At 33.4% G+C, this 61,680-nt stretch overlaps 2 protein-coding genes across 2 annotated transcripts; both read left to right on the top strand.

Moving 5' to 3' along the window:
• Positions 1 to 1,016: 1,016 nt before the first annotated feature.
• LOC130445061 (tyrosine kinase receptor Cad96Ca) lies at positions 1,017 to 34,097 on the top strand. Its single transcript, XM_056780550.1, has 8 exons — positions 1,017 to 1,381; positions 12,547 to 12,788; positions 19,464 to 20,072; positions 20,639 to 20,764; positions 23,562 to 23,697; positions 27,326 to 27,663; positions 30,517 to 30,798; positions 33,374 to 34,097. Exons 1-8 carry the CDS (start codon positions 1,327 to 1,329, stop codon positions 33,596 to 33,598), a joined length of 2,013 nt encoding a protein of 670 aa, XP_056636528.1. The 5' UTR covers positions 1,017 to 1,326; the 3' UTR covers positions 33,599 to 34,097.
• Positions 34,098 to 38,739: 4,642 nt separating this feature from the next.
• LOC130445060 (probable pseudouridine-5'-phosphatase) lies at positions 38,740 to 47,839 on the top strand. Its single transcript, XM_056780549.1, has 4 exons — positions 38,740 to 38,827; positions 38,879 to 39,097; positions 43,343 to 43,547; positions 47,437 to 47,839. Exons 1-4 carry the CDS (start codon positions 38,743 to 38,745, stop codon positions 47,717 to 47,719), a joined length of 792 nt encoding a protein of 263 aa, XP_056636527.1. The 5' UTR covers positions 38,740 to 38,742; the 3' UTR covers positions 47,720 to 47,839.
• Positions 47,840 to 61,680: the final 13,841 nt, after the last annotated feature.

Raw genomic sequence — 61,680 nt, 5'->3', positions numbered from 1 at the left:
AGCCAAAGTCCAAACCTCCTTATCCAATTATCAACCCATAAAATCAGGGGTTTTCCAAGGAAGTGTTCTTAGACCTTATCTGTACCTTATGTATGCTGCTGATGTTTCAACTAACGACGATACTTTAATCGCTACCTTAGCAGATGATACTGCAATAATGTCTTCAGATACAGACCCTACAAGAGCATCAGAAAAGCTACAATACCACCTAAACGTTCTACACGGATTGCTACATCAGTGGAGAATGAAATTCAACACTGACAAATCCACACAAATCACGTTCACCACAAAACGAGGGGTCTGTCCGCAAGTGAGCATTAACGATATGCCTATTCCGGTGAACACACGTGGACCAACAATTAACTTGGAAGAAACACATACAAGCTAAAAAACACAACTAAAGGTAAAACTTCAAAATATGAACTGGCTAATCGGCAGACGATCGCAGTTAACAATGGAAAACAAGATACTTATGTACAAAATCATCTTCAAACTAATATGGACACATGATATAGAATTATAGGGGTTGCAGTAAACCATCGAACACCAAGATACTGCAAAATTTCAATCTAAAATACTTCGCATAATAGTTAATGCTCCATGGTTTATAAGCAACCACATGTTACACTCGGTATTCAGTTATTCAGACATCAGCGATAGGAAATAAAACCCACCGAGATTCACTAATATCCAAGCTTAGCTTTACACTGATCCAATGGAACAAAGAAGATTGAAAAGACGCTGGTCAGAAGACCTCATAAAGTGATCTACGGAAACCCATCTGCGGATGGTGCACGCCTCAAGTCATTTAGAAGAAACCATATCATTTACTCATTACTCTGTATTTTTTGAATTTGCAATTAAATTAAACGAAAATTATTATCATTTTATATCATATGTATTTCTTCACACCTGTTTATGTTTAAAATTACCGCGGTTTTGTACCGTTAGTCATCGGTGTTACTTTCTAAAAAAACCACTCGGTGAGCCGAGTGCCAGCCTCGCCTAGTCCGGTTATTTTTCAGTAGTTGCCGTGGTTTGGCGGTAACGCAGTTTAGTGAGTACGGAGATTTTTTAATAAAATAAGGAAGTTATCATATTTCGTGCAAATGTATCGGTAATAATATTCTTAGTACTCTTGAATGAAAACATTTTTGAGTTAAATTTCTATGTAATCATAATGAAACGACGAAAAATATCAGAGATATCAATACTGCATTAAAAACGAAACCTTTAATTTTGTGTTTGGGTGTGTGGTGTGGTTATATCTACCTCAGGAAAAATTTACTGGCGGAAACGTTTAGATTTCAAAAGTGTTGTTCAAAAATGTGTTGGAATATCTATTTTGTACTACTTTCTTTTGCTTCGCTACCGATGAAAGGTGAGTTGAGAAAGCATAACCGATGTTTGTAATAAATACTTTTTATTATAATAAATGTAGACTCGAATGACTAACTAGAATGAAAGTTATTGCTGGAAATAAAATTCGAACTTGAATGAAGCTTAAATCTCTTTTCTATTACACAGGCCTACAAAAAAAATCTTTTTTTGGGTGCCTAGTATTTCTGAGCTGATTTTAACTATATTATTATTGCTGAATCTAAATATGAAAGCAGTTTTTCTGTATCAGCTCTAGATTTTAAGATAAATACTTTCAAGTATGAGTGCTGTAAAATTTATACAGGGATTGATTCTTGTATATTTTCCTTATAGTCAGTCTTCTTTTATAACAAATTGAATTTAAAATGATATTTATGAAATAACTTATTATTATTTTAAAAAATAATTATTTTTTTAATTCATTTATTACAAAAAGAAGACTAACAATATGAGGTATATAACTGATTGGTTGACAAACTGTTAACAAGTGGGATTTAATCCTACTTATTAGTGTCATCCAGTTAGTTCCATAGAAATCCGGAGCTGTCTAGTATCTGAAGTGACCTTCAAAACTTCAACTGCAGTTGAGAGTTGAGGTTAGTTTGTGAATTCCCGCGGTGCAGATAGAGCTTCGTATGAAATTTCTCTTTAGTAACGAGTTGTTGAAAAGTAAATCTAAAACGTAGATTGTTAATGTGAATTGCTGTATTTGTGTCCTTGAATAGAAATAAAATGAGTTCGAGTAGAAGAAGCTGTGTACATCATCCTGATATTTTTTGTTACATATGCGGAGATTACACGTTACTGGAAAACAGAAAAACTATTAGTGACATTGTAAAGAGGGCTTATCTTGGATATTTTGATGTTAAGCTTGGTGATCAGGATAAAACATAGGCACCACATATTGTCTGTAAAACTTGTACAGAGCATTTACGACAGTGGAATACCGAGAAAAGTCTGAAATTCGGAGTACCAATGGTTTGGAGAGAACCAAAAAATCACTTCGGTGACTACTATTTCTGCCTAGTAAATATTACTGGAATCAATCGGAAAAGCCGTAACAAGTGGACTATCCCTCACTCAGAAGAAGTGCCAATTCCAACTTTTTACCAGCTACCAGAACTCTGTGAGGACACATATTGTCTCTCTGATCAGAATTCTGACACTACTGAAGGTGACAGTGATTTTGAAACGATATCATCAATTTCTCAATGTTTCAACCAAGATGAGTTAAATGACCTCACTAGAGATCTCAACCTGTCAAAAGAAGCTTCTGAATTACTGGCTTCCAAGTTGAAGGAAAAAAATTTACTTGAACCAGGAACGAAAATTACATTTTACCGCACAAGGGAGAAAGATCTTTTTTCTCTGAAGAACCAAATATTGTATTTTGCCATGCTATTAGAGAACTCCCGGTAAAAGTGGGTCTTCCTGAATATTTTCCGGATGATTGGCACCTATTTATTGACAGCTCAAAGCGAAGTTTGAAATGTGTTCTTCTACATAATGGGAAAAAATATGGCTCAATACCAATTGCTCACTCAACGAAAATGAGAGAGCAATATGACATCATAGCTTTGGTTTTGGAAAAAATAAAGTATCATGAACACCAATGGGTGATTTGTGTAGACTTAAAAATGGTAAACTTTCTCCTTGGACAGCAAAGTGGCCACACCAAGTATCCTTGTTTCTCGTGCCTCTGGGATAGCAGAGACAAAACGCAACACTGGGTTAGAAAAGAGTGGCCTAGGAGAGAAAACATGGATGTTGGGGAAAAGAATATCATCAATGATCCTTTAGTTCCACGAGAGAAAATCATCTTTCCACCAATGCATATCAAGCTGGGTCTAATGAAGCATTTTGTAAAGGCTCTTGTTAAGAATTGATCACGCTTTGCTTATATAGGGAAAAAATGCCTCAGCTGAGTAAATAGAAAATTAAAGCAGAAATATTTGATGGCCCACAAATAAGTAGGTGATTAAAGACCTTGACTTCGTAAATTCAATGATTGAGATTGAACAAAAAGCCTGGAATTCATTTATTTCAGTTGTCCAAAATTTTCTGGGTAAACGCAAAGCAGAAAACTATGTTGAATTAGTCAATGAGTTGCTGAATAATTTCAGATCACTTGGGTGCAACATGAGCATTAAGGTACACTATTTACACAACCACTTAGACCGTTTTCCTGATAATTTAGGCGACATCAGTGAGGAGCAAGGTGAAAGATTTCACCAAGATATAAAATATATGGAGGATCGCTATCAAGGAAAATGGGATACTCACATGATGGCAGATTAATATTGGTCTTTAAAACAAAACGGGATTGTTCTAAAATACATTCAAGAATGTCACGTAAAAGAAGTTTCCGAAATGTTTAGTGAGTAATTGGTTTAAATGATGAATTTTTCTGTTTTCTATTGTATATAATAAATAATATCTGTAATATCTGAGTAATATAATAAAAATTCCTTGTTTAATTTGTTTCCTCAAACCATAGTTTTTCTTTTAAAATAGTGTAATGATGAATAATTCACAAAAATGTTGATATCTTAAAAATTCGAGCAGATATGCAAAAACTAATAGCATATTTGCATTCAGGGCATCAAATTCATAAGAAATTACCTCCAAAATCTTCGGCACCAAAACCACTATTGACCAGTGTTATAAATATTGATTCTTAAAATGTTTTGTTTGAAAAGTAATCACCCAATCATTCAATGAATTTTTATTTGTTAATTCATTTCGTATTATCTCCAAAATTAGTTAGATATGCGAGAAATTTGGTGAAAATTGTAATACATCTTGTGATTTATAATCGTATTCTACTTCTAATATTCAACAAAACAATCAAGAATAATATTATTTAATAAAAAATTATTGTAAGAATATATGTAACTGCGTAACCCAGAATTTTCTTGAAAAATTATTTATTCATCATTTCCGATAGCATTTTTTAACGCCAAACTTGATTTGAATGAGTTTTGCTAATTGAATAATTTTTCATACTTTCGTAATTTTGTAATTGTGCTGGATACACCTCATCAAAAATTGAAATTATTCTTACTTATGGAAAATTGTTTAGTGAAAATGGTTTCGTCGTTAATAAAAAAAGAAATGAAGGAGTATGTCTCACGAATCATTAAGAGAAGCCTCACAGTTATATATAAATTCCAACCTTATAAAATGCAAAATGTTTCACAACGTTTGGACGACAATTTCGTCACAAGAATTCGATTATGTAAAAAATTAATTGAGACTATTGCACTTTATCATAATGTTTGTAGTCTATTCAATATCATCCGTTTTTATTAGTTTTCAGGTGTAATATTATCCCTTGTTACAGGTTAATATATATCTTCGTATACGATTTTTGAATTATTATCTCCCATATCTATGTTGACATTGAACTTCATCTGTTTATTTCCTAGTGAAATCCAGTTTTTAAACTAAGGTCTTTATTTTCCTTTGACGCATGTACGTTTATTATACTATTTTCGGTTTTTATTATAACCTAAATTGTCTGATATTGTCTCAAAATGTATTATATGTTGGATTAGCATTTATTTTCAATGAACTTTGTTTCAAAACATTCATCGTAGTTTCCAATGTTTAAAAAAGTCTATTTCCATATTTTTTATGGTATTCATTTGCTTCATTTTCTGTTAGACTAAAATGTTATGTAATATATTTTCTTATAATCTCTAGAGTTTTTAAAGCCAATACAAACAGTTCTTCTATAATCCAGGTTAAAATTTCAAAACGTTTCCCCCCCTTTTGTTTCCCAATTTTTAATCATTTCTTGTCCTTTTCTGATATAACCTCGTGGCTATAAATAACGCACCACCCCTTATTTAATATCAAAACCTAAAGTGTTAATCTTTTGGTTTTTTTTTCTTTTACAAAAAGTTAAAGTATCTCTAATGTTAGCGATAAAATGTAACACTGTTTTTGTGGTTTTTTAAAATTTTGTATTATGCTTATTTTAATGTTTCTTTCATTCTATTGTTGTACTAACTTGTGGACAGCAGTAATTTAAGGCAATCAAGGTGTGTTACACTCGAGACTAGTTAAACAAAAAATGGGACAAAGTTATCGTAAAGTGGCAAATCTGTTTGGCGTACACCACACAACCATTGGCAGATTGATGCAAAGATTTTGAGAAACTGGTTCACGTTCTAGGAGGTCTGGACATGGACGTCCTTCAGTTTTAACTTTTCGAGATGACCGTTTTGCAATTAAATTGAGTTAAGAAATCAGTCAATGACAAGTGTCGAGCTCAACAGCCTTTTACGAGAAGTACGAAATGTAAATATCGTGCCAGGCAGCATCGTGTTGCTAGACTATATTTAGATTGGAATTTAGAAAATTGGTGCCAAGTTTTATTTACTGATGAGATAACAATCAGTCTTAGAGGTCCAGACCGACATTATCAAATTTGAAGACGGCGAGGAGAAAGATTTGCGCAGTCTTGTATCATTCCCAAGGAGCCGTTCCAAGGAGGATCTATCATGTTTTGAGAAGGAATTTGTTTTGATGCCCGCGCAGAATTAGTGTCTCTTCCTAGACCCGCCCTCAACGCAGTAAGATACATAACTGACATTCTTGGAAATCACGTCGTTCCGTTTGGGCCATTTTTGGTGATGATTTTCGCTTAATGCATGATACTGCTAGACCACACGTTGCGGCAGATCCTCTGAATTACCTAAACTAAGTAGGAATTCATACTCTGGACTGGCCACCAAGAAGTCCAGATATGAATCCTATCGAGCATTTCTGGAACAATTTAAAACGCCGCATTCGTCGTCGAAATTCATCTCCTCAAAATTTATAAGAGCTTGAGCAAGTGGCATTAGAGGAATAGAAGAACATACCTCAAGAAGTGATACGGCACCTAATTGAAAGCATGCCCAGGAGAATGTTTTTAAAAAAGGAACATTATTGTTTAGAAAGCAAGTTTTATTTTTAAGAAAATTTGGTTTTATTGCAACGTTTTCTTTCTTTGTTTCTTATTATTGAGTCAAAATGATTGAGAAGAAGTTAGACAATAGCAATATTAAGTAAAATTTATTAAACAAAAAAATATTTTCAGAAATCGGGGTAGTGCGTTTTTTTGACCACGAGTGTATTTACGTATCGCTATTTAACCCTCAGCGTTGCTGAATCATTATATATTTCACTATCCCAACATTTGTTGCTACTGCTGGTTCTTTGTACCTGTTTTCTTATTTCTGAGTAACATGGATTAGTTTCTTTTTATTTTATTTTATTCCCACTCGTCGTCATCTGTCTTAAATTTGCTAAATTTTGTTACATTCCTTTTGTCCTTCTCTGAAACCTTTCTTAATGTATATTGTACTTTCCCATCTTCTTTGCTTATATCGTTATTAATATGAGTTCTTCATATTTCTCAGGTTATTTTTGTCGACAAGTGACCTATGCGTATAATTTTAATTTTAGCACATGTCCAAGTTTTCTGATTCTTATTTAATTTTCATATTCAGTAGTAGATTTCATTTAATCATATGACGCAATCTTCTCTATCTTGCTAATCATCAAACCCCTTGTGTTAATGAAAATATTACTTCTGTCTGAACGTGTAGTAATAACTTTACCTATTACTTATCACTTGAGTATTCAATTTAATTTAAATTTCCATTTTTTTTGGGATAATCGAGTATGATCATATTTGAAAATGTAGAATTTTCTCGTCTTTTCATTGTTAATGACTTTCGTTCTGCTTATGTTTGTGTTAATCATCTACACATCTACGATAATTCGTCATTATTATTTTATTAAAACCGTTATCTCCGAGCTATCCCACATACCAAATAGTTTACCACTACTCTGTTTAACATTCAAACAATCAAAAGAAGGACTACAGACGCGTCACCACTGTAGTGAAACAAGTGAAAGTTACCAATAACAGATTTTATGGACTTTTGTTGAATCTCAAGGTCACTTAGAAGGTCCGGTATTCATTTATAAAACGTGGTGTGTTCATTATAAATCACAAACAAATTAATTCAGATAAAATTTGGGTTTTTTTTTAATAACACTTGTGTCGGTTTGTTCTGGATAGAACCAATTTGGATTTCAATTTAATATTGGGGTTTTTGAGAATGTGAAGAGTCTGTGGATACAGGGTGTTTCTAAGTTAGTTCGACAAAATTAAGAAGTGATTGCTCGTATGAAATTAATATGAGTTTCCGAGATATCACCTTAAAAGGTGACTAAAATAGGTTTTTTTTTTTAATTTCAGTAATGCTAGAAACTTGAAATTGGGTAATTTTTGTGTACTCACAAAGGACTAACAACGGGTACTTTTTCAATATTCCTGCTTCAATACGGGGTTGAAAGTAGCAGCAGCCCTTACTTTATTTTATATTAAAAAACTTTGCTTCAAGATGAAGTTTCTTGAAATACAATTATAAATCAAAATCCTTGTTTTTTAGAATTTTTTTTATTCTTAAATTTTTTTCCCAAAATCAATAGTTCCAGAGAACAAAAAATAAGCACTAATCATAATCAAATCATAATATTTTCCAGTAAATTGAGTTGAAAACACTAAAGATGTAGAGAATGTCATACGATTCCAACATATTCAACCTCTTTTACCTTGAGATTTTCCTTAATGACTAAGATTTTGTGAATGGTTAACACACGAAAAGCAACAAAAACCTCAATTTTTCAGATTGTATTGTTTAAAGACTAGGTACACTAGCACACACACACTAGGCAGACTACAATTTCCATGAGATTATGGAGCACCATTTTAACCCTCGGAAGACCAAGCTACTTTTGGTTTCATGTTGTACCAAGGCTGGATAAAAAGTGCTACGAACTATTTAGTGTGTACTACCGCTTTTTATAGATTGTAAATTATTATGTATAAATAACAAAAACGTTTACATTTGCTACCAATTATTGAAGTTTTTGGAATTTTTTTTTGGTGATTTCTGCAACAGCAAAAATGCATCGACCTGTTGTTCCTGCCTCTGGAGCTGCATTCGAATGTTGTTCAGAACGATTTTGTCCATTTATATTTTCTGATCTTTGCTCAACCAATGTTATTACATGACCAAGTCCTAGTTGTTGTAAGTAGATTAGCCTCCGATTTGTTTTGTTGCTATTCCAAGCTGGTATGCTTTCAATAAACATTGTGAAGGCATTAAATTACGTAATATCAATTAGAGTGAAAAATAAAGACATTGGCCAACTTCTTTTCGACTCCTACATTAGTTGAGTTATAAAATAAGTGCACGTCAACTCAGCATTGATTTTTGCGTCGGAATGTTGAGTAGATAAAAACATAAGCACCTTTTTTGGTTTTTCACGAGGGATGTATGATACTAATGTAACGGGTGGTTGCCTTGATGCAGGATCAGTAAGCGCAAAAACATTTGAATGCAGTTCTCTTTTTTTGTGAATTTTAACTCCTCTTGTTGAATCTATACTATCGTGGGATAGTAGTCTTGTTCTTCTAAGTATTGAAATTAATGTACCCTTTTCTTTTACCAAGCTAGCCGTATAGCCGCTAGTAGCATAAAATTTTAGGGTTGTTAATCACCCCCGCTATGCGCAGATCGAATAATATGTTTAAAATGTGTCCTCTTCAAAAGCAAAATCGACGTGTCCGAAATTTTTGAATTTAATTACAAAAAAGGAGAAAAGCTAGGTGCAAACTTTTCGTTGGACCACCCTGTATGGTATTGAACCTGGAACCGTCATAACAAACATAAGCTGCTGATCTGCAATTCAACAAATATTTTATTGCTGAGTTACATATTTTCAGTTTATAATTGCATTCATTTTTTTGAGTATAAGATCGATCAATAATTAATATTGTACACTGTAATTTTAATTGTTAATGGTGTCGTTTTGCTGTTCAAATAAATTATCTTTCTAAAAAGTGACTTTTGTGGCAGTAACTTTCATATGACACTATAAGAAATATATCTCAAATTTTTGAATGTGTAGGGTACTCCATGACACGTAGCCTACATTTATAAATTTTGGTTAGAGATGGTTATTTCCATCAATTATTATGAATTGTATTACATTTTAGTTTTTTACTTCTCTCCACTCAATTTATTGAAAAAATTATAAATATTGGATTTTTATTTTTTTGTCTTTGCAGTTATTGTTTTTGGAAAAAAAATATTTTTATATAAAACTATGATTTCCAAGTTTTGATATAAAATAAAATAAGGGTTAATTTCACCCTTGTATAATGTAACAGACATATTGAAAAAATACCCATAGTTAGTCCTTTGCAAGTCCACAAAAAATACAGAATTTTAAGTTTCCAGCTTCTCTGAAAATTTCAGTCACCACTTTTTAATCTGGGGAAAGGGGTGGGCTAAAAAATTTTGTTATGAGAAAGACTCATCCTAATTTCTTACAAGTAATCACCTCATGAATTTTGTCACATAAATTTAGCAGAAATAATAGTGTATAGTGTTTAAATTAATAAAGGACGTAAGAGACAGTGTTTATAAATTCACCCCATGAATAGGAATTGTGTAAATAAATAAGAAAAACATGACATTGATGCCAGGTGCGGGGTATTGTAAATAAATAGTGTCAGAAACATGATTAAGAGACTTGTTTCAAAGTGGCTCTGGTAAGTGACGGATTTGATCCAGAAACTTTCTATTCAAAGACGAGTCGTCCACCTTAATCTCGCCAATTTCTAAAATGATATTTCAATTATGAGGAATGATATTTCGGCCAATATTGACGAAAAAATTTTTACCACGAATGACGATATTTCGACTATGAAGAACGATATTACAGCTAATATCGACGAGAAGGTTTTGACCATGAAGGACGACATTTCCGCCGAATATTTATCACTAAAACCGACATTGCCGCTGAGACGAAAATTTCATCTCTAAAATCGGATATCGAGAACAAAATAAGAACGATGGATGAGAAAATATGAAAGTTAGAGAAAAAGATTGCGAATTAGAGAAGAAAATCGAGAGAAATCCTGCAAAATATAAACACTAATCAAGATCAAGGGCAACGACAGTTTTACATGAGGCAAGGCATCAACGTTCGACGGCAAGACGTCTTGGACAAATTACGTTCTACAGTTTGAGGTAGCCGATAGGGTGAATAATTGATTCGATAAAGAAAAAGTAGTAGATGTATTCCAAACGATACCTCTTGAAGAAACTAACTTCGTTCAGCTAAAGAAGGTTGGACATGCGATATGGTAAAATAATATAGAGCATTTGTACCAATCCAATGTTCGGACATCCAGATATTTATTAATGTCCTGCGCGACCATGACGTCCAGAGGGCGCTTCGTTTAGTCCATCTGAAAACTTTGGTAGATGCCCTGACTGCTGCTCTTGAATATGATGCAGCCACGAAGGCTTTGGAATATAATGAGAATAGAACTATAAAAGAAGAAGGTGACGAGAAAAAACTGGTCCAGATCGTCAACTTACTGAAAGTTATGGTTAACAAGAAACTAAGGAAGAGCAAATATCGGAATTGTAGCAAGCCAGTGCAGGGCATGCACGCAGATCGTGTAAGCGTCCAAGAACTTCCGAAAACAACAAAGTCGTCTAGTCAGAGGTGAAACTAGGACGAGTTACCTACAAGGAGGCAGCACCGACCCAGGATTGCAACCATCTCTCTTACTACAGTGATCACCTTGTCTGGACCTTATACCCAACAGTCTTGTCCGACGCAATAAAGCCGAAACTTAGAAAGCCGTAGTTTCAAGAACTACAGTTAACGAAGAATGGTTACCCACAAGTATCAAAGAAGATCAGGAGAATGATGCTCACCTAAAAATTAATCGGCAATGGAAGGAAAAAAATCGGCGACTTATCTGGCAAGATTTTCACCGGCACTAGCTCAGCACTAGCATATTGAGCTCAGTGAGACTCCTTTGTGTTGGAAAGGGGGGCATTTTGAAAATAATCATAGAGAACGATGTACGAGAGTAGCCGACGTACTGAAGAAGATATACGTTAGTCCATGAAGGGGCATCTGGAAATGAAGAAAACACTTCAGCGAGTTCGTTGAAGGGTTTTGAAGGATTTTGAAGGTTTTATTAAATAAACAGCTCCAACGATGTGAAAGACTGGTCCAAGAAATGTACGACTTGTGCTATGAAATGGCATAGTACTACTAAACTGAACAAAAAATAGCAGTTTGGAATAAGAAAATACTAAATGGATATATTATTGAATTATTCCATCTCTCAGGCATTTATTCTAATTTATCCATTCTCTTATGGTTATCTCCCGCCGTATTTAATAATTTCTGCTAGTATCTCCTACACTCTTAAGTTTTTCAAATTTTCCAAGATTACTTCATCTGTTGGTTCCTTCACGAGACCCACATTTTTTCCTCTTTCAGTGCTCTCTCTTATTTATTCAGCACTCTCTCATTATCCCTTATATAAGATTCTTTGCAACTAACTGTGCCCTTTTGTGATTTATTGACCTCTTGGTGAAAATTTCCAAGCTCTCAGTTTTTAGAGTATTATTAAATATTTTGTAGTTTATTGCGCATGTACATTCTCTTCTTTTACCTTTTGATTTATTCTTCTCGGTCTCCTGGGTTTCTCTTCTGGAACCCACTGTAACTCACTATAAGTGTTTGAAACGAGTAAGGTACGTATGGTTCCTATTAACAACTCGATTTTTGCACAGCTTATGCGAATCATACTGACTGCGCCAATTACGTTTATTTTAATTGAAATAGTTTTTCGAAAAAGCAGAAAAAAAGTCTTATGAAAGTTACAAAACACTGAACTGCAGATATGATCTGCGTCAAATACATTGCAACTGAAAACTTGCCTGAAAAACTTACGGTACGATCGAACCCAGTATCTTGGATGAACGGTTTTTAAAAGTAAATTTATAGTTTAGAACGTTGATATCTCTCCCATTCAGTATTTTTTACTAACTACTACAGATAGTGACTTGTTATTCCTCTCGATTGGTCAACAATTAACAACAATAAAGTTGCTTAGGTGGCACCTGATTGTATACATAAAACGTATTAGAGCTAACAAAAATAATAAACCCATTTTGAGGTCTATTTGCGAGGCTCAAACAAATCATTTGTGATAAAAAATAAGCAATAGAATGAATATGTCGGAGAAAATCTCGTTATAATTGAAGATGTTTTTTTTTTCAGGAAATACCCAGCTAGCTGACAATACACCACCTTCAGTTTGGTTAGCAGACAGAAATTGGAACCTCCGTGAAAATGAAACAGTCGGTACTAAAATATCACAAGCACATGGAGATGATACTGACGATGAAGTTCTTACTTATAGTCTCGAACCAATATCATTTGATGGTAAATACGTGAGACTACCATTCAGAATTGACAACGAAACTGGCACAGTATATTTGAACGAATCCTTGGTTGGCAGAGTGAGTATTGTTCATTATACGATTTATCAAGTTGATCTCATTTATACAGGGTGCGCCAGAGACATTTCCTTATTTGAAACGTCAATAAAAACAAAAGTACTTCAGATATTTTTTTAATTATTTTTTTTTATTTGAGAATACAATGTCTTAAGTTTTTTTTCATTCAGTGCTGAATATGACATCTGTCAAATGATGTCCGCGATTGTGTATACACCGATTTAGGCGATTTCGGAAGTTCATCTCCACTCTTAACAGCATATCAATGGCATCACAAATGTTGCTCTTCAAGTGAGCAATGATCCGTGGTCGATTGTTATAAACCAGTGATTCCAAATAACCTCATAAATAAAAATCGCATGGAGACAAATCTGGAGAGCGTGCTGGCCATGCGAGATCACCTCTGAGAGAGATGAGGCGACCGGGAAAATGTTGTCGCAACAAATCCATTGGGCCTCGTGCTGTGTGTGCTCTAGCTCCTTCTTGCTGAAACCACACGTTCCTAACGTTCATTTATTCATGTTACTGTAACGAGCTGCATTCACGGTAACTACACACGTTCGTTTTCTTCAAAAACATTAGGACCAATTATTCCCATTACCGATATCGCACACCAGACAGTAACTCGTTCGCAATGAAGTGGCTTCTGGTGAAGTTTGCGCGGATTTCCGCCACTCCAATAACGCATGTTTCGTTTGTTGCCCGAAATGTGAAGCCTCGTCACCGAAAAAAACGACCGAATCTTCAGGCAGGTTGTCAAGCTGCACTTCACATGCGTTTTGACGAGCAACAAAATCGCGTTCAGTCAATTCTTGTAACCCACTACAGAATTGAATTACGGCCAGGAACAAGTCTGGGAAGAGGAATTTCAAAACGAGTGCGGAAAGTACGTTGTGTGGAAACAATTGGCGATTGTTAGAAAAGTAACTCTCAACGGCGAATGCCCGTTGCTCTCTCGACTAGAACATAATGGCAACTCATTAGAGGGAGGACAAACTTGGAGACTTCGGATGCGCTCCCCTCCTCTAGTTCCCCAACTCACCGCTTGGAAGTTTTTTCAAAAAGAAAGTTTCTTTGGCACACTCTGTATAAAACAAAGCTTATCATTTACTAGCGTTTCACAAGATCCGAAATAAGGCAAAACTAAAATAATAACTTTTTAAATCCTCGTGTGTTGAAATGCTACTAGGTCAACCGTAATGTTTGTAGAAAGTTATACAACGTCTAAACTTATGATTACATAGTTGGTAAGTAGCTGATAGTTTTGAAAAACAATGCAAAATCAAAAGAATACTTTACGAAAAACATGTTTTATTGTATGCCAGTGTAAGTTTATGGGTGACGAATTGTCCAATTTTTCCGTTGGGTGATTCTATGGATAAAATGATTGGACGTAGGCTTAAGGTTTCTTAATTAATTTTTGGTAAGCCATGAAATTTTGTAATTATAGAGGAGCTTTCTATTTTCGTTCAAATATTTCCTGACCAATACTTGATTTTTTTGGTATTATTGAGTTGGGATTATTTCACATTACCTTTCTCAGTTTTTTTCTATTATTTCCGGACGTTCTTTTAGAAAATTTTTGCATTTCTGTAAATTTTTTTGTGAAATAGTTATTTATATGCCAAGGACTGAAAGTGCTACTTTGTTGGACGAGTCTGAAAATTGCGAGACGAGCGAAGCGAGGCGAGCATCAGACGAGTACATTACAGAAACTCCGTTTTGTTCGTGTAACGTTATTCGATTATAAGAGTTTTCAATAATTTGAAATTTATCAAACTTAAAGCACGATAATAGCACCTTCTTCTAACGACTTTGTTGACCATTTGATCGACCAATTTGTTGACCACTTTCTAGTCTACCAGCTTTTCGATAATTATCTTCTTGTTTACCACTTCCTCGTTGGTGACCGCTTCCTTGTTGATCACCTTCTTGTCCACCACTCGTTTTCTGATTACATTTCTGTTGACCATTTCCTTTTTGATCCTCTCTTTCATGAATACCCCCCTGTTGATTATTTTTCTGTTGACTACTTCCTCTTCTACCACTTCCATGGTGACTATCTCCATGTTGACTACTCCCATGTCGACCACTTCTATGGTCACCACCTTTATGTTGATTACCTCCATGTTGACCACCTCTATGTAAACCACCTACATGTTATTGAGCACCTTTTCTTTGTTCATCACTTCCTTCACCTACTTGTTGACCACTCCTTGTTGACCACCTTCATGTTTATCACTTGACAGGTGTCGTTCTACTTCTGGAGAACCATCCAGAAAACCTTTGTCAATTTTGAAACCACTTTCCATATGAAGTCCATGACCAAAGATAGCAATACGGTTGTTTTCAAATATATCGAAAATATTGGTAGTTTGTAAATATCCTACGAAGAGCAATAGGACAATCTGAAATAAAAAAACTATTATTTGGAATAAAGGGTGGGGGGTGGAATTTCATTATTAGACAATTGCAGTATTCAAACTAGGTATTACTGAATTTCGTTATAAACTAATGACGACGTTGTGAATGTTAAATAATATTTTATTAAAGGCCAGAAATTGGACCGAATTGATTGTTGCTAATAAATTGAAAGTGCCCGTCTATATATCCATTTGAACATTCTCAAGTTAAACAGCTGTATACAGGATGGCGCAATATTGTATCATTTTTTTTTCGTGAGGAAAACGGTGCGTAGCCGGGGGAGCCTAGCGTGATTGGATAGTTGCACTCGTGGAGTTTTAGTAGCCATGCCATGCCATGCAAGCTTCGAGTACAAATTCAATTGAAATATGGATTAAGCGTTTTAAAGAGATCGATTCCACGTTTAAACCACCAACAAAAGGTCGTCCAAGAACGTCCAGGACCACAGACAATATTGATAGGGTGAGGGAGTCAGTACGAAAAAATCCGCATTTGTATACTCGGAAGCGATCGGCGGTTTTAAACTTGTCGCTACGAAGTTTACAGCGAATTTTGAAGTTGGATCTTAAACTGCATCCTTATAAGCTCCAGTTAACAAAGGAATTAAAAAGTACCGACTTTGGAACAAGGTTGAAAACTGCTGAAGAAATGCTTAATCGATTTTGAACTTTTGACAACATCCTTTCTTCAGATGAGGCTCATTTTTATTTAAATGGTTTCGTAAGCCGACAAAATTATCGTTATTGGACCGAAAAAATCCAAAAATGAAACATCACAAACCGCTGCATAGTCCGAAAGTTGCGGTATGGGCAGCAATCTCAAACAAAGGAATTATTGGCCCTTTTGAAGATTTACGAGTACGAAACATCACCGTTAACACCGACTGCTATGTTGCGATGTTAGAGGGATATTTGTCTCCAGAACAAGAATAGCGAATACGAGACAGAGCGACCTCTCACACATCAAATTACTCTATATGGCGGCTGTGAGGCAGATGTTTCCTACGAGACTAATTTCCAAATGAGGTGATATCCCTTGGCTTCCACGTAGCCCTGATTTGACTCCTCTTGATTTTTTTGTGGGAAACACCTCGAAAATAAAGTCTAAATGAACAATCCCAGAAACATCAGGCAGCTAAAGGAAAATATCCGCCAAGAAATGACAGCAAACACAATAGATTTATTTTTTTTTCACAAATTTACATTCGCGTTTAGAGGAGTGCCGTCTTCGAGATGGCCATCATTTAGATGATGTTATTTTTAAAGAATAAACTTCATTGATTTCCCTAATCAACATATCTTTTATTTCAACAATACATTCTGTATTTATTTTTTTAGCCTATACCTAATAAATGCACGTTCTATTGTGCCACCCTGTATTATGGTTTTATTTTTTTTCATTATTGCTCATATAATATAAATACGTAATATACGTATGTTATTAAACGATGCTCAATTTATTTACTTTGTTTGGCATTTGTTCATTAAATTTTATCAAACTTAGAAAAACGTTCCTGAATTGATGGTTTTCCGAAACTTCTGACTAACAAGCAAAATTATAGGAAAAGTTCTGAGCTCTGCCCTGTAAAATTTTATTAATATACAAACTATGCAGCAGCATACACTAAGACGAATCATTATAGCTTGTTGTAAGTTTTTTTTTTGCATAAAACCAATCTTGACATCCGCAACCTTGGTAATTTTAAGCCCAATATTTAACATTTTTTGTTGTTGTTCGTATTTCCATATAAAAATTTTTTCATTGTACCATATTATCATCATTATAATCTTTGAAGTTAATTTCGAACCAGCTGAATCTACAATTATCAAATTATATGGAACCAAAACGTTCTAGTATATAAATACTTGAATCAAAATTTTTTTAAAGAATATATAGTATCAAAAGTTAAATATTATATTGATTTTGAAGATTCCTTACATAAAAAACACCGTTATAAATAAATCCAAAGGTCGTCAATTCAAATTTCTATCAACGAAAGTGAAATATGCCAAATAACAAAACGTGATCGGAAACCCGTGAAAGCACTTTTCAATATTACTCCAACTAAAATGGTTTCAAATAATATATTATTAGACATTATTATATTAAAAGCACTATAATTTTCAGGTCTATAGACTCTTTTTCAAAATATGAACAGTTATATATATATTAATCTCTGCTCAATGTATAGAAAGTTAATAATTTATTTAGATAATGCACGCATCATTGCACACAGGAAAATATAACATCAGGACAAAATTCAGAAATAGCTTAGATTTATTATGAATTGAACATATAATCAGACAAATTGAAACAAGAAACAGATATCAACCCCAAATAATATAATTCGTAAACAGAAATAATGAAACTGCAAAAATTGTTAAACGTTATACGGCTGCCAAAGGAACCTATTCAAGATATCAAATAATTATTACTATAATCTAAATATTTATACGGTATACTTGACCTTCAAGTGCAATATCACAATCTTACTTATTTCAAAGATATCTTAGATGAAATTTTAATTATTTATAATGTAATATTAGATATTATTGAAACTGTAGAGATTTTTTAGATGTTCTGCAATTTAAAAACATTACATCCCAGTATTTTGTAGATTGTTTTGGAGAATCATTTGGCGTTACAACGACTCTGCACCTATACCTAGAAAATATTTTATACAAGACTCTACATCTTATTATTCTGCTTCCAAAATACATCCTCCCAAAGAAGGCTATTTTTTGGGGCTCTTGTGTCTCACTTCCCTAGGTCTCAGTACTACGGTTTCAAGGTACTTAAGGCTTTTAGCGAAATAGGCAGGACGTTTCCAAAGTAGATGCTCTGCTGTTTCTATGGCTTATTCGCAGAATCTGCAATTGTCGTCCTCTGCCAAGCCCATTGTATTAAATTGGTATTTGACAGGGCAGTAACCTGCCAGAAGACCAACCATCAGTTTCATTTCGTTTCTGGTCATCACGTCTTTAGGCTTCTTGGCTAATATGATTATGAATCTTTTTAATTGTCTAAGATATGGTGTGTTTTTCCAGTAAGACTCCTTTTAAACCTTTAGCCATTCGTTCAGTTCGATATTGAAGTGGGATATCGTAAGACCATATAAGGTTCTAGGTATGGAGTCGTTGACCATTTTTGTCGATGATGTTTGCTTCTTTATTTCCTTGTATACCCTGGTGGCCTGGAAGCCACATTAGGGTGACTTTGTTTCTATTAACTATTGTTTTCAGAGTTTGTTTTGTTTGCTCTCTCATATTAGTTATAATGTGCACTTAATAGCTTCAAGACCTTCAAGGCTCCTTGGCTATCTGAGAGAATGTAAATGTGCTTTTAAGAGATGTTTCTATCCTGAGCACATTAGTTTATTTTTAGCAACTGTACCTGAAAAAATGGTGAGCGATGTTCATAGAGGAATCGAGAGTTTGTATTGGGGTCCAGAAATATCCAGCTTCTTGCGTTAGCTTTCAAGCGTCTGTGTACCAGAGCGATACATTTCGAGTTTGCGGAAGATTTTTATTGACCCATGATTGGCTATCGTTAGTTAACACTTCGAATGGAGCATCTTTGTCCAATAATCTAAGCATTTGGTCCTTTGTATTTATGTTGGTTTCCGTTTTTGCATTGGATGTGTCCTGGTAGTTTTTTTATTTCTATTATGACTGATCTATGTAACTTTGTCAATTTTTTGTGCCAGAAGTGATTTGTGTCGGCTCCTGGACTTTCCAGACATTAAATTGATAATATTGATAAGTTTTCGGTTCATATATTTATACTCTGATTTTATCTATATTGCTGGGATTTTGATAATGATCATTCCAGAAGTTTTTTATATCCAATTTTCTGTGTGCTGGGTGGATTTATTCGTGTCACTTTCTCACCAATTTTATTGGAACGCTTATTTGCTTTGGTTGCACTGTGTATCCTGGGATCCTCTATCGTTTATTTTTATACATCATCTTAGTCGTTTTGCGTATAAAACAAGATCATATTTTCTGTTTCATTCTGATATTGATTTTTGGTTATTTTCAATGATTGTGGGGATTTAATTCAGAAAGCTGTTTGATTTATTGCCATAGCTGTATTCAATTGATAGGGTGATGTTCCTTCTTATGATCTGTATTATTATTATGATTATTATTATTATCATTATTCAGTTTGTTTTTGAAGAAGTATATTTCAATTACTTAAAAGGCAGATCTCCAGGGTTATTATCCAGTGTATTTAGAACTGATTTTTTTGCAGGCAGGAGAAAATTTACACCTTTATGTACAAGTAAACGATGGCAAACTCGAAGCAAAAACAGAAGTAAACGTAAATATATTAGCCGCTAATTCTCGTTTTAATCCATCAAGACCGCTTAGGCCTCCTTCGAATGGTATTATAAATTACCCGGGAATGATACACAGATCCGGACAACATCCTCCTATATTAAACTATCCAAATGGCAATCACCAATCTGTGATAAATTATTCACCGTTCATACCAAACCCACCTTACTTTTCAGATATCAGAAATCCTTCAACAAATGATATGAAAAGCACGAATAAAACTACGATATTGAAGCCAGTACTAGTGAAACACGATGAAATTGATAACAGTATTAGTGAAAAAACAAAAGAAACTACCACTACAACGGCGAAAATGATAACAAAAACATTTCTTCAGGACGATATAGAATCTACGAATGAGCTGTTAACATCAGATCTACCAATCAGGTCTACAGAAACACTATCTGGTACTATAATTCCTATAGCAGCAGTGATTGGTGTATTTTTGACCATTGGTGGTATTGCTTTCGTATTTGGAAAGAAAATTTACAATTCTAAGGAAGGAGATGGCAAAGATGACATTGTAAGTATTGTCTATCTATAACTGATAAAGCTTTCCATGACTTCATATTCCACAAACATACAAAATTAATCATTGATTACAAATTTCGTTTCTTAATCAAATATATTTGATACGATTTTATCACTTAATAAACGAAAGTCAGCAAAAAAATTGTCATTGTTCCAACTATATACTAGTTGTAAACACATCCTCTGGTAGTCTGAAGCTCCTGTTAATATATGAAGGAACAGACCTTTGTGTATTTATTTGTCGTCTGTTTCAAAATACATTCTTGGATTCTATAATCAATACAACTTAGACCAATTTCAATTGTTGGATGTTTAGTTTGATATATAAAATGCATGTTTTATTGATTTTCATTGAATTAAAATACTCCAGCCCACAATTTTTATAAATTGCGTTATGTTTTGATAGACACTGAACGACAATTTCATGTAGAAAAATATTTAACTATGATTGGCCGTTAACAATTATTCACGCTTTTTATATAAAAATGATATTGAGAAATTTGATTCAAAAATTGTAGAATTTGGCTTTTAAATTATTATATAGTGACGATTTTACAGCGTAAAGAATTTCCGAACGGAACTGTCGTTCAAGAAGATCCTGGTGTCAATTTGCAGGAATGGAGAAGACCCAGGGCGTCCAGTAATCGTTATGAAGCATGGAACTTGGATGCAGGTCGAATACCGGTAAGATTCCTAATAATTATCCAATTCTTGTTGTTTCTGTACCTCTCCAAATTTATTATTAGCTCAAAGGTGATAAGTAAAAAAGAGTAGTTCATATAAATGCAAAAAAATCAAAATTCTCGTCGAATAAAAAAATTTAGTGTTCAGGCATTGCCTGGACGCGTTCAAGGCAGAATCCTACCATTGATTAGCATGGGCTATAAATCAATGTTTCTCAAAGGTTGTTGCTAATCGCTGGTACGTTTTGTACAAACATTGCTAATCGGGTGTAGATTTTGTCTCCCTATGCGTACTATTGCCAATAGGAGGTAGGATTTGCCTTGACGTTCATTCATGAGCTTGCTGATAGAAAAGGAAAGATATGGTAAAAGGAACAATACAGGCTTTATCATTTTATTATTTATACAAAACATTTTAAATTATTACAGTAACATTTTTATATTTAGTGGACTTCACATTTGGTACATTTTTATTTACATTGAAGGCGAGATTTATTTTCCTTTTTGAGTGTGTTTTTTCACCAGTTGCTGGTCGACGCTTACTGCTTCTAGTTACACCTGGTTTCCTTCTGGAGATGGATCCTTCTTGGATCTGCGTAATACCCAAGAAGTATTAGTTTGGGCAGAAAATTCTGATATCCACTTCACTAGACTTCATAGCGAAAATTTGCTGGAAATTTCAAATCAGTATTCATATTGGAATGTATAATAATAATCAAGAGACACTGACTACACCACGCTAAAAATAAAACAGAAATGCACGACTCACAAAACAAGATAATGCAATAATACGTGTATAGATAAAACATACTGCTGATTAGCAACGTCAAGGCAAATCCTACCTCCTATATAGGAGGTAGGATTTGCCAATATTGGCAATAGTACGCATAGTATTCTCAGGGAGACAAAATCTATCCGCGATTAGCAATGTTTATACAAAACGTACCAGCGATTAGCAACAACCAATGAGAGACCTTAATTTATAGCTTATTGCTAATCAATGGTAGATTCTGCCTAAATGCTGCCTGGACAGCAATGAGTACATAGGCCGCTGAGGTATTAAGAAAACTTCGCTCTGAAGAGAACAGCCAAGAAAGGGACAAAATCGAGAGAAAGTAATTGACGGAAGTCGGAATGGGAAATGCTCCGTATTCGATATACTAAGTAGAACGGCAAGCTCTTAAAATACTTAATAACAAAAACATATACACCAAGCTAATCAGGATTATGGCACGAATTAATTCATTGTTTTGTCATCAGTCCTGATAAGTATGCAAAATTTTTAATAAATCCAATATTTTGAAGTGCTGTATAAACAACACAAAGATTATAAGTTAGTTAAGTGTAAGTGATAAGTTAATTATTATAAAGTAATTAAGTGTAGTGTAAAGTATTTATATAAATCGAGAACGTAAGAGGTAGACACGAATAGGGAAAGTGTAAATAAATAAAAAAACATTACAGTACATTACGAGGATATATTGAAAAATTCTTCGCCTACTATAGAACCAAACAAAATTTCAATGTCAAAATATTTTATTACTCAACATATTCTCCTCTTAATTGGATACATTTATTACAGCGAACCTGCAACGTCTCTAGACCTTTCAAAAAAAATGTTTCTTGTTGCTCTGCAAACCAGACCTCCACAGCTTTTATTACCTTCTCATTGGAAGAAAATTTACGACCTTTTAAACTTGTTTTCAGTTGAGGAAAGAGATTATAGTCGGACGGAGCCAAATCTGGTGAATAAGGAGGGTGTTCTAGTAATCAAAATCCTAAATCCCGATTTTTTTGCACGGCAACATGAGATTTGTATGCAGGGGCGTTATCCTGCAAAAACAAAACAACTTTGGATAGTTTTCCGCGTCTTTTTTTTATTTTTTTCCCGTAGAGTGGTCAGTAATGTCGAATAGTAATATCCAGTTATTGTTCTACCCTTATCAAAAAAATCAATCATGATTACTCCATGGCAATCCCCAAAAAACTGAACCAAAAACTTTTCCAGCAGATTTTTGGGCACGAAACTTAGATCCATTCCAGAGTGTCGCCATTGCATCGAAATTTAAGAAGTCTACATCGTGTGGGGATCCATTTTGCAGCAATTTTTCTAATGTCCAAATTGACGTGAACTATATGATGAACGCATTCGTATGAAATATTGAGTGCTTCAGATATCCGTTTTAACCCAATTCGACGGTCTGATAAAATCATGTCATGTTCTGCATCGATATTTTAGGGAACACAGAAACTGGCCTTCCCGATCGGTCATCATCTTCAATGGAAAATTTACCACTTTTGAAGCTTGCAGTCCAATTTAACCTTTAACCTTTTTAAATACAGGTACTTGATGATGGCTCGATACTCCAATTTTTCGATTTTCACAATTTCGGTGGACATCTCTCTTCTTTCAATTTATTGTGTAACTCTGGTTTACTTTTTTGACGTAAAACTTTACACTGACACTTCTAATAAGTTATTGTTCGTTGCTATGGTATCGCAATATTTTGTTTATACATGGAACTGGTCTAGGCAAACTAGATATCAATACATCCTCGTAAATGTTCTTGTAAGATAGGAGAAGAATACACTTATGTGTTAGCTCAGACGTTTTCTGCAGAGACGTAAGCCTAACATTATAATCTGAATACAAAACGAAGTCTTCTTACTATAAGTAATAAATCTCGTTTTTCTTCAAAGTCCAAACATTCAAGTTATACTAGTGATTTTTATCAGGATTTATCAAGATTTTTATCAAGCACCAAATTGAGATTTTTATTCAATTCTTTGTTTTTTAGGTAGGAAATCAACTTTCTACATCAGATAACGATACTGATCGGTGGGAATTTCCTAGACATCGGCTTAAGTTTTTCAATATATTAGGAGAAGGAGCTTTCGGTCAAGTATGGAAATGTGAAGCTCTAGACTTAAATGGTGAGAAATTTTATTTAAAATCATTTAACAAAAAAACTCTGCCATTAAAACTAAAAGGATATTTGAGGGGTTTAATACATGTGGAAAATACTTCAATATATTTGCATCATTCAAATCAAAATCTCCACACTGAAATAAATAGTTCATCATCTTCATAACAAAAAAGTAACAAAGCAACTAAGGTGCTTGATTATTTTTTTCCGTATACCCCGTATATGTTCTTTATAAATCTCAGTGTGCCATTTGAACTAGAAAACGCTCCATTGATGGATTATATCCTCGGACCCTATCACTACAAATCGTACTTCGTCTATATGGTGGACGTAATTATCTGCAAATCATTGCATGAGTACCTCGTATATATCGGTCTTCTTCTTCCTATTCATTTTCAAGAATTCATACAGGTTTCTTTGTATCAGTTCCTGGGAGGTGGACTGCCAGCTGTCCATGCATATCTTAGGTGGTCGTCCGGGTTCTCTTTTCCCTATTGGTTTCCCTCCAAGTATGATGCGTGGCAGTCCACTCTCTTCCATTCTTCTTTTTCTCCCCCATCTTACGATGTCTTGCACCCCACATTATTCCCTGATGTCAGTGTTCCCGATTCGATCTACTCTTGTTTTTCTCACTATAGTCCTGAGGCTACCCGATCTTGCTTTCTTAGGTACTTCACTGGATCGTGATAACTCGGTCCATACCCAGGTATTCCAATTGTGAGATTTGTTCGATGATTTTGTCCTGTACCACCAGCTTACATCGTACGAGCGAAGGTTATGCTTTTAGTTTTTTCTGTGGATATAGTCATGTTCATCGCTTGGCTGAGCTGGCAGAATTTGTGTAGTTGTCTCTGTAGGTCGTCCTGCATTGTCGGCGTAGCATACCATGTTGATTCTTTTATTCTATCCTATTCGGAATCCCATATTTAGTGATGATACTGCCTCTATAATTCTGTCCATCAAGAGATTGAACAGAAATGGGTTGAGGCTGTCGCCCTACCTGTTGGTATCTCTTCCGTATAAGTGTCTCCTGCCTTATATAGATCCAGTTTTTAAAATATACTAAAAAACTAGCCTCAAAGTACTTTCGAAAAACTGTCAAAGAAATAGAATCTTTTCTTTTACTCATTGGCTTTTATTACCGATTTATTTATAATGTTGCAAAAATTACCTCTCTTTTTCCAGAGAGAACGTTCATAGAAATTAATAATCCTTTATACAAAAAATTCTTTGAGAAGTCTAGAGAGTTATTGAGCAATGCACCTTTTCTTCGATATCCTGATTTTTTGAAAACACTAACCACCAAAAGAATTACTCGCTATCGTGCGTATATCTTCGTCTATGCATTTATTCTCAAAAATTCATTGTTGAAACTGCTCACAATCTCTTAGTGTTAATATATAAAATATGTCCTCAAAGTAAGCAGATCAATATGAGGAAACAGATAAAACAGTAAGCGTAGAAGTAAATGCTAATTAAGTGCCATATTATGAAATTTTCCATTGTGCACATTTTTGAGAAATTGGCTATTTTTAGAATAAAGATAGCAAAGTAATGCAAGTTAAATGTGCAAAATCAATAGATAATAAATATAGGATGCTTCAATAATTACATGTTTTTGTGAAACAAATTATAATTCTTCTATATGGCATTGGCGACTTCCACGTCTGTTTCCTAAAAGTGAAAAAGCTTCACAGAAAAGATCAAGTACTCGACTAATGCTGATTAAATGGTGCGGAAAAATAAATTTTTCGGAGACGTCACAAAAAAAAAACTTTTCTGAGCAGAGCACTATCATTGGCAAGGAATTATAGATCTAAATAATTACTCTAATCCTAATTATGACCTAGCAATGCGACACTTGCCTAAAGTTTTCAATAATGATAATGTTCTATTGACAAAACTCTGAAAAACTCATTTTTTCATTCACCTGCCACAAATTCGAAGAAAAAAACATTCTTTCCGCGAAAAATTCTTTTTTTCCGTAGCGTTTAGTTAGCATTGTACCTAAATTCCAAATGTAACCCTTCCTAAATTTTGACAATAAACATAAATTCTTTCAAATGAACTATTTCTAATTATTTGCTGGGATCTCTTAAATCTGTTCGTTTGTACATCCTGTATAAACGAGAAATTAAGATGCCTCCTATTTTTTTGATAAATATAGTTCAAAAATACTGAAAAATACGCTTTTAAACATATAAAACAAAAAAGTTGAAAATAATATTTGATATAAGGGGTATATTTTTAGCTATTAAATTGTGTTATTTTACAAAAGTAGTTATATGGCATTATTATACAATATTTTGACTTGAAGTCACGAAAATTTCAAAAAAAAATTTGATTTCCAAAGTTATAGCTGTCTGTGTTGACCCAGTTCCAAAAAAAGGTCCTTGCGATGACAATCATAAGTCCTTGGAGATTCATCTAAAATGAATCGGATAAAAAAATTAGTTTTATAAATAGATAATCCTGGGCCTGATCGAAGGATTTTTTTTAAAATTAACAAAATGGCGGCCTCAGGAAATTTTTGTCTAGATTTTTGAGAAAAAAATCAACAGTTAATTGGTCTTAAAAAATCGAAATTTTTGAAAAAAAAATCCTTCGATCAGGCCCGAGTTTATTATGTATTCTAAAAAGCTGTATAAATTTCATTAAAATCTTCTGAGCGGTTTTCGAGTTACAGTTTTCACTAGTTCAAAAAAACATAGTTTTTAGAAAAACGCGTCTAAAGTTTCACACTAGATTCACGTACAGAAATACGAATTATTAAATTACTTACACCGAGTCATCTATTCCTGGGCCAAATAATAGTTCTTCAGCCATTGTGGAAGTTTCCAAAACATCAATTTGCTATTGCCTACGAAGCATTCTGCCTTTCCGAGTGTTGTCGTTGTCGAGCTGATCTGCCACACATGTGCAGCATCATTTTTTCAGCTACCTGCTCCCGAGCGCTTTGAAGTGCCCGAGCTCTCTTTGTTATTTGTCGAATAACTCTAAAAACTAATTATCGGATCATCTTGAAATTTTCAGAGAATATTTTTAAGATGTCACACTTAACGAAAATGCAAAAAAATTCATTTTTTGAAAATTCTGACTACCCCTAACCCGATAAGTGAAAAATACTAGTGTTATTGGGAAGAAAGTGTCGGACGCTCGACGAACGGCTCACGAACGTGGTGGGATATACTAACAGTAATAAGCCACAAAGGGGAGTTACAAACGTGTTAAAAACAGTGAGATAATCCTCGTAAGTAAGATGATTGGGACCAATAAATTTTCTCAAATGCGATTTTACAGTTTTTATACCAGCCTCCAATTGGCCGCAAAATTTATATATACCGTAACGTTCGGGTGACCATTTCAATTTCAATGCGTGACATCATTTTCTTTCAAATGACGTAAAATTGAATAAAAAGAATATAGCTACAATTTATAGTATCAAATTAATTGAACACAAATTAATTACAGGTAATTGCGGCTAATTTTTCATTGACAACCTATCGCTTAATCTTACATAATCCCTCAAATCATCTTCAGAATCGACCAGTGGGAGCTTATACTATTAGCCCAGTCAAACATTTAAACTACTCTAGCATTAAGCAAAAAAATATTGAAACATACTATTTTTCCAGGCAAAGATACTGGCGTGACTGTTGTAGCAGTGAAAACTCTAAAAGAAAACGCCAACGAAAAAGAAAAATCAGATCTTCTATCCGAACTTCAAGTTATGAAAATGCTGGAGCCCCACGCCAATGTTGTCAGATTGTTAGGCTGTTGTACAGATAAAGAGCCGATTTTCCTGATCATGGAGTATATTAGCAAAGGAAAATTACAGGGATACTTGAGGAATTCGAGGGCGGAAAGGTATTATAATAATATGCACGGACCAAGTCGATCGCTCACCTCCAGGGATTTAACTTCTTTCGTTTACCAAGTTGCAAAAGGAATGGAATTTTTATCTGAAAATGGGGTGAGTATAACGGTTTGCTAGGTAATTAAACTCTAACTTAATGGATGGTTGTAAAAAGAAGAATTTGTCTTATATTATAACGAGTTTAATAGGGTTTTCGCTCTCCATAATTTTTTACGATAAATACCGAAGATTATGTTGAATTACTTACTATAATTTGTTTTCTGTGAGACTATTAGAATAATAGATTTAATTGAAGCTATGGTTGAACTCTCACCTTAAACCATAAATAAGAAATAAATTCTACTCATCATGATCGATATGTGAAGAAATAAAATAAGAGTATTATGTTAGAAGATATTCTGATTGAAGTAATCCTTTCACATTATCAGATTTTATTTTCTGTACTTTGAATATCATTATTTATTATTCCAGAGTAAATATACCTATGAAAATATTGTATAAAGTAGTCATGTCAAAGATAAGGCCCGCGAGTCGCTTTCGGCACCCGCGATCACAATGTGCCACAGAAAGAAGAATCATGTTTTTTAGAACTTTCAGACTTCATTCGATTCCTCTACGGATATTTTAAATACTCGTAATCTCAAGTCTACGGATGTTTACAAGTAATTATAAGGACAGTGAGTGCCTAGACAAGCGAGAGAAAAAGACAGTATCGCCATCTTTTAGCAGCAAGCGGAAATATCCTATTATTTTTGTCGAGAATTATAGAATATTTCACGAGCTTCGAGTCTAGACTAGAACCTTCCTAACCTAACCATATAAAACTAGTGCGTCGGCGCGACGTGAGTCAGTTGAGTCGAGTAATCGAAGCGATACGGTTGGAGAAGAATTTTAATATTACTGCGAAGTAGTGATTGTGAAGATATTGTGCATTTGTTTGTATTCTGCGCGCGCGATATCCATAATTATTGTGTCGTGTTTCATAATTGTTGTGTCGAGTTTCATAATTGTTACGATTTTGGCATAATCTCACAAAAACGTAAATTTAATAGTGAGTGCAGAGTTTTTCAGTCTAAATGAGAAATTGCATATTTTTTCACAGAATGGAAAGGTAAACCACTGTGTTTGATTCGTAATCGAATAGTTGCTGTTTGTAAGGAGTTTAATTTTAAGAGACACTATGATACGAATCAAAAGTCAAAATTCGATTGTTATACTGAAAAAAAAAGAATCGACACATTGTCATCTTCAAAATTTAAACTTCAAGGTTAACAATCGATGTTTACTTAAGTTAATACAGAGTACGAAGATGCCCTGAAACCAAGTTTTATTATTGCATTAGAAATCGCGAAAAGATCAAAACCTTTCACTGATGGTGATTTTATTAAAGACTGTACCTATATTCAAAGTTGCCGATGTTTCATCTCCATCTCAAAAGTCAATAATTCAAAATATTTCGCTCTCAAGAAACACTGTTGCTTCAAGAATAAATGATTTATCTCAAAATTTGGTTCTTTAACTGAAGGAGAAAATTAAGGAATTCACAAACTTTTCACTGGCTGTTGACGAGAGCACTAATACTGTTGTTACAACTCAAATTGCTATTTTTATACGAGGCATTAACAGTAGCTTTGAAATAACTGAAGAACTATTAAAGTGCGTTCTATTGACAGATACAACAACAGCAAATGATATTTATTCTGCAATTGAACATTTGATAGCAGAATACGAATTCGACTTCAATATACTTAGCAGCACAACTAGGGATGGCGCTCCTGCCATGGCTGGCGAACATTCGAACGTTGTAACTAAATTAAAACAGAAAACATCAGGGAATTTTGTGGGATTTCTCTGTATAATTCATCAGGAATCATTGGCATCCAAACATTTAAAAATTGAGCATGTCATGCAACTTATAATTAAAATTATAAATTTTATAAAGACCAAAGGACTAAATCACCGACAGTTCAGGTAATTTTTACAAGATTTGGACGAAAAGTTTTCTGATGTCTCTCATTTCACCGAAGTTCGTTGGATCAGTCGAGTAGTGGTTTTAGAAAGATTTTTTGCATTACGTGGCCCTACTCAAGCTTTCAAACCGATTGATCATGGCAATGACTGGTGGATTGATTGTGCCTTTTTTGTAGATATGAATAAACACTTGACTGATCTGAATATAAAGTTACAGGGTAGAAATCTGATTGCCACTCAAATGTATTCATATAATCAAGCGTTTGAAACAAAGTTGAGGCTGTGGAAGAACCAGGTAAAAAGTCAAACTTTGGACATTTTCCCTCATTTGGCACAGTGCACCAAAAAAAATTGGATGCATATTCTAAACTTCTGTAAAATTTTTACGAAATTCAACAATCGTTTTGAAGACTTTCACAAAATTAATGAAATGGAATTCCCAATTTTTAACAATCCATTCAATGTTGAAGCTTCACAGGCACCAGTTCATTTGCAAATGGAGTTAATAGATCTTCAATTGGACAGTATTTTGAAAGAAAAATTCAATGAGATTAACGCGCTTATATTTTGTACATAAATATCGCACAAGAACTACGTATGAACATCTCCAATCAATTCTTGAAATCACTACAACGAAAAGTCAGGTATCTGGAACCTCGAGCTAAACATAATTACCTACCCACTTTTATAACTTTGATATGATTTTTAACAACCGTATATTACATACTTATATAATTTGATAAATAAAATGTTATAATAATTCAGTTCATTTTATTTTAAATCTGGCCTACCTACGAATTCAAAATTTAATATACGGCCCTGTGCAAAATTGAGTTTGACACCTCTGGTATAAAGTAATCATGGGTAACAGGTCCTGAAAGCATTTTCTGAATATCAATTATAAACTCACACTTAAACTTTAATATACTATTGAAATCCTTTATATACTCCTCATAATTATTTTTGGAAATCTTTCAGATAATTCATCGAGATTTGGCCGCTAGAAACATTCTTATAACCGAGGATCACGTTTGTAAAGTAGCAGATTTCGGTTTCGCGCGAGATATTATCGCTAATCATATATACGAAAGAAAAAGTGAAGGCAGATTACCGATTAGATGGATGGCGCCGGAATCACTATACGATAATATTTTCACAATTAAATCTGACGTGTGGAGTTTTGGTGTTCTTGTTTGGGAAGTTGTCACTCTTGGTAGTACACCGTATCCTGGAATATCCGCTGTAGAAGTTATGAAGAAGGTGAGAAAGTTAAAACTATTATTTATACAGGGCTTTTCATCCATAATGTATCTGTTTATCATTGTTAAAATTGACTATAGAGTTTAGGTACTTTCACTAAATTATGTTGAAGAAACGTTAATTTTGTTTTTTCTTTTTAAACACAAATTCATAAAATTCAGAAACCAATGTCCAAGTTGATGCGTGACACAAATATTGAGCTTATTGATTCTGGTTGCTATTTAAATTGTTGTGAAAAATTCAATGTCATTTATGATCTAACTAATAAAAACTATCAACAATTTTAATGGCGATTAGAATGAATTTATATGTCGCGTGACAATGTGAATATTGATTTTTGAGTCTTGAATTTTCTATATTTCTCAAAAAAATTATCAAATTTGAAATTTACAGTCTTATCGCTATTGAATTTTTTTTCAAGTTTTATTGGTTAAATTAGGTAAGGTAACGTTTTTTGGTTACTGATGATATTTTTTTAGAATTTATTCTTTAGAAATGTAAAAGCTATTAATCGATTACATTAGTGAGTGATCTCTTACATTGACTATTGTATTTATATATATCGGAATAAAGAATTGCATAAACTATGTTAGGTTGTTGTTTAAGAGGAAAGTCATATTGATAGCTGCTCCGTAACTAACTTTGTTTTCCGGAGAATTACGATCAATTGAAATCGACAAATTTGTTATTTCCTAACTAATAACTATTCAAGTGTAAAGTGCATAATTTTGTGACAATTTAAGACAAAATAACACAGATACAAAACAATGTTGGTGACAACAACAAATATTGCCAAAAAAAAAATTGCAAAATGGCTAAAAGAAAAACAACTTGAGCTGACCCCTGAGAAAACAGAAGCCATACTTCTCGCAGATGGAACAGGTACTAAACAAGCGGCTATAGAGGTAAAATATATTCATATAAGAACAAAAAACAACTAAAATACCTCGGTGTGGTTTGTGAATGAGAAAACACGTGGTAGAAGCAAGCAAGTGACATATCCCATGGCTCTATACCGACTTATGCCTAATCTAGGAGGTCCTTCATCAAATACACGGAGTCTACTTAGTGTAGTAACTCACTCTATAACGTCTATGCTGCACCTATTTATCATGAAACTCTAACCTTGCACAAATATTTAAATATGTACCTTAGAATATAAAAAGCGACTCCAATTCGTGTGGGCAGTGCGTTTAGGTTTGTATCAACTGAAACTGTCCAAGTACTGGCAAGCATAATATTTATTCCAGAGGCTTAAGAAAGAGTTCGATGTATGGGGAAAGAACGACATGTAAAGAAGGATGAGAGGGAACGAACCATAAGTATGTGACTGGATGAATTAAAAGGTTCATACCTAACATAAATTTATGGATAACAATAACCCATGGTGTATTGAACTATCACCCAAATTCTAACCGGACATGGATGCTTCCAATAGTATTATTTGCGGTTTGAAATTTCCGACACCCATATTGTAGAATGCAAATAGAAGACGTTCACTACACCTTTTTTGAGTGTCCCCAGTGAGAGACAGAAAGAAGAGCCGCTGAGATAGAAATAGGCGATAAAATTTCATCCAAAAGTATCGTGGAACATATGCTAAAAATTGCAAATTTTACTGAAAGTATATTAATACGAAAGGATGATTCCAACTTCTTAGCTGCACGTACAGGAGGAGTTTTTTAGTGAGCAGAAATCCTATACCATGTCAAACTCTGTCAATCTGTATCGGTCATGCTGGTAGATGTCTTTCCTCTCTGATTTCATATATATCTATCCTTGAGTTGGTTTGAAGGTCCTCATTGATTTAAAAGCGCTTCCCACCAAGCCAAGTCTTCAGTTTAGGAAAAATATAGAAGCAGTATTGGTGAAAATGTGGTTTTCTTGAACCATTCTGTCAACTCGTCGAACCAGGTTATCTGCAACGACAGATTTGCGTCCTTAGCCCTCTTCATCATGAACATCATTACGACCATCGTTAAACTTTCGACACTATTCACGCATTCCCATACACGCGACTCATTCTGTAGAAATCGAATCACACTTCGCAATTCACATTTGGCAGGAGCATCAATAATGGCGGACATGTTTACGTGGCTGTAGTACAACGCCGACTGACGCATGAATGTAAACAATGGCGTAGTGTGTAGTGCGAGAGCTTCACAGTCGGCTACACGGAGAGAGAAGTTTTTTTAGATGTAATTACCCTCAAAGAGAAAGGGACTAATTATTTTGTCGCCTATTAATCCAGTCCATACATTCACTTTTTCGGTATATTGGTTATGGGATTCACGCATCCAACAAGGATTGTTACGTGACCAGTATCTACAATTATGTCTATTTACGTTTCACTTAATAAAAAAAGTGGCTTCATCACAAAATATAGCATTACTTAAAAAATTTTGATTGTTTTGACTTTTTGAATTATTTCGTATCGCACAAATCAACAAAGTTAGAAAAAAATGTATTAAGATATTTTAACCATCCCTCAACGGCACTTGCTAATGTATATGTAATATAATTTTAAGGTTCAAATAGTTAAAAGTTGAAATTAATATTATGAATACTTCAATAGGTTCGAGACGGTTTTCGCTTGGATAAACCTGAACACTGCAGACGCGAACTATACAATATAATGTATTATTGTTGGGACAAAGACCCCAAGGAAAGACCCTCTTTCACAGAGCTAGCGGAATTGCTGGAGAAATTGCTGCTTACAGAAACGGACTATATTGAATTAGAAAGGTTTCCCGATCACTCTTATTATAACATGATGAGTTTAAGTGGTGAAAAACTGTAACTTGTAATAGACTATTAATAAATTGGGTAACTATCTAGATTAGGTTACACCCCTCTGATTTCGTTAAAATTTTAGTATGTTATAGAGAAAATTTTTCCAACTTTGAAGTTCCAGAAAAAGAAAAATAATTTATACATCATAGTTTACCTTCGCATGTTTCATTACCTAAATGGCATCATGTATCATAAAATTTGCAGAGAACTATGTTGTATAAGTTATTTTTCTTATTCTGGAACTTTAAAGCTGAAAAACTATTTGAAGGGATTATTTCCGCGCCCTACATATATACATCAAATTTTTCAGCATAATTTTCGCTATAACATACTAAAATTTTAACGAAATCGGAAGGGTGTAACCTAATCTAGATAATTACCATAAATTGTTTGTTTTGTATTCAAATGTTGAAATAATTATGTCTAATTGTATATATAAACATTTTATGTATGCCTTAACAAATATAAAAATAACTGTGATTTTGGTTAAATACAGAATTATAAGAAAACGATACATTTTTATTTTCACTAGAGTTATTTTGAGTGAATCCAACGACTGACTGAAATGGTGAGGTTTATGGCCCCCATAAGTTAATGCTCGGATATCCAGATATTCGTTTATCTAACAGCAGCCATACTCACTCTGGTGTGAAACTTACAAATGTGAGATTGTCAGTAACAAGTTATACATAAGATTTTAATCTTTTTTTAGTTCACTCACGAATTATGAAAAATATAATATAATTCTATTTAAACTTGAAATATCAATGAATTTCGATCGCAAAACTGATATGAAGAATGAAAATTAACTACAACCATTTTATAAAAAAGATTTTAGCTTAGAAACAACAGCTATGTGTCGAATAATTCCGATAATTCTCTATTATTTGCTCATAGTTTGCAATATTTGATTAATAGAGGCGAGTGATATAAAAACACAACTTCTTTTAGAGCTTATTCCAAGACTAAGAATTAAAATTATACGGCTTAATCTCGGTGTTGCCACGTCCTGTTTATCGTCATAATGAAAAAATATTTATATCTATAGTGTTTTGAGCATAAAACAATTTTCATTCTCTGTACATTCAAGTACATATTATAGATATACATAAAGGTATGAAAAACTTGTGTTGAACAAATTTACATACCTGAAATAATAGATTTCTTACTTATATGTCCAGTATATACTATGAATTCGAGGCCCGGCTATTAAATAACGAGACTGCGGTAGTCATATATAGACAATTACATAATTCAATATAATAAATTGATAACAGTGCAGTTCATACAGTGAAACTTGATCATAATTTTCTAACTTTATCAGCAAACATGTGAAGAAACATCCTGTTAACAAATATCTTCTATTTCTTATATATTTAATTGTATTCAGCATTTCTAGTTTTCTCATAAAACCTGAGAATATTTTTAATGTTATCGGAAGACATATGTAGACATCCTGTTAATATAAGTGTTATACTTTACTGTATTCAGCGTTTTTCCATTTATTTAATATTTGTTAATTCATTTATACAGTTAGTCTTCATTCTAACACCTATTGTTGTAGGTCTATGGAGACAATTCTCTATCTCGTACGCGTTTTTTTATGAGTGGTGTAAGCGCTTTAGAAAAGATCGAGAGAGCACTGAAGATGTCCTAGGTTGCACTGAGACTGTTTCAATTTTGTAAACAGTGACCATAATCAACCAAATTATGCGTGTAGATCGTCGAATGAGCATCCGGATGATTGCCGAGGCTGTAAACGTCGATAAAGAAACGGTTAGAAAAATTTTAGACGAGCAAATACACATGACAAAAGTCTGTGCGAAGTTGGTGCCAAGAAATCTGACTCCTAACCAAAAGCTCTTGCGTCAACGGGTCTGCTAAGATTTCCTTGAAAGGTTAGAAAAAGATTTGCTTTGAAAGGATCCCGATTTGAGTCGATGGTACGGTAAAGCAAAAAACGGCAAATTTTCTAAAGGACCTCATCAAAGAAGACTTCCAGCACTGCTTCGATTAATGGAAAAAACATATGGAAATATATGTGACGATGGGAGGGGAGTATATTGAAGGGGAACATTCGAATGTAGAATAATTTTTATAATAAAACCCTTTTTCGTAACCAGTCTCGTTATTTAATAGCCAGACCTCGTATTCATATGGGTATAAAAACTTAATGAATATTTTAGGTATATAATGAGTGTCTACACAGATAAATATAAATACGTGGCACATACAGGGACTTATGGTTTATCCTTTGCATATTAGGAATGTTGTTTATGATTATAGGCGTTTTTTCTAATTGTTTCAAGTTGTCACAGTTATAATGAAGAAATAACAATATTTAGATTTATCCAGAGAGCTAATTGTTAATAGTATATCATACAGAAAATTTACTAATGATTTTACTCTTAGAATAGTTATTAGTTACAATAAATTAATAAAACAAGCTTTCAACGAAAATCAAATTGACAAAGAAAATGAAGAGAAATTAATAAACTATAACCAATATATTTAACAAAAATTCATGAACCTTCATTATCTGCCAGACGAATTGTATCAATAAATACTACAATTGAATTTCTTACTTACTGTTTTGTTAACTGAAATTTTGACAAAATTTTATATGAGATAATATCAAAGACTTCTTTACAATCAATGAAATTTTCAATCATTTGGTATTACCAAAGATTCTATTCTCTTGATAGGGTGCAGGAAATTGCATGCAATTCCTTGAAAGATCAAAATATTATATAGACGAATATTTTATGTTGTTCGACATCATGCAGGTCTCTTCACACTAGATCATGGTCGCCACTAATGAAAATTCCAAATGTAAAATAAAGAATTTCTTAGCCTCAAATTTTATTTGATATTTTGTGGGCAGTTTAAAATTGAAAATAACAGAGCCAATTAAGGTAAACAAGAAAAAAGTGGCTAGTACGTCACTGGCAATAATGATATCTGCCTCTGCCTTGCTTTTTGAGTCTGATGAACATTTTAGCTAAGGAATTAGACGAGAAACATAGAAAAAGTAGTTGAAAATGGATGAAGAAACATTTGTCTTGCATCATGTCAAGTGGCCTTTAAGTTTAGACGCAATATCACCTTTCGGTGATGCTCACTTAAATATATGTCTAGCTGCTCTACAACATAAATAAAAATTGGAAACTTCATAAAAGATCGTGATTACGTTCAATTTAATAATACATATAATTCTTCTAATTACAAAATTTACAAACAATTCTTTGGAACACCAATGGGCTCTTCAATATATCCCATTTTGGGCGATGTTATATTCATTTTACCATTCAAGTAATTCTTTATAAAAATGTATGGAGATGGAATAATTTAACTCTTCAAAATGATGAAAATGTTATTTAATAGTACAATAGTTCCGATGTAAATATACAATTTACTATAGAAAGAGTAGATACGGAACAATCCTTACTAAGGGTTTGAATTCATTTTCAGGTATAGGCATAGTTATTCCTACCAATTTATGAAGAAATGTCCTATATTGGATACCAGCATCTTTCAACTTAAACACAAGCTTTCTGGCTGAAAATATTAATTTCATCATGTGACATGCAGCTGTGTTTAAGTTTTAATTTGGCCGCTAATGATTTGATATTAGTTATATTTCATTTTCACATTTCCAAATAAAACAATATCATTTGCAGAGAAGACATTTCCATTAAAATCTTTTGCCATGAGAGATGAAAGATTTTAAGTTTTTTTCAATTGCTGTTTTTGCACTATCTATATCATGAGTAAAATTGATAAAATCTTTAGGTTCTGAATTAAAGATGGAAACATTTTGGTGCAGATATTACTACTATTAAACTTTTATCCATATAGTAATATGGCCAAAACACTTTACTTAATTCTCCATGTTCTCTCGATTCTCTGGTGTTGTATCATCATTTCTGCAAGGACAGATGTTTTTATCCAACGTAAAAGACATAGATTTCAAATGACTGAATTCATGAAGAAATCTACCATATTTTTCATGAGGCAGTATACTTAATTTTTGTGAAATATTTATAATTAAATTGTTTATATAAGCCACATAGTTTAAGAAAATTTACATTTTGGATTTTGGCATTCTAGAGTTTTTTGTAAGTTAGGGAAAATCATATTTGAGCTTCTTCGAAGGTAATTTTCTGCTCGGCATTTTTTGTCAGAAATTTACCTCTAAATTTCAAGTCTTTGTTGAGTTATCCGCAAAAAATGCACTGTCGAAAAAATCCAGTAACATGAAGTTTGTTTTTGTAAGAGTAATTTTGAGATTAGGAAAAAATCACGAGGAACCTTTTTTGTAGGAAATTTTTTGAGCTAAATTTTTTATCCTTTCACTTTTTTCAAAATTTGGCATAGATTTACAGTTATTTACAACATTCGGAATTTTGAAAATTTAAACAAAAATATATCGCTTAGCTGCCAAAATTTTGATATTAACTTTTACTGTATCGATAGAACACCCTAAAATCTAAATCTAGAAAATCAGGGACATAATTAATTTTCGTAGGTTTTGATTCTAATTGGGCTGTACTCACTGGACTATTAGTTTTGATGGCGTCTTCACCTACTTTATTCCATCACGGAACTGGAATTTAACTCTGATCAATTTTGTTCTACCAATACTAAATTCTGCCTCGAAAATTATAATATTTTTAAGATTTTGCAAATAGTTATCATTATCTTTGGGTATAGTGAGGTTTTCTATTTTGTTCTAAATGTTCTCGGAAAAAACATCCCAGTTTGCATGTTTAAACCTCCAAGTATAAGATGGTGAGAGGTGGTTTTATTTTCGAACTTAGTATTGCCTATGATAATCGGATAACGATCACTATCATATAAATATGAAAATTTATGTATTTGGATTAATATCTTCTGCGATAAACCTCTACGATATGCGTTAATAGCCCCTTCATAGTTATTATTCGACTACCCTCACCATTCAACAACACTTCCTTCAATTTATCTCTGTGTTAATATTTACGTTTCAATTCATTTGGGATTTTTTTCATTCCTGTAAAATTAAAAAAAATAGATCTTACAGTTAATGAAAATGGGCTACTCAAATAATGTCACTCCAAACGTCATGATGACTTTTGTTCAAACTATTCACTGAATTTTTAGCGAGCGGGTATGGCCACATTACCAGCGTGTTGTATACCAAATAAATTCAAACCTGTAACTCATTGTATATTTGACTTGGACGGAACAATTTTAGGTAAGTTTTGATCGATTGTTTGGAAATATAATTTCATGTTTGTGAATTTAGAAACGGAAACTATATATTCTAAAGCAATCAATTCTATACTGCAAGAATATGACCAAGAACTAACTAAAGAGTATCATACCACTATTACCGGATTAGTTGAAAAAGATTTAAGTATCAAGATGGTGAAAGATTTCGACCTCCCAATAACTCCAGATGAATTTGTGACAGTATTTAGAGAAAGATCCGATTCATTTCTTCAAGAAGCAGAATTTATGCCAGGTATTAATCCGTTTTCTTTGTACTCACTGTTTCGTGTTTTTTCATCTTATTTAGAGAAATAGAAAAAGTTGAATAATTATTATAGTAAGATCAGTTCAAGGAATTTAAAGGTAAGGTTGCCAGTTCAAATTAAATTATTCGGAATCGAAAGTTCAAGCTCGTCAGACAAATAGAGTTGATTTTTGTAGGAAAACATATTTTTACTACAAAAAAATGTTATTATTTTCATACTTGCTTCACGAAGCTAAACAATAAATTTATTAGAAACATTTTAAATTTCCCATTTTTAACGAGATCTAAACATTTTTCCTATTTCTGTATGTATGTACAACGTCCATACGTTAAGAAAAGTCTCAATTTCGCTTGGCTACTGTTTATTCCAGTCATTTTAAGTAGATTTAGGCTAGAATTTCGGAAAATCGAGATACCCAGCTATAAAGTCGTTTGAGCTTCTTCATTTGACATCCTAAAACTCCTCTCAAAACTCACATATAATTCGATGTGAGCAACTTTAAAAATCGGGGGTCAAAAGTCAAAAAAATCGATTTTTTGCACATTGTTGCAAATAACTCGTTTCCTATGGGTTTTATGCTATTTGTATTTATTATCAATATTGTAGAGCATTAAATTATCTACAACTTTTGTTGAAAAAATTTTTTCATACGATGATTCGTTTCTGAGATAGAGGGCAGAGAATTACATCATATTTAAATATTTTTTGCTTAATTATTTATTTCCAATAAAGTATAAATTCGTTTAATAGCACTTACCTGTCCGTGTATTTTCAAAATCGCAGGGAGAAAAATTTTAATTATATCAAAATTCAAATCTTATTTATCGTAATTATTCTTAAATAAATAAAAAATAATAGGAAATAAATAAAAATGTAATTAATTTTTATTAAAGAATATCATTCGATACATTTGTGATTGTTAAAATTAAAAAAACAAATAAAAAATAACTATAAGGACAATGAGTTCTGAGTATTGCACAGTATTACTATAAGAAGCTACAAATCCTAAGCTAGATAGACTATTCAATAATCTTTTAGAACCATATCTTCTATGAAGAAATACAGAAAGGCTTAATAGTAGCTGCATGGATTAATGCAGTGCATTTTGTTTTCAAATGATCTATCTTTCTTCTCTTATTTTTAATGATAACTTCTTCTAAGAAATGCAGTAAAGTTTTTCGAATTTCTTGATTGACATAATCCAATATTTTACTGGGAGGTGGATAAGATTTCGTTTCAACTATGGATGATCTGATATCTTCTCTAATGATAGCTGCTGCAGATTCTACAATTCTTAATCTTTCTGCTTCAGGATCTAATTTTTTATTTTCGTACCAAGCTTTTGAGAGGATATTTGCGTGTGTATCACGGAAAGAAATGATTGTAAAACTCCTATTTAATTATTATATCAGTTAAATATTTTTGTTGCAGTCTGGTAATGTAATTGTTGATAAAAAATTATTTATAATTATACATTGAGTAATAATTTATAAACTTTATGAGATTATTTTGATCGGGATTACCAGTTGATTTCAAACGGGATTCTAACCGCGCTAACAAATAGCGTAAAACCCATAGGAAACGAGTTATTTGGAAAAAAAAGATTTTTTTTTACATTTGACCCCCGATTTTTAAAATTGCTCATATCTAATTATATTTGAGTTTTGAGAGGAGTTTTAGGATGTCAAATGAACAAGTTTAAACGACTTCATAGCTGGGTATCTCGATTTTCCTAGATGAACTACCTTAAATGACTGGACTATGTTCCATATTCCCAAAAACAAGTTCAATCGGATTCAAGCAGTGATCTGCTTCAATAGAAGCCGGATGAGAAATTTTTAATTTCTTGTCTTGTCAAACACTTGTCACGGACCGATAAAAATACGCTAATTTCACAAATTCATACCAGTATCCTTCACATAATCACCATGCTAGCTTGTAAAAAGGTTAGAAGGTGAAGCATTAGATGAAATTATTGGGGACAATGTATTTAACTATACTCCATTCGGAACGAGTGTAGAGTGATAAATCAGTCCCTCTCCTGGCCACCATAGCCGTAGCCACATTTAAGAACAATTTATTATTTTCTTTTATTAAACCTTAGTAAATGAATCCAACATTTATTTTCTAATAAATTTATTGCATCAAGTTCAAATTTCCAACTATGTTTACTTATCGGCCAAAACAATTCCTTCAGGGTATTTTAAGAAAGGATTATGTTGACAGGTAAATATTTCACGCCCTTTATAGTATATACCTATACCAGACAGGTTAATTTGAAAACGATTTGTAAAATGTTTTCTGGGAAAAATGATAATTAGGTACATTTTGCCAGAGGGTAATAAAAGATTGAAATATGAGGTATACTTAAATGGTTATAGACAAGTTTCAGTTTAAGAAAAAGTCCTACAAAAGAAAATTTCCAATACACACAGAAACGTTTACAAAACTTTAGTGAATATTCAATATGTCGACCTTTGAAAACTATACTCCAATTCATAAAGTGAAGACGCATGCACTCTCTGTTAACGAGAAAGCCATGGCTTTAAATGTATATGGTGCATTAAAATATCTACCCTTCAATGATCTAACAAGTATGTGCGCGAAGATGTTTAAGTGGTCCAAAGTCTCGGTCAGGAAGGCCAAAGGTTGACATCGATGAAGATTACAAATATGCAATCCGCAAGAAAGTCCACTCATTTTATTTTTTAAAAAGAAAATTCCTACCATTAATAAAGGGAGGAAGAAAAAACTATTTTTCATTTGGACGTGACTTAGGTTAACTGTAGGAAAAATATGGGAAGATAAGACGGTTAACAATTTCAGACAAGCTTTTTGGAGGGACAATCAACAGGGTTGAGAGCTCCATCAGGGAAAGGCAGACGATTAATAGTAACACATATTGGCAGTGACAGTTGTTTTGTTGATGGTGGCCTACTGTTATTTGAATAAAAAAAAACGGTGACTATCACGAGGATATGAATGCAAATGTGTTTGAGGAACACTTTATACAAATGCTAGATCTTATTCCAGCCGGATCTGTAATTGTTCTTGACAACGCCAATTACCATTCGAGCCAAGTTGAAAGTCTACCTACGTCGTCATGGAGACAACAAGACATTAATAACTGGTTAATTCAAACAAATATTAGAACAATGACTTGGTGAATAACGAACTTTTGTCAATTGTCAAAATGAATAAAAATTCCCGCAAGAAATATAATATTGATGAAGTGGCAAGAAATCGCCAAATTACTATTATTCGTCTTCCTCCCTCCCTATCATTGTGAACTCAATCCGATCGAATTGATATGGACCGAAGTTAAAGGCGATGTAGCTCGGAATAACACAACATTTGAATTAAAGGACGTTATAATATTACTAAACGAAGCTTTAAAAAACGTTACTGCAGAAAACTGGCAAAAATGCATTCAGCATGTTATCAAAGAGGAAGAAAAAATGTGGGAATTAGACAACATTTTCGATCAAACTGTAGAACCTCTCATGATTAGTTCAAACAATTCATCCACTAGTTCTACGGAATAAAATTCATATATTCCAAATATTTACATACTTTGAATATATTACAGGAAATATTGATAGACTGTTGTATATAATATAGTAATGTGTAGTTTAGTATAATTTGTATTTTTATTTTTCATACTTACATGTATAAACTCGTATTTGTAAATAATTGAGTAAAAATAACTGTATATATTACAAAACAATAATAATATTTTATTAATTGCGAAAAACCCATTGCAACGGCTATGATGGTAAGGGCCTTCTTACTTTTGGTGAGATTCAGAGGTTGGTGTGAAAGTATTAAAATAGAGAGAGAAATAAAGCTATCCTTCAATTTTGGAAAGAAAAGGATGGCCATTCGGATTATCTAGGTAACCGCTTACATTTTAGTACGGTCAATTATGGGGAGAACATATCTCTGTACAGTTACTTATTTATCATTGGCATATTTGAATATTCCAAATTTTGGACGTAAAATACCGTACTAAAAATTTCAGGGTTTTGCATTTATAATAAGCATTTATTACTCTACACTCCTTCCAAATAGAGTACAGGCTTGTTTTGGCTATAAAAATATATAGTAGGCGTGTTTTGAGACAAATCATATAACAAAAATACCTTGAGTTGAAAAATATTATTTCGTCAATCTGCTTATCAGATAATTTTTGTTAATTTAATTCTGATTATATTAAAATGATGTGTCTATAGGAGCCGTGGATCTTCTACAACATTTACATGCACATAGAATACCCTTAGCTATAGGAACATCTTCGGGGCAATATGCAGTTGATTTGAAATTTAGTAATAAAAAGGAAATATTCGATTTATTCAGCCATGTGGTTTGTGGTGGTAGCGACCCAGAAGTTTTAGAAGGCAAACCAGCACCAGATATCTTCATAGTAGCAGCTAGAAGGTAAGAGCTGAACAAAATTGTGTAATAATACATTTTAATAGTTTTCTGTTTGAATAAATAATTTTCGCAACGTCGCAGTGGATTTGCTTGACCGTCGGGAAGTTCTTACACAGGGCCAAATTATATTATTATTTCACGAGAAATTTAACTGTACGTGATGATGCAGTATTAACCCGTGAATATTTACTGCTGGAAAAGATTTTGTGGTGTACAAGTTTGCTGGAACTTAAAGTTGATCTTGAAGCCATTTTTGGTGTTGATGATTCTGCATAAATCCTCATACGGCTTTTCTGGCGCGAAGGAATATCATACAATGGTATCTGTTTCATCACATGTTATTATTTTAGAGAGAATACGATATCAGTTATGGAGATAATCATGTAAAATTGAATTTACACTCGCGGATCTAACACAGAATTTCTTCAATCGCTTGATAGGAGCAAATTTCTTCGATCATATGTCTCACTCTTGAATACTTCCACTATTCCCAAATCTCTCCTAAACAACTCCAACTCCTTTTATCTTGGTTTTTATCTCCTTTTTTTAAAATTCTTCACCTTTCAATACTCGTTCTACCATCTATCTTATTTCGTTCTAACTATATGTCTTAACTATCTCTCTTTGTGCCTATTTTGCATTATTTTGGTAACTGTCGGTCTTATTATTGTTTGATACATTCTTATTGTAGCTGTTCCTGATACATATTTTAATTCAAACATTTTTGATATCATTCCTGTTGTTTTACTATCTATGCTATTATTTTTTTTTATTTCCCTTTTTTTTTCGTCTACTTTATATGTGATATTGAAATCCAAATATTCGATTTGCAGGAATTATTTGCTTCACAATTTGTAATAATATCGGTTTTTTGACTCTCGTGTATTTAGTTATTTTCTCATTAATGACAAAACCATATTCTATGGCCTGCCTTCTTTTCTAGATACAGTTTGATTGATTGATGTTTATTTCTATAAATTAAACCTTGATAAACCACTTTCTCTTAGTATGAAGTTTTGAATGAGTTTGACGAAGATTATGGATAGAGACTTTATTTTTACTATTTTACTATTTATTAGATTCTAACAGTTATTCACACCAATGTTGTCGTGCACACTAATACACACAATACACTAAACTAGCTCGAAAGATTTGGTCCTCTTAAGTCTTCTGTTTAAGTTCACATTGTCCAGGAGCTGGATTGCCTCAACGTTGGTGTGGTGTAGAAGTCGTTGTTCGTGGTTTCCTGTGAATCTTTTGATGGTTTGATAAATAATTTGAGCCTCCATTTATTGTATCTTGCTACTCTAAAAATGCCTGAAAAAAATATGCAACAGAGCGGTAATTCTTTCATCGGTCAATAACTAAGGTTTCAAACTTTCAATTTCAATGAAAAACAGCTGAATCTTCCTAGATATGGTAACTTTTATATTAATGAAAGAAATAAATATTGAAATTTTTTTCGTAATTAGTGCCAACTACTGGCAACATTGTATTGAAATTTCATACGTTTTGGAATTTGATACATCCAATGAATTTGTTTTTATGTCTGACTCCATAGAGGACGCTATTTACACGGTTTGTACAAAGTTGTATTGATCATACCTTTTTCAATATTAGATTTATTAAGCAAAATTCCACTTAAACATCTTTTAATTTTATACCAAAAAGAAACTCTTGATAAAACTCGAAAAAATGTTTTCGGAATATCATGATTTAAAAATTATGAAGTAAGAACGGATGCTGGTATAAAGTATTGATGAAGTATTATTATTATTAATTAGTAAGCCTTATATGAATTGAAAATTTTTTATCGCGTACACGAGAGCTCATCTATAAAACGGATACATTTACAAAAAATTGGGACTGAGCGGTTTAGTTTCTTGTAAAATTTCACAAAAATCCAGTCTAATTAGTATAAATTCTTGTTTTTGAAAGCTGAATAACTATGGGCACTGAGCTTTGGAGGCCTTAGTATGACACAAACAACAATTTGATCATCATTTATAGGGGTTCTGGAACTCAAACTGTTGTTTATTTCGTACTAAGGCCCCCAATACCTGCGCCTCCAAATCTAATACAAATATTATTCAGAGATGCCAATCTAAAAAACTCCGTCAACTAGTAGATGCTCCATGGTACGTAACAAATCACACCATTCACGTAGACATGGGAGTGCCCACTGCAAGAAGTTATCCAAAAGAGGATCATCAAATACCACAAAACTATAGAAACCCACCCAAATCCACTACTAGAGGAGTTGTTAACGCCACGAAACGCGAAAAGTTGAGCTGAAAAAAAGTCAATAGACCTAATATGAATCACTGGATGTAAGGCTCACCAAGACATTATAGATGTTAGATTATCTTAAACTCGCGAGCAAATTAAAAATGTATTCAAAGTTTGAGTACACTGATATGTTATTAACTTTGAGTGTTCAGTGCAACTGTTAGGCGTTATGTAGAAAAGTTTACTCAAAGTAAAAATACGTTTAGAGCGATTGAACGACGTTGTCGAGAAACTGTGAATGTGAGACCTAAAAAACTAAATTCTGGTAGGCCAAGAAAAAGTCTTCTTCAAGTACTTGGAGGATACTTAATCAGGAGGATACAACATCCTTATTAATACAGACAAGTCCAAAAGCTCTTGCCAGACGATTTACCGTTTAGAATGAATTAGAGTGGACTTTTTGCGAACGAGACCGCTTCTACGCGACAAGGTATGTTTAACTCCCAAACTGAACACCACTGGTGTGATGAGAATTAATGTTTGGGCATCAACTTTAGGTAACAAATTATTAGGTTATCACATTCTACCTGGAAATTTAGATGGTGATATGTACCTCAAGTAATCACTTATTCGAGATATTAGAAGATTTAACGCTAAACGAGCGAAGATCTATATTTTTTATGCACGATGGAGCTCCACCGCACTTTGATAGAAGGTGTCGTAATTGGTTGAGTGATCGATGGATTGATAGGAGTGCAGAAGCTCCGATTCATTGGTCTTCTCGGTCATGCGATTTGTATCAACTTCCAAAATATATTCGTATAAAGTTTCAATACAATGTTGCCAGTAGTTGCGGCAAAATCTTAAGAAATGTGTATAATTTTTTTTCTTCAACGCCCTTTATCTTCAATGCGGATAGCGTTACGAAAATTTTTTACTAAAAAAAACCCCAAATATTTTTCTATCTATCCTAGAGATAGGGTCACTTTTTTTTAAAACACCCTGAATATTTTTTAATGGAGAATAATTTGCTGGATAAAATAATATGGTGTTTCGAAGAATCGATGGTATTTTTTATTATTATAAGAAAAATATATATTATTAATAAGGAATGTTGATAATTATAATAGAGAAAATGGATTAATTTACAGAAAAATTTTCGTCGATACAATGTTTGAGCATTTTGGCAACTTCAGTAATAATAGATCATCGATGCAGCAGATAACTTTGCCTGGCCAATGACAGTTTAGTCGTGGTTAAAATAATGTCCCAGTTGAATTGATCTCGCGTTATTTCATGACCATCTATCAGCCCAGATCCATCTCCACCTGATTTTGTACGTTTTTTCCAATTAATATCTACGTGAATAAACCAAAAGTAGTACTCGAATAAAAAAAAACATTCGTCGAGAAGTAGGTAACATGCCCGGTGCTATGTGTCAAAGAGTTCTCGTAAATCTAAAGGCCAGTTTTCAGTGGCCATTTTATGTTGTCAATTTTGATTTAGCATTTGTTTGAATACAATGTGTTTTTTGTTTTCAAAGTCGAAGTGTATGGCTCACACTGTATAAGTTGACAAAGCGAATTCACTATTGATTTAAGTACGTACAGAATGAATAGTGAAGTTGTTTTAACAATAAAATAATTAACAAACCTTTTGTTAGATTTCCTGACCGACCTAGTCCTTCAAAGTGTCTCGTTTTCGAAGATGCAGTGAATGGCGTGAAAGCAGCACTGGCAGCAAAAATGCAAGTTGTCATGATACCTGCCCCTGAAGTTCCTTACGATTGTTGGAAACTAGCTACTTTGAGACTTGATAGTTTGAAATGTATGGTTCCAGAATTATTTGGTTTGCCAGCTTTTAATGCACCTTTGCCGGAAGAAAATGCTGTAAATGAAAATGATGGTATGGATGCAAGTGAAGAAGCTGTGACAAACGAAACTTGATCTATCAACGAGAAATGTGAAAATAAAATGCCTGTGAGATTCTATTTATTCCTTTAATGAATATATTAATATTATGTATGTATTGAAATGTCAAAAACCATTAAAAAAAATTTGCTGAAGTACCTGAATATTTGACTTTCGAGCGATGATAATGTGAATCATATTGTTTTGTTTTCGTGAAATTTTTCAAAATTAATGTATTTTCACAAAAATTGGAAATCTTAATATATAAAAATTCGGTGTCCGTGTGTATGTTCTGAATGAACTCAAAAACGAATCAACTGATATTCACGAAAGTTGGCATATATATGTGATGTGGTCCAACTTAAATGATAGGATAGTTATTATTTAAATTAATGGTCTCAATAATTGATAATAAACTGATCATCAACGTTGATTGTTGTTATTAATCGTAGTTTCCATAAGTCTGGGACAGATGACGCCTTAAGCGAATATTTTTACAAAGAATTATAAAATTTTGTCCTTTGCACGTCATAGATGGCGCCATACTTTAATGTGATATATTTTCATAGACTACACACTATATATCCTTCTTAAATCAGCCACAGCAACGCGTGGCCGGGTCTGCTAGTTGATAATAAAATGTAAGATTTAGTAACAAACTCTATGTTACATTCTACAATAATATTTTTCAACGATATTTATTCTAAAAAAATGTTGGGGATGTACGTCGGCTCCCCGCTCAATAATGTGCTCAGTAAAATAATTATAGAAAAGCTGAAATTGAGGTAAATGAGAGTTGATTTTATCATTTTATCGAAAAATGTAGTTCTAAAATATACGGTGCAACGCTATAGACGGGGATGTGTGGTCCCCATTACTTCCACAGTCCCACAGCTAAACACTTTCTACTACAAAAAGCTAAAAAGACAATTTTTTCATGTATCTGTTTAATATTAGTTCGTGAATTTCAAGATTTCTCGGTTTTTGACATGTATTGGTTTTTATTAATAAAACTGTGCGTATATGCACGCGGGTACATTGCGTCGACATCACGATAACTTATGCAATTGATTTAAACATGTACTGGTATTTAATACATTCATTAACAATATATATATATATATATATATATATATATATATATATATATATATATATATATATATACAGGGTGGCCCATTAGTTTGTGGAAGTACAATAATTTACTTAAGATAAAATATACAAAAAATAAGAAGTAAATTTTTTTTAAATGAGACACCTTGTATATTTGTTTATCATCGAACTTAGCCTAAAATTCTGCATTTATCCCTGTCTTTCCTTTTCCCAACGTCACCAAGTTGGAGCAAAAAATATGAAGATTTGACGAAAATTGGTGCAATTATGTCTAATAATGTACCGGGTGTCCCAATAAGAATGGCTCTTTGCCATATCTCGGGAACCGTTTATAGTACAGCTTCGGGAATAAAAATTTATAACAAAAGTGACCTCGAAAAAAATCTGGAAATTATTTAGTTATAGGTTCACCGCTAGAGGGCGTAATTAAATACCAAAAATTATAAAAGAATAATTTACAAATTTTGTCTAATTAAGATGCATTCAAATTATGATTATCGTATTCTTCAAGAAATTCAGCGTATATTTGATTTAACAAGTTTTAGTCTATCTCTTCAAATAAGAGGTGGGGGAAGCGGGAACTTTATTATGAAAAAACGCCTGTAAGTTCAGTTATATTTAACTTATCTATGCAAATTCAGTCTTTTTGAAGAGAGCTCCTTTCTACCAATAACTTCGAAACAACCTAATGAGTAACGTATACGCTAGAAGACGCTATTTATTTATTTTTTTAAATATAGCTATCCTTGAAAAATAATGAATGGAAACATGCAGTTTTAATTAAGGAATACAAAAGTAGACCAAATTAGCAACAGAATAGCGAAAACCGCATGTCGATATCTTTTTCGTATTACGAGATATCCTAAGAAATGTGTAAATTTTAAGCATTTTCCTTTAAACATAAATTACTCGGGTTGACTGAACGGATTTTAACATTTTTTGAATCCTGAAAATTGTCTTTCCTTGTTCTATTATTGTTCCAATTATTATGTCAATATTACTTATGCTGTCACCGGGAAAGTAAATTATAGAAGTTAAAATAGAAATACAACTTAAGGTACCTCGCTAGTGACGACCTAAATGTTCAAATTGTGGCCCACCATTTTCGATATAAGCGTTTATTCTTTGAAGAGTAGATTGAACAGCAGTCTCAATTTCTGTTATCGAAATATTCTGAACGGCGTTTCGTATTCTCTTGATCATGTTATCTCTAGTAGTGGGTCTAATTGCACAAACAAGGTCTTTAATCCTTCCCCAGATATAGAAATCTAAGACGGTTAAGTCTGGTGACCTGGCTAGCCAAAAAATAGGCCTCCACCTCCTATACACCTATCAGGGTAAGCATTATCTAAAAATTCTCTAGCTTGTCTGGAGAAATGCGCCGGACATCCATCGTGCTGAAACATAGATCTACGAGTTGCTAGTGATATATCTTCTAGAAGAAGTGGTATCCCTTATAAAATTTAGGTAGCGTTTCCTGTCAAAAATTGAAGGTCTAATTATCTGACCATCTACAATACCACACCATACATTCACCGACCATTGCCCCTGATACTGAACGTCTTCCATCCAGCGAAATTGAACAATACCTCACATCGTGACGACAGATGAAAATCGACAATTCTCAGTTCCCTCTTCACTGATATAAGTATATAAAAATATGAAATTATTACTAGTCGCCTAGTACTTAGAAGATAGACATATAATTGTTATATAATAATAGTTGATTCCTCTTTGAACTATGTCACATAGTGTATTCGATGTAGTTGGCATACCCTTGACAGCAGTAATTGAGATGGTGTCTTGCTCTGCTTTTAATTTTGCGGTTCTAGTGGATCATTCTCAAAGGCACCCCCTATGTATAGGAAGGCACATACTACGCTTTCTTCGTTTGTAAGAACATCTCTGCTCTAATAGCGACAGCGTTTCCCCTCGTTTTAAGTAGAAACGAGGTGAAGCTGATTAATCTGAAAGATTTGAGATGTGTGGTGTCCCCCTTTTCTACTTCTGGTATAAAGGCTGCTTTGGCCCTTCTTCAAGGTTCTGGTTTGTACTCCAGCTCTAGACTGCTTCTACTAAGCGGATTAAATGTGGTAGGATATATTTCTATCCTCTTTGAAGGATGCCTGGGAAGATTCTGTCTACTCCTGGCGATTCGAATGGTTTAAAGGTGTTTAAAACCTACTTCAATCGTTCATTGTTGCATATGTGTTTTGCAATTGCTGCAGATTCTCTCGTATCTCTGCTATGTTGTACCATTTTGTTCTCTAGGGTCCGACTGCCGCTTCCCTCAAAATGAGTCTTCAACAAAAGCTGTACTCTGTTTTCTTATCCCTTCATGACGATGCTATCCGGTTTCCTTAGTGCCATTGTTGTATTAATTTTACCCTTCGCCAAGACCTTGGACTTCAGGCCGCAGGTGTAGAGTCATACCAACGAAGAATTTTTTATAGTTTCATCGCTTTACTTGTCTGATTTCTTTATTTTGGGCAGTGAGTTTTATGTTGTCGCTCTGTCAGTCCCTGGAACACTTTGCTCTATTGAAGAGATAGGAAAATGATCATTCCACCAGGGAGCATCGCTACCATTTTTGCTTTTTTGTATGGGGCAATTCGATTCGTAAGCATGGGCTATGAAATCACTTAATTCTTTGAGATCTTGCTCCAGATTCATTTGGTATCTAGACAATCTGGTTTTCAATCAGTTTTCCTTAGATTCCTGCTAAGTGGGATCGGTCCCTATTCTGAACATGATCATTTTGTGATCAGAGTTATGGCTTATTCGATACCCCTCAGTTTTCCTTCCGTTCTTCTAGGTTCGACTTAATGTTATGTCTAAAGCTTCTCCTCTTATTCTTGTTTCAAATGTTGTTGTTTTTCCTATATTCTGTATGTGAAAGTTATTAGTAAAAATATATTCTAAGAATGGATCACCTCTGCTGTTGGTGTTTTAGCTTCTCCAAACATTGTTGTGTGCGTTTGCATTGTGTGTTAACTCTTTCACAAAATAATAAGTAAACACTGAGTCTGCATCATTGAAGTGAAACATACTCATATAGAAAATATTATAAATAATCCAGTAACTAAACCTATAAAGGTTTAGTGTTAATAGCCGCCGCTCCTGCTAATAATTTATCAAATATTAAATTCCTCTACTTACATATTTATTAAATAATAATGTGGAGCCTGTCTTATTATCTCTGAGGGGGGCATTTCGAAAAATTCCATATTCAGAGCGACACACTCAACTAAGAGTTTCGACTGTATCAAGACGAATTCCAGCTATAGAGACCAATATCTTGTGAGGACGACTGTTTTTTAGGGATTTTTTTTCTACGACCAGTAAATAGATAGAGCTTTGAGGTTACTATCATTTCTTAACAATATTTCGACAGTTTAAATATAAATTTTAAACTAAAAATGTTGGGTAGAACTTGAGTTACAACGTTCTGAGCACCCCCGCCTCGAAAAAATGAGCTCGCACGATTCCGACTGATTGGCTTATTTGAAACAAAAAAAACAGCGTTCTAATCTGTAATCCTGAATGCACGGAATGGACTCTTATCAAATGAATAAATATGAATATGAATATCAAATAAAAAATTGGACTTTTGGTAGACATTTGAAATAAAAGTTGCGAATTTTGGTTTTTCTTTTTGTTTTTTGCTATTAAAAAATCGAAATTTTGATTTTCGATTGATAATAGTTTATTACATGCGTTTTCATGTATTGAGTGTGCCTTACAAATTTCAAGTCATTCGGTCAAGCCGTTTTTGAGATACGATGGAGGAAAGTTTGAAAAGCACAGTTTTGGGGAAAGGGCGTTTAAAGTTTCAAGTCCATTTAAAAGTATGAAAATCTCAACTTACCCTCAATCTGCGATTATCACACTCACACGATAAAATAATTTTAAAACCTAAGCTATGGAAACTCAATTGCGAAATAGACACATCACTTTTACAAGTTTTACATATTACCGTTTCAGAAATTGCAGGCAATACAGAAACAAACTCCAAAATGCAATACGCGAAATTCGAAGCGATGGGAACCTCCATGCTCATGCTATTTAGAAGTTTTTTCGTCGAAGCTGATGTAAATGCCATTTCAGTTTGGGTGGTAAAACTGAAGTTTTAGTTTCCACTAAATTTTCTTTTTTTACTACGACCAGAAAGAACATTTCCACTCGTACTTCCTTTCCGTCCACTCATTATGAAAAAAAAATAATTTTGTGGTTGTTGCACTCTTCGAAATTCAACCAAGACTAAAGTAACTTTGGTAAAATATTTAATAACTATTTAAATTTCTGTTTAAGCCTGTAGAAACTTGTCTAAACTTGTATAAATGTATATATATATATATATATATATATATATATATATATATATATATATATATATATATATATAAGGGGGGCCAGGTATAAAGTTGACGGTCCACAATAGGCCCAGACCCAAACTGCCAACTCAGCGCTCCGAACAGCTCTTTCTTCTTCCTGCTGTACCTTTAAAACAGCTTGGAATTTTCAAAATTCACTCTACTACCGTATTCTAGACATTTTAAGAAAGCAATTAATGAAAAAAAAAAAACGATCATCACATGGGATGAGCCCCTTATGGTATTTCCGTTACATTACGTTTGCTGAATTTTAGTTAAGTATTTCTATATACAAAGATGGTTCTATTTTTCGTAACAAAAGGCGTCGTATCATTTGAAATAAAAAACACAAAAAATCTATAGTACATATTCTCAATATTTAAAATGATTTGCTTCATTGAAGTTGACCATAAAATATCTCATTTTGATGATTCTAAATTAATTTGTTAGTCTTGACTGTTTCCGTATATTTCCACTTTTCTAATAGTAAATTGCATCGTTAAAGTTGACTGTATCTAATATCGCAATCAGATTTCCTTCATTTTCATAGTATTTTTAAACACTGACAACATTCATAATGATAACTATCATGGGTGACAAAATCTGTCAAATTCATATAAAGTCATGAAAAATCATCTATCATTCAAAATTATTAGTCAAGAAATCCCAAACATTTTCAGAAGGACTAAATGTGACGGGGGTAAGTGTTTTACAAACTTTTATAATCATGTACACTCATATTTGAATAAATCTTCTCGCAAAATTCAGGAAAGAAAAACGAAAAAGTTGCTCCATTATCCGAAATTCATAGATTTATTGTGGATTGTCTCAGCTGCCTCAATGTTGAAAAAGAAAAATCTACAATATTTGCAGACTCTTTAGTAGCATCTGATTACAAAGGAGTGTACAGCCATGGTTTAAACAGATTAGGTAATTATGTTAACTCATGATCATACAATGTATCTAAATTTAAATTTATAGAAGCGTATATAAAAGATATAAAAGAGAAAGCGTGCGATGCAAACGCTGATCCAACCATATTAACGGAATGTGCTTCGATTGCTGCAGTAAGTGGCAATAATGGTTTGGGCGCGGTTATAGGAGTGTTTTGCATGGATATAGCCATTAAAAAAGCGAGGGAAACAGGAATAGGAATGGTTGTTACAAACGGTGAGTTAATTATAAATACGCATAAAAGGCAAAACACCTAAGCGCTTTTGGTAATTTTACTAATACATGCTCTGATATGTTTCCAAAAAAACCTTAATAAAATTGGCATATATATGTTTCTAAATCTTCTTTATTTTAAGTCTTTTATGTTTCAAAATAAGTTTTTCTTATAATTTTTAAAAGATGATAAAAAATTGACGTATCGACTAATTTTATGTCTTTATCAAAATATGATATCAGATCACCTTCATCATGAATATCAAAATGAGAATAGAATCAAACTAGAACTATCTTCTAATAAGAAAAATTAATTTTTCCTTAGTCCTTACTTGTGATGTTTGTCATTGTTGCTACCGTTGTAGTAAAAGCAGCTAATGATAGAGCTCGTGTGTTTTATTATGTAGATGGTTATTGTGCTACTTTGACATACGAATGATTGAACATTTTGAATTCCGTTCTCATGAATAACAGTTCCAGGCCCAATACTCTGGAAGCAGCCGAGGAATTGTTGCAATGATTCATCACTCAGCAAACAAGTAGGTTGTTTAGTCCAACGAAGTTTCATACAGAGTAGCGCATTTTGAAACCACCTCACACTCAGCTCAGTACTTGCATCGCGATTGTTCTATTAATAAAACAAAAAATTCATGAATCTTACTAAATTGTTTCCTATTAAACGGCCTTCTAGAATTTCACCAGATAACTTGAATGCTCCACTACTTTATTTTCGGGAAATATTTTTTTTTCGAGTTGTGACAACATAATGAAGCTACATCCTTTTGTGCAGATTACAGATCGAGAAGTCATCTTTCACTTTGTATACTGATGGTGGTTTTTGTATGGTCTGTATTCAATAAGCGTTACTATTACTATTAAAAAACGTTTAGAGGGGTTTGGTTTTGACCAAACGTAAGAAACAGTCTGGCTATCGAATTACGAGACTGGTTTTATTACAAAAATTATTCTACATTCAAATGTTCCCCTTAAATATACTTTTCCATACGTTCTTTCCATTAATCGAAGCAGTGCTGGAAGTCTTTTTGATGACCGCCTTTAGGATCTCTGCCTTTTTTTGCTTTACCGCACAATCGACTCAAATCGGGACCCTTTTAAAGCAGATATTTTTCTAACCTTTCAAGGAAATCTGAACAGTCCCGTTGACGCAAGAGCTTTTGGTCAGAAGTCAGATTTTTTGGCATCAACTTCTTATAGACTTTTTAGAATTTTTCTAACCGTTTATTGGCGTTTACAGCATCGGCAATCATCCGGATGCTTATTCGAAGATCTGCACGCACAATTTGGTTGATTTTGGTCACTGTTTCCGGAGTTGAAACAGTTACAGGGCAACCTGGGCGCTGGTCATCTTCAGTCACTATCACTAAAGCGTTTACACCACTCAAAAACGCGCGCACGAGATAGAGAATTGTCCCCATACGCCTCTTGCAATAATTTATAGCACTCGGTTGGAGTTTTTTTCAATTTGAGATTGATACGTTGCTCCTGGTTTTCGTCACACATGGTGAGAAAAAAACACGTGACGAAAACGAGTTTTGAGACGTGAATAGACAATATATTTAGATACCCAACGCACTACTTGTTTTCCATCCCACCCGTCTAGGGCACCATTTAGGCGCGCAGTCTCGTTATTTAATAGCCAGACCTCGTACTTCATTACTCGACCTGTAAAAATTTTACGTTTACTCTCTTTTAAATACCATCAAGCGTTAATGCAAAAAATTAAGCTCTTTAATTTACTAGCCTCGAATCATTTCGGAACAAATATGTTTTATACTGAAAAAGCTGTTCGGCAAGGATTGATTGGTATGGCATTCACAAACACTTCTCCAGTCATGGTTCCTGCTGGCGCTAAGCAGGTGAGTATCTGGCGCTAAGCAGGTGAGTATACCACAGTAATGGGCATAAACCAATTGTTTGTAATAAAAATAATAATGGATTGTAATGTTTTTCGTTCTGATACTGAATGAAAGAATTTTTGGAAAATAAAATCAATAATGTAGGAAGCAATACAAAATGGCATCATTTAATAAGTAATAGAGAGAACAAGACCAAAGGCAGAGTTTGATTGTTTATCAATATGAATTTAGATAAGAATTGTATATAAAATTTATTTTACTATCAAAATGTTTTAATGTGATAAAAATAAATCTCTAGTTCAATTCAGACGTTTAATCATTTGTCATACGAGGATGTATTGATATCTAGTTAGCCTACACCAGTTCCATGTATGAACAAAATATTCCGTTACCATAGCAACGAATGATAACTTGTTAGAAGTGTCAGTGTAAAGTTTGACGTCAAAAAAGTGAAGGAGAGTTACGCAATAAATTAAAAGAAAAAAGATGTCCACCAAATTTGTGTAAATCGAAAAGAGTATCGAGCCATACCCTTGGTGATCAATGTCCTTCGTATGCGACAGTGAAAAATTGGACTACAAGCTTCAAAAGAGGTAAATTTTCCATTGATGATGATGACCGATCGGGAAGGCCAGTTTCTGTGTCACTCACCGAAAATATCAATGCAGTTCATGACATGATTTTATCAGACCGTCGAATTGGGCTAAAACGGATATATAAAGCACTGAGTATTTCTTACGAACGCGTTCATCAAATGGTTAAGGTCAACTTGGACATGAGAAAAATTTCCTCAAAATGGGTCCCCAAATATTAGAATGTTGACCAAAAGCGTGTAAGGGTAGAAACATCGCGTTTGATCTGTGCTTGATTTGAAAACGATGTAGACTTCTTAAGCCGAATTTTTACTATGGATGAGACTTGGGTACATTTCTACGATCCAGAAACAAAGCAACAATCGATGGGTTATCGACACTCTGGTTCTCCAAGACCTAAGAAGTCCAAACATCTGCTGGAAAAGTTCTTGCTTCAATTTTTTGGAATTGCCATGGAGTAATCATGATTGATTTTTTGAATAAGGGTAGAACAATAGCTGGAGATTACTATTCGACATTACTGACCACTCTACGGGAAAAAAATAACGAGAAAAGACGCGGAAAGCTATCCACAAATCTCATGTTGCCATGCAAAAAATTCATGATTCAGGGTTTGAATTACTAGAACACCCTCCCCCATTGCCCAGATTTGGCTCCGTCCGACTATCATCTCTTTCCTCAACTGAAAAAAGTTTAAAAGGTCGTAAATTTTCTTCCAACGAGGAGGTAATAAAAGCTGTGGAGGTCTGGTTTGCAGAGCAACAAGAAACATTTTTTTTGAATGGTCTATAGACGTTGCAGGTTCGCTGTAATAAATGTATCCAATTAAGAGGTTGGTTCTATAGTAGGCAAAGAATTTTTCAATATATCCTCGTATAAGTGGTGTTTGTCAGGAACATTGGAATCAATTATTTTGGCAAAAAACAGCATCAGAATCCTCCTTTCGAAGGAAATTTTCGAGTTCTCATCATATTCGGATTTAAAAGTTTCATATTGTAGTACGATTTGATATAATTGATTGAAATAGTTCTATTTAACATTTCTTACTCTGAATCATAGGTTAGATTAGAAAAGGAGTGATTGAATTTTTCCTTCTTCAATTATTTTCGTTTCATTCCTCTCATCGCATACCTTCTTATGTTATGACATGCATGTATAAATATTAATCATTTTGGTCTGCTATTATAACCGCTTTAATAAGTTTAAAATATGAAAAAGGATCTTGAACAACACATCAATTAACCCTATAGTGCGCATTGTAGAAAATGAGATACACCATTCTTTTATATAACCTAATTTGAGTCTGACCCATATAATCTCTGTAGCAGGTTTCATAAAACCTTATGTACGACTCCGTACTCGTCTTTTGTTGGCGCGTAAAATTCATTACTTTGTTGCTGCCTGTACAGTGTACATGCATGTAGAATGTAACCTCATTGTATTTTTCTTGTTTTTTTGTTAGTTATTGTTTCATTTTTGTGTTTTTACTGGTTAAATTTTAACTAGATTGTGAGTAAAATAAACGTGTTATATTAGGTGTAAATCTTGAATTGATAATTTTTTATGAATCACGTCATTTTTTTGGTTGAATCAGATCTGCAACATAGCGTTTGTTGCAGGGTAAAGATGGACAAAAAGAAGCCATTATCTGAACGTGCACTAGAGGAAATTGCAGCGAATTTTTGAAACTGTGTCGACGACTTGGATGTCAGCGAATCTGAAGCATGCCTGGAAAGTGAATTTCGAGAACAAAATGTCAATGACTTGGACATTGATGATATTGATATAGAAAACCTACCTTTAGATTTTGAGGATTGGATTATTGGTAATAACAAGCCTTCTGACAAACAAAGGGATACTCTTCCAGAGAATTATATTACTAGTATAGTGTCAGTTACTGCACAGTGCAAGAATGTGGTATGGAAGAAGATAATTCGAGTTATCGATGAAACTGCAAAGGCCTTCAAGAGAGACACTACCCTTTTTAAGTCCATACTGGATTTACCTTATGATTTTTTCAAACATTTTTTGATGATGGACTAATTCAGAAAATAGTGTATGGCTCCAATAATTATGCAACTGAAAAAAATCGAAACAAACCTTCTGGCCCGACTGAAATCGATATAAATCGATACTAGTTATTGGACTAATTCCTTGGGTTATCCTCTAATAATTTCAATGACAATGCTAATTTAGATCAAAAGCATTCCATTAGAAGAAAAACTTTTAGTGGATGAACAGATATGCGCTTCTAAAGCCAGACATTATATGAAATAATATATGCTTACTAACCACAAAAATTGGGCTATAAACTTTTTGTTTTTTGTGGAGCTAGTGGATATTCATATAACTTTGAAATTTATACTGGTACAGTGAAAAAAAAACATCGCCGTTTTGAAGAGCCTGATCTAGGTGCAAGTGCCAACGTGGTCGTTAGGTTGACCAGAATTGTCCCGCATGCACAAAACTTTATTATCTACTTTTACAAATACAATACGTCTCTGCCTTCATTACAATATCTCGCTAGACAATGAATATAGTCGCTAGGTACTGATAGACGTAATCGTATTCCAAACTGCAAATTACATTCGAATGAGAATGCAAAAATCTGGACCGTGGACATCTGTTGAATATGTTTGTGATCTTGAAGATGTGGAAATATCCGTTTCCTGGAAACATATCCAAAGTGTACCATCAACTTATTCTGAAGAGTTACCAAAATGAAAAATTGATCGATACAATAGAAAAGCAAAGCAACATTTGAACATTGATTGTCCCAGTGTAGTTCAAGACTATTACCTCCAAATTGGGGGTGTTGATCTTATGGAAAGCCTCATTGGTCGTTGAAAAATTAAAATAAAATCTGAAAAGTGGTATCTGAGGTTGTTCTGCCATCTTCTTGACAGGACAGTTATAAATTCCTGGCTGCTTTACCGAACATGTTTTGCACAAAAAGGAGTTCAAAAATATGAAACTTGCAGATTTGTGGGATAAGATGGTATATTGTTTATGTAATTCTAACCGTATAGTGTAAAGAGGTAGGTCATTACATTTAGAAAAAGAAATACAGGAAAAAAAAAAGAGAAAAGGTCGGCAACAACATCCCACGTTCCTCCAAAAGACGTAAGGCTGGATGACCAATCACATTGGCCATTGTACAGAAAGGAAAGGTAGAGATGCAAGCTTCCCAAACGTGCTTTTTTTTCGTATATACAATGTTCCAAATGCTGATCACATTTTTGTCTCAATAAAAACAACAATTGCTTTCGAAAGTTCTACAATACTTAGTTTTATATGTGTGCTATTACTTTTTTGTTTGTATAATTTTTTTAAATACACTTTTTTAATAAATCTAGAATTTACTAAAATTTACTATTTCTGGTCGTTAAATCGTCCGTCAAAGCACCAGAAAACATATTTTTCAGTTCACTAGACAAAATTGCGCACTATAGGGTTAATATTAAACATTATTTGAAGAGAAATTTAAAAGTGAAAGTAAAGGACAAGGAACGATTGGGTTGGCCTTTGATCTCAAAAATAAAAAAGCCCAAAAATTGTAAAAACTTTTCTGGTATTGTCAAGAATTTGAAAACCCGTACCATATCAGCAAGAAGTTCTCAGTAAACCCAACTGCTTTCCTGGTTCCAGTTTTAAAAAACATGAGTCAAGATGTGACGGTTTAAAATTTGTAAAGCAGCTGTCCCAATTGCTTCTTGGTTGAAGTGACGGGTCTTATCCGGAATCTTTCGGTATGATAACTGACCTTTTTTCCTAATGTCCTAATGCAAGCAGGTCCAAAATAATTACAAGGCAGCAATGGGACAGGAGCGAGATGCTCCAATTATAGAGAGATAAGATGCTTTTGGGTTTTTAGTCACAATATGGACGTTGTGGAGGTAACGATTGGCATTACAATGGATTTATAAACGTTTCTCTAATTTCTATATCTATATCCAAAGATATGATTTGTCTATATCATTAAAACAGTTGTGCCCGAAGAAACATCTCGAATACATCAACAATTAATCTGTTTTGAAAGAGGCTTTGGAGTTTATTTTGTATTAATATTCTCCTAAAATAGTATTCCTGATCCAATTACGACTTACAAGTATCAATTATGTAGTTTAAAATAACATATTGATAGTAAATAAATAATTACAATAAAATTTTCAATCATACTCTATTTCTTACCAGGATTGATATCGTTGTAAAATTAATTAAGGACCCAAACAAATATACTTAGGTTTAAGTATGTAATTTCTAGGTATGTTTAGGAACGAACCCCATATCTATAGCCGCCCCAGCTGAATGTGGAGATTCTCTAGTGGTTGATATGGCAACTACAGCAGTCTCAGTGGGAAAGGTAAAATGTTTAGTAATTTTCATCATTTACCAAGTAATTTAGATCTCGTTTCATTACATCAAAATTGTACTGGCAACAGTCGATCAAACTGATTTTCCCCTTATGTCTTTCTGATTATTTATACGATTTCTATTTGTAGGGTGAAACACTTACATTCTTAATTTATTCAATTACTTACAATAACTAATTTATATAATTCACTTATCACTATCACTTAATGAAATGAAATAATTTATTTAAATTACTTTCTATTCCGGTCTGTTCACTATGAATATTTTTTATAAATTGAACTAAATCGCACTACACAAACTCCTTATATGCCTCTATATAATTCTAAAAACTTCTAGAAAATAAAGAAACGAAACAAGTAAGTAAATAAACCACCTGCTATAATAAGAAGTTATATAAAAAGCAAATATCAGACGCGTGAGCCCGATTTTAGAATACTTGGTATATCAATCGTACATCAAAGGTTAAAAGCCGAATCATAGAATTCCATAATAGCCGGAGA

The sequence above is a fragment of the Diorhabda sublineata genome, chromosome 6 (assembly GCF_026230105.1).
Source record: "Diorhabda sublineata isolate icDioSubl1.1 chromosome 6, icDioSubl1.1, whole genome shotgun sequence".
Lineage (NCBI taxonomy): Eukaryota > Metazoa > Arthropoda > Insecta > Coleoptera > Chrysomelidae > Diorhabda > Diorhabda sublineata.
The sequence above is the reverse complement of the archived record's forward strand: the minus strand, read 5'-3'. Positions and strand labels throughout refer to the sequence as shown.

What these genes read in the sequence shown, in the direction of transcription:
- LOC130445060 (XM_056780549.1), top strand. Translation starts at nt 38,743, where the DNA reads ATGGCCACATTACCAGCGTGTTGTATACCAAATAAATTCAAACCTGTA. An exon ending in CTTGGACGGAACAATTTTAG is followed by an intron (nt 38,828 to 38,878) that starts GTAAGTTTTGAT and finishes TTGTGAATTTAG; the next exon opens with AAACGGAAACTATATATTCT. An exon ending in AGAAGCAGAATTTATGCCAG is followed by an intron (nt 39,098 to 43,342) that starts GTATTAATCCGT and finishes ATGTGTCTATAG; the next exon opens with GAGCCGTGGATCTTCTACAA.
- LOC130445061 (XM_056780550.1), top strand. Translation starts at nt 1,327, where the DNA reads ATGTGTTGGAATATCTATTTTGTACTACTTTCTTTTGCTTCGCTACCG. An exon ending in TGGATGCAGGTCGAATACCG is followed by an intron (nt 20,765 to 23,561) that starts GTAAGATTCCTA and finishes TTTGTTTTTTAG; the next exon opens with GTAGGAAATCAACTTTCTAC. An exon ending in CTGTAGAAGTTATGAAGAAG is followed by an intron (nt 30,799 to 33,373) that starts GTGAGAAAGTTA and finishes ATACTTCAATAG; the next exon opens with GTTCGAGACGGTTTTCGCTT.